We start from the raw sequence: 72089 nt of genomic DNA, 5'->3' as shown, positions 1-72089 counted from the left end.
GGCATACAGAATAAAATAGTATTAGATAATTTTCTACCTCATAGTTTTGTAAATATTTTTAAATATTTCTTTTTCCAGGGTAAATGATGAAGTGGAGGACTTACACTTTTGTAGTGAGCATAATCTAGAACAATTTGTAGAGAGAAAGTCAGTAAAATTGATCATATTTTAATAAAATGTTCATACCCTTTACCCAGCAATTCCACTGTAGAAAGTTATTTCACAGCTGTACCAACTCAGATACATAAAGACAGAGGCACAAAGATGGCATTCATGATAAACATTGTTCTTAAGAGTTGGGGCCTACTATATACCAGATTCTGTGTACATACTTTTATCATAATTAAAATCTCACAACCAGTAAATCAATGTACCACTGTTAATGTCCAGCGTACAAGTGATAAAAGCAGTACTTACGGGGAAAATGCTTAAGGAGATGAGAAATACCAGACCAGTGCCTCCTTCAGCGCATGTGCTGGTGACCTGTCCCACACGTCATTACAGTTGTCCTTTAGTATCCCGGGGGTATTGGTGCCAGAAACACCTAAGGACACTAAAATGTGCATGTGTTAGTCAACTTTGCATCACTATGGCCAAAATACCTGGCAAGAACAACTTAGAGAAGGGGAAGTTTATTTGGGGCTCACGGTTTCTAAAGGTTCAGTCCATGACCAGCAGAATCCATTGCTTTGGACCGGAGGTAAGGCAGAACATGGTGGCACAAGGGCATATTCTCACCTCATGGCAGTCAGGAACCAGAGAGGTAGAGGGGGAACATCTTCCCTGCCCCTTCCAGGGCATGCTTCCCGTGGCCACATTCTCCTGCCACACCCCACCTGCCTACAGTTACCACTTAATTAGTCCATTTAAACTAGGATGAACTGATTAGGTCACAGCTCTCAATCCAGTCATTTCACCTCCGCATATTCCTGCGTTAACACAGGAGATTCAAGGGACACTTCACATCCAAACCTTAACAATACAGATGCTGAAGTCTCTTATATAAATGACTCAGCATTTGCAGATAGCCTGTGTACATCCTCCCAAATATGAAAAATCTTTAACTTAATTGTAATACCTAATATAATGTCAGTATGATGTAAGTAATTGTATACCATATTGTTTAGGGAATAATGACAAGAAAAACAGTCTGTAGATGTTCAATACAGAAAATTTGTTTTCAAATATTCTTAGCCTTTGGTTGGTTGAATCAGCAGATGGAGCCTGTAGATACAGGCAGCCAACTCTATTTTCACTAGTAGGAACTAGTACACAAGATCCAAGTTCATTAACAAGCAGTAAATGAAGTAAATTATGGTCATGTGGACAATGTAATATCATTCAGCTATAGAATAGAATGAGATAGATTTTTAGCAACTGGAAAAACCAATTAAGATGCATAACACACAAAAAAGCAAGATTTTCAAAGTAATAAAATTGTTTAAGAATAATAATAGTAAGCTGATGAATGTGACTACCTCTGGATATCTCGTGATTTAAAATTTTTTTTTTAATTTGGAAATAAGCTTTCAAAAATGAGGTAAGAAACAAAAAAGTGGAGTTGTAGCTCAATGGTGCTCAGTGATGCTCAGTGGTGCTCAGTGATGGAGCACTTACCTAGCATGTGTGAGGCACTGGTTGGATTCTCAGCACTGCATGAAAATAAATGAATTTTTAACAAAAGGGACAAGAGGTAAAACCATTCTTGGTCCTGTCCCCATACCTCTATTTTTCTTTGTCAGGGGGTACCCAGGGATTGAACCCAGGGGAGCTTAACCACTGAGCCACATCCCCAAACTTTTTAATTTTTTATTTTGAGGCAGGGTCTCACTAAGTTACCCAGGCCTCACTAAGTTACTAAGGCTGGCCTCAAACTTGCAATCCTCCTGCCTGAGCCTCCCGAGTCACTGGTTACAGTCATGAACCACTATGCCCAGCCCCAGGGCTCTAAACTAGCACCTTCCTCTACCTTCTCACTAATTCTAGAGGAAGAAGTATCTTTCCCTCTCTTCAGGAATAATCCCTTATCTTTTCTTCTTATTTCTTAGATCAGGGAATTAAACCCAAGGTCTCCTGCGTGCTGAGCACCCACTACACTGAGTTACACCCCCAGCTTCCTTATCTCCTCTAAATCAGATGCCCCCTTTCTCCTCTGTCACATCTAGTAGATCCATCCTCCGCCTCTGCTGTTATTTAACTTTCTCCTTCCTACATTAACTCCTTTCTCTCATTGCCAACAATTTTCAGGTTCTTCACTACTTGAAAAGCTTACCCTCTAGCTACCTTCTTCTGCTAGATCCTTAAAACTGCCCACACACAGGCTGCACATCCCCAGTCCCTCCCCAGATGTCTGATCACTGCTGGGCTTCTCCATTGTTCTATTCCATGAAAATTCTTTGACAAGATCCACCTTGATCTCCCAATTGCCCACGTCTTCTTCCCTTGACCTCCCTGTAGCTACCCCAGGGCAGGGGTATTGGCAGGCAGTCTCTTGACCTTCTGGAGCCTGGTCCTGTTGTCCTCGCTGGCTCCCCACAGACTTTCACCAATTTTCTGGGAGTGACCGCTCATTTCCCTCCCTGTGGTCCTCCATGGCCTTTTCTCTCAGTCCATTCTCTCTACTGCTTCTACTGTGGATTTTTTTCCCACAGCCATATCTCCTGCTTTGTTTTAATTTGTAATCGTGAACCTGCTTTGTAATCATGAAGTAGAAAATCTGCAAAACAGAGTCCCGTAGTTTAGGAATTTTACAGGAAATGTGTCTATTATTTTTGTGGTGGCATAGTAGTTTCATAAAGTGTATTTCTATCTCAACAGAAATACGTTGGGTTTTATTTTAACATTAAAAAATAATTAAAAGATAAAATGCCAAGTTGCTGTTGTAGCCTCCTTGTCCAACCTGAAGTCCTTTCCCACCATCCTTAGCACTCTCTCTGCTCTCCCCACCGCCACCACACAGGTGGAGTCCCACCCTAGCTAACCCACTCTCTCTTTATTGTTCACACTGCTTCTTTATGCTCCATTTGTTTTCTCTACCAAGAATTCATTTCTAGGCCCTTCATCATCTTCAGTTACCTACTCCCCTTGGAAGAGTCTGCTCAAGCATCATGTTCTGAATGAAAACTCAACTGCCTCTCTACCCACCTGCAAGCCCAGGTAGCACTGTCTGCTTCTTCCTTTGAGTTCCCATCAGTCCCCTATCATCTACCTGGAACACTACTGCAGTGAGCTGATGCCATGCTTGTTTTCTCCACCTAGATACAGGAACCCAGCACAGATACTTAGGCTGTTTTCTGCTACCATGGTCCATAGTCAGAGCTTAAAAATGGATCCTTTAGCAAATGAATGAATGGGCATCATTCAGCAAGTGATCTGATAATAGTGCCTTTTGTGTGTTTCCTTGCATTTTAGCTAGCCTGCCTTCCCAGTGATGACCCGCCTCGTCCTGGCTGTCAGCCCCTTTGTCTGTTGTTGACTTCTAGTTAAGTCAGGAGCATCAGAGGATGATTAGAAACAGGCTGTGCGGCTGCCATCCTCTCCTTCTGCCCCATTTTTACAAACTCCCGGATTTTCCCATTCCATTCCCCAACCCTCTCCAATGCATTTGTGACTCTCTTCCAGAAGAAATTCAGGTCAGGTCTGTGGGTCCTCACTCAGTTTGGTAGAAGACAAAGTTCACTGATTCTGTCAATTAACCATGGGGCTTAGTCCATGAAGAGTGATGGGGAGACTTCAGGCAAATGTCCTCACACCCATCACACAGAGTTCTGTAAGTGGTGTGTGTCCCTGGCGACTAGCTGGGTCCAACTGTTCCACTCAGCCTGTGCCAGCATACATGTTTTCTCAGGTGGCCATGCTATGATTCTCATTCAACATCCAGTGTACACTCATGAAAATGAAAACCAGCCTTGGCTGGATTTCTGAGTGTGACGGGGCCTTGGTCTGACATAAGTCAAGTCCCAGAATCACTTCATTTACAGGAGATATCAGGGAAGGGCTGAGTGTGCCTGGTCCCCATTGCCTCCATCTTGTAGAAAGATCTCCCAGGGCTCCCAAGACTGAGAGCCAGAGAAACCATGGGGCATTTTATTCAAGAAAACATCACATTTTTCTTTGGATTATATAGAATTTCCTGACACCATAGAAGTTGCATGCTAAAGGTGGAGAGTAGAAAAGTGAGAGGATTTCATTGTAGGAAGATGAAGTTGACTTTGTCTCCTTAAGACTGATTCTTCCTGGGCTAATCTCTCTCTGACCCTCTGTTCTTTCTAAAACTCAGATTACTTCTTTGGAAAGTGCTCTCTGGAGTTTGATGTGGGAAGATGGACATATTAGAGAGTTAAACTGTTTATGATTGCAGTGTTGAACTGTGTGTGGAACACAACAGAATGAGGTAGAGTACAAAGTTGCTTTGCAGCTATGATGGGACTCAGCCTCTTCTGAGTCATTGCCATATAGGAACATGGGAGTTCAGGATTTGTTACTTCATTATAGATTTTTTTAAAAAAAATTGTAAAATGATTGACTTTAGCTATAAAGTAGCCCACTGTATAATTGAACTGGATTTTGACTGGATTTTGTGGGCTCTGATCACAGTGACTTGATTCTCTTTGTCTGTCCTACAAAAATTATCTTCTAGAATATAAATTTGCTTTGCTGTCATAATGTTAAGTGCTTTCACATGTGCTTGTAGGAATCTTTCAAATAATACAGGTGATTACATCAGAGTAGGGGTACCCCTGGTGTGTGTGTGAGCCCCAGCAAATATTTTAGGGGGACACCTATACATGTAAATAACGTTATGAAAAAAAAATTCAGAACTTGGATAGGTTAAAAACCAGTGCACAAGCTGCATAGGAACCCAAGTTCAAGGCCCAGGAGCCATGACTTGAACTTACCCTTTGCCCTATGCCCAACTGGAGATTTACCCCAAACCAAGCATTAACACCCTCTGGTGACCTAATGTTGCACAATTTCACAAAAGCAATGATGCACCAAGCAATGGAAACACTATGTTTTCAAGTTGTTCTCCTGGAACCAGGGTCCAGGCCAGTGTGATCCCAGAGACACAAATCATGGAGCTTCTTGGAGCATCTGATCCACCACTTGTGGAGGAGGGTGGCAGAAGGCTAAAGAGCATCTTGGGATCTAGTCTGTATCCAAGACATCCTGAAACAATGGCAATGCCAGCTGTAGCAGGCTCCAGCTAACAGAGGGGTCTTAGTCTGCTTTTGCAGAACCTAGGGGTGTTCTATCACTGAGTTACATCTCCAACCCTTTTTATGTTTTATTTTGAGACAGGGAATAAGTTGTCAAGGCTGGTGCACACCAATCTCAAACTTGAGACCTTCTTGTCTCAGCATTCCTTGGCCTGGGGCTTCCTGAGATGCAAAACCACACTGGGGCTTCCTGAGATTCAAAGCTTTGGCAGGGTCTTCACTTGCTGGATCAAAGGGTTCTATTGCATCTAAATCTTTTCCTTCCACTTAAAAATTCTATTTCTGATTATAAAAATTTATAGCAGTAAATGAGAGAATATTTTTAAAATTACAAAAAAAATTTCTTGGTACTGCTGCAGACATTGTGCTGGAGGCTGTGAACAAAACTGTATGCAAGATAGACACAGTCCCTTACCTCTAAGAAGCTTATGTTCTAGCAGGTTTGCAATTTTATTATTACTTACATTTATGTATGTATTTATTTTGGTACTGGAGATTGAACACAGGGGCACTTTACCACTGAGGTGCATCTCTAATCCTGTTTACTTTTTATTTTGAGACAGGGTTTTGCTGAGTTGCTGAGTGTGTCCCTATATTGCTGAGGCTGGGTTGAACTTGCAATCTTCCTGCTTCAGCTTCCTGAGTTGATGGGATAAACTTTTTTAATTACAAATTTTACTTACATGGCTCAGATTCAAGAAGTACAAAGAATACATAATGAGAATATTCCCTGTTCCCACCCATTTTCTCATTTTAGGACTAACACATCTATCTATCTATTTATCTATCTATCTATCTATCTATCTATCTATGTATATATGTAAGTATATATATATATATATATACAGATATATTTAATAAAAAGCATGCATATTCCTTATTCCCTTTTATTTAAAGCAAATAGCATAGAAAATGCAATGCAATCCATATACATCTGTGTTTCCATTTAAATCTTGGAGATTATTCCATTAGTTTATGAAGCATTTCCTCTTTTTGCTAATATTCAATTATTTAAAAATTTCATCCTGACAGATGTTTTCTTTATAAACTTTTTCATACTGTACTGTAGTAGTAAACTTGCACATATATTATCTTGAAAATGTGTGAGCATGTCAGAAACTATCCTTGGAAATGGATTCACTGCCTCACAGGATATGAATTTATAATTTGGATAGGTATTGCCAAATTGTTTTCAATGATGCTTGTATTAAATGATGCTTCAGTCAGCAATGTTTGAGAGTCCTGATGGTTGGTGGCACTGATGAATTCCCTTTCAGGCTTATTTTCCTTTAATAGTCTCAGGATCATGTGCTATCTGTTATTTTACTTTGTTCCTTTGTATAACCATTTTATTCTCCAAGTAGAAAAAAGTGATCATCTCTTTCCATAGACGTTGGAATCTGTATTAAAGTCACCCCAGGTTATAAAAAGCTAAGCTGTATTATAGCTTCCTTTTATATTCCATTTTCATGTATTGGCACTATTGAGTCCAAATATTTAGTAACCAGGACTTCACCAACTAACCAATCACATTTACACTCATAGCTTTCAGACTGTGACTGCAGCCCTGGTCATTTATCTCTGCATTAGACCAAGGAAAAGAGCAGATGTCAGCAGCAGGTCAATGGTGAGAGTGAGAGAGTGTCTCTGCTGTGCTGGACACATCATTTACTGTCATTAGAATGATCCAGGAAGGAAACTTGGAAAGAAGGAAGATTTTGTGTGAACTATAGAGACAAACACCTTACCTAACTTTGCTCAGATTTATACATATGGACTCACACAGCCCCCAGGAAAATGATGCTGCCTTCATTTTTTTTATCATTCAAATGCAAAATGTTCAGGAACATCATTTCTCCATAAATACTTTCCTGAATTCCTTAAATTGCATACTTAAAAAAAAAAAGACTACATATTCTGTGTGTGTGAGTGTGTGTGTGTGTGTGTGTGTGTGTGTGTGTGTGTGTGTGTGTTGCTAGGGATTAAACCCAGGGCTTCAAGCATGCTAAGCAAGCATTCTGCCTCAGAGTTCTAACACCCACCCAAGACCATATAATTTAAGAGCAGTATCTGGTTCACAAGAAAATTGAGTGGAAGCTACAGAGTATCCACATACCCTCTACCCTCACATAGGACCAGCCTATGATCAGCATCTTTCTCCAGAGTGGTACACTTGTTACAATTGATAAAGTGACATTGACACTTCATTATCATCCAAAGTCCATGGTTTACATTAGGATTCACTCTTTGTGATGTATATTCTACAAGTTTGGGGAAATGTACAATTGCATGTGTAGCACACATACTGTTTAATAACTTACTTTTTCTCATTTAATGCATCAAAATCATATTACCATGTCATTAAATAGTCTCTGACATCATTTTTAGTGACTATGATATGTTTCATTGGATGGTTAACATAACTTATGTAAGCAATTCATCATTGTTTTGGAGGGCTTTTAAAACACTTTTTAGTAACTGTGATAGTAGTGTATTACCTGGGAACAAAGGGTAATTTTTCTACTCACATCCCCCATAACAATCACATGTGAAAATAATTATCTCCAGGGTCAGTTCTATGTACAATATGGGAAACGAAGCTAAATTATCCATAAAAGAATTTTAATTATCTTTACAAAGATGGGGAATTTATAAATTTCAAGAGATGATTGACACACAAGGCACTGTGTGCTCTGTGCCAATGAATGATGGAGTCCAAGAAGGGAGAGGATTCTGGGAGAGAGTGCTGTGCCTTACTGTGTTATGAAAGTCCTTTTTTCCTTTTCCTTTCTTTTTTTTTTTTTTTTTTTGGAATTGTAAAAATCCTATGAACCACGATTCTCAACTTTCCTACACCAAAGGAGTCTGCCCCCCATTCCCCAGAGATTCTGATTAAATAGTCCTGGTGGGGACCACACATCTACATGTTTGCAGTCATCATGAGGACCACTTATGTAGATGTACTTGCATGAATCTTGAAGGATATGTAGAAAAAAACTGGGTGTTGGGTATGTGAATAGCAGAGGAAAGGGTGAAAACTTACATAAACAATGGTCAGAGATGGGAAATATTCATTCAGAAATACAGACTTTTGGAATTTTAGAAGTGGAAGAAACATAAACACAGTCTAATTTCTCAGTTCATCTCTTCTCTAGATGATACCTGATAAGTTTATGGAAACTTTTATCTACAGTATCTGTGATTTGTGCACTGACAATGCAGGTTAAGTAGAAATGATTAACTCTGTATTAGAGTTGAAGAAACCTAAAAGATTTCTTGATCTTTGACTAGCACTGAATTGTGCTGACACTTGATAGAAAAAATTTTTTTACAGATAGAACTATAATTAGGGGGACTTCTATTTTCCTTGATTTTCTTTTTCTTTCTTAAAATTCTTTTTGGGACTTCTATTTTTGATGATAGCAGGTTTTATTATTTGGACGGAATTCCTATTGGAGACAACTTCAAATAACAGAATGTGGAACATATCTTAAGAATGTGGAACATATCTTAAGTCTCTCAAAAAAGATAGTTCAAAATTTAGGAGTTGTGTTGGTCAAGCTTTTAGTTACCTTAAAAAAAAAAAAAAACCCTGAGATAATCAACTTAATAAGAAAAAAGTTTTATTTTGGCTCATGATTTCAGAGGTTTCAACCTGTGGTTGGTTAACCACATTGCTTTTGGTCTTGTGGAGAAGCAGCAGATCATGGAGCAAAGCTCTCACGTTGTGGCTGGGAAGGAAAAGAGAGGAAGAGGAAGGGACTGGGGTCCTGACGTTTCCTTCAAGGGCATACCCCCAGTGACCCAACTTCTTTCCAGTAGGTTCCACCTCCTAAAGGTCCACCACCTTCCAAGAGTACTATGAACTAGGGGCCGTGGGTCTTTGGGAGACATTCCAGATTCATTCATAGTGGAAGTCAAGAAATAAGAGGGTACTGGCACACCACAGCCCACTCTTTCCCCACGGGTATCTGCACATCTGGCTGTAGATAGGTGGGAAACTGAACTGAGACTTAAGGGTGGGCTGAACCAGAAGGGCATCATCCGTTTTTTCCTGTTCCCTCTGAGTAGGAAGAGTTTGGAGTCCAGTGAGGAAAGAGATGTTTCCTTGAACTCAGAAAGCAAATGCTGACCCTGGTGAGCACTTGCCCCTCAAATTCAGTGTTGGGTACAAGAGATGTGGTTAAAACTCTAAATGGTGAGATTTCCAGTGTACAGGTGCTTGGCAGCTGCAAATACAAAATGAATGAAGGCACCTGGAAAAATCTCACATTTTTCAAAGGCAAAAAGTAGCATGAAATCAAAGTCAAATTAGTACAAGCTGGATAAACCTGTAATTCTAAGTACTTGGGATGTTGAGACAGAAGGATTCCAAGTGCAAGGGCAAAAGGGTGTTTCAAGTTCTGACTCTTACTTCTGTGATAGAGAGGAGTGTCCAACCTGTTAAGCTTCTAGAACATCATAATTCCAGAATAGGTATCTAATTTTGTCACTACATTCCTTAAGACCATTTATTTCCTATTTTCAAGTAACATCCTTAGTAACTTAAAGCTCCAGCCTCCCCACTTCACTAACTCCTGCTAGATTCCAGGGAAAATGCCCTGTGATTGTCACCCTGACTCTGCTTTCTTGCTAAGTATGCCAATTTAGGAACAACCAACTATATTCTTTCTTATGAAGTACACGGAGACTTAGCCCTTACCTTTGTGATCCACTCTAACATCCTCAAATACCAAAATTGCAAAGAGTTCTGCATCAGAATGTCTGCCCAATATAGTGCCTAATGACACATTCATATTCTCTCTCTTTCCCTCTCTTTCTCCTCTACCAGTTCAAATAGGTTTTAGAAAGTGGCATTGCACAGGCTCATAGTAAAATACACATTTTTAAACTTAATTTTATTAATTAAACAAGTTTTTATTATATGCTGTCAGCGGGCGAGCACATGTACAAGGTAAGGTGTGGTTAGTATGGGGCAGTGTGCTTGATAGCACTTATAGTATCTATCTCAGATTTGGAGTCCAGGAATAATTCCTGAAGGAAGTGACATCTAAGCAAATATATAATAAGTAGAATTAGCCAGACCAAGACCAGGAAAAGCATTCCAGGCAGAGCAAACAGGATGGAATATTTGAAGAACTAAAATCATTTTGGTGTGGCTGGAACTTTGAGAAGTGAGTGGAGCAAGCAAGAACTATGAGATGAGACTGGAGAGGAAGCCAAGGCTTTGATGGACAGTCAAGAAGCACAAGCTCCATCATGAGAAGACTGAAGAGAATGGTAATGCTTCTGGGACTGGAAGTGCTGTGGTCCAGTTTCCATTTTAGAAAGCTCACTCTGCCTAAGAAGTTTCAATTTCCGTTTTAGAAAGTTCACTGTCTGCAAGTTACTAAGGATATTATTTAAAAATATAGAAATGTGTCATTGTAAGGTCATAGGAAGATGGAAAAAAACTAGATGTGTATTCTGGAGTTATGATGTTCTAAAAGAAGCTTAACGGAACATTAGCCAGGTGTGGTGGTAAACACCTGTAATTCCAGTAATTCAGGAGGCTAAGGCAGAAAGATCACACATTCAAGGGCAGCTTCAGCAATTTAGGAAGGCCCTAAGCAACTTGGCAAGACCTTGTCTCAAAAAATAGAAAGGAAAATAGAAAGAACTGGGGGTGTGATTCAGTGGTTAAGTGCCCCTGGGTTCAATCCCTAGTACAAAAAAACAAAAGACAAATGAAACAGAGCAAAGAAAAAAATAAATAAACAGGGGATGAAAGGATTAGGAGATGAGCAATGGGAGCAAGTTTGGAGGATAGTGGGAGATGAGAATGTACCCTTGCCAAGGGAGTCAGAGTTAGGGGAAGGTAGGGGGAGAGGAGTAGATGGTGAAGAACTATGCATTTACTGGTGGCAATAAATCGCAAAAAGATTTGACTTGGTTGATGAAGGAATTGGTAGTTGCATTTACTAGAAATATGTGCTAGATAAAATATGGCCACAACTTGAAAATTTTTCCATCAAGAGGTGGTGTCTGTTTGCCCATCCTTTGATCTGGCCTTGACCAAAGAATGTGCCAGAAATTATACTATGCAATTCCCAGGGGCAAAGTCACAGGAGAACTTGCATCTTTCACTTTTGTCCCCTTAGAATGAAGCCCTGAAACTATTGTCTAGCCTACTGAGGATGAAAGTCATATACAGGTCTCCTGACTACACTCATGGTGAAATCAAACTCCTCAAAGGACTTCCCATGTCCCCCTCAAGAGACATTTAAAAGGTATTTCCAGCTCATGTACAAACCATCACACGAGCTAACCATTTGTATTAGTTGTATTAGTTCCACTGTTGTGACAAAACATCTGAGGCAATCAAATTAATAGGAGGAAAGATTAATTTGGTCAGCTGGCTCCACTGCTTTTGAGCTTGTGAGGCAGAACATCATGGAGGGGAGAGTATGGTAGAATAAAGCTACTCGCCTCATGGTGGCAGAGAAGCAAAGAAAGAGAGAAGGGGCCAGGAATCCAACACCCCCTCAAGGGCATGCCTGCAATGACCTAACTTCCCTCCCACTTTCTACCACCTCCTAGTAGCGCCACAGGCTGGCAACCAAGCCTTCAACACATGGCCTTTGGGGAACATTTAAAACTTAAACTATGTCACCATTTCTTATTCACAGCACAATTACTTCTTATAAAATTTCAAAGAGCAGTTGAAACCCAAAGAAAGAGCATAAGAGGAGAAACTGAGCAAGAAATGACCCATGGCTTCAGTGCCATTTCATAAGCCTGTCTCTCCAAGCCATTTTGCTGTCCCAGAACCCTTTAAAAGCTTTCACTGAAGAGCAGTTTATTCTGCTAGTTTCTTGGATAGGTCAAAATACAGGTTTTTCTTGACATAGGCTAGTAAGGATTGAAGATCTGTCCCCGAGGCTGCTCCCTTTACTGGGATCTGCCAACCCCAAGGAACCAAATGCCTTCTGCGAGGCATAGGTCACATATATGAAGCTGTCCTCATCCACCCAGTCTCTGTAGATCTCTGCCATGGTCACATTCATGCTAACAAGGCTCTTGTTATTCATCAGCAAGGAGAAGGTTTCAGTGGCTCTCAGGATCATGCAGCTGAGGAGGGTGGTCATGGAGAGGAAGGTGGTGAATGGTGAACCAGGATAAAGGCTCTGGACCACAGCTTTACCTTTGTTCAGCCAATAAAAAATATATTTTCCCAGTAGATGAGATCTTCTATCTTCCCAGTTCTAAAGACTCAGTTTCTCAGACTTCACTGTGCAAATTTACCAGAAAAGGAATTATTTAAAATGCAAATTACTAGATTTTACCCCTGCATTTTTGATTTAGTGGATCGAAGGGAAGCAGCCTGGGAATCTGCACCAGTTACAGGGGGCGTAGTAGTTTTTCCATTTTTTTTTTTTTTTTTTCTGAACTGGGGCACAAACTAAGGGCCTCAAGCATGCTAACCAAGTGCTCTATCTCTGAGCTACATCCCTAGCCTATAAAGAGTAGTTTATATTTGATCACTACATAACTTATACAAAACCATAGCCCATGTTCCAGATGATTCCCTACTTACAGGTAAAAGAAACTAAGGCACAGTGTTAAAGGATCTAGTGGAAACAACCCAAGTGTGTCCATGGACACGTGAATGAATCAACAATATGCGCCACATCCATATAAAGAAATATTATTCAGTCTTAAAAAGGAGGGAGACTCTGACAAATACCATACCATGGATGAACCTTGAGGATTTAAAACTAAGTGAAATAAACTCCTGACCACACTCTGTGGGTAGGCAGATGAATGCAAGCTATTCAGTGAAATTTACAGGCGCGAAAAGTAGAATAGAAGTTTCCAGGTGTTGGAAGGAGGAAAGGGGAGTTGTCATTTAATGAGTACAGTTTCAGTTTGGAAAGATCAAAATGTTCTGGAGGTAGATGATGGTGATGGTTGTACAGCAGTAAAAGTGCACTTAGTGCCACTCTACTGCACACTTGGAACTGATGAATGTGGTAAATTTTATGTTAGTGGCATTTTATCATAATTAAAATAATAAAAATAAAAGATGTTAAAGGACCCAAGTGACTCTTTGCAGTATCCCTGTGGCAATGAGATAGAAACTGATTATAAGAGTCCAGATACTTTGCTAAAGATTTACAATGCCCTAGAATTCTCAACTGGGCTCAAAGTACAAGGTCTTCCTATCATTAATTAGAAAAAGTACTCATAGCTCAAAAAATGCTAAGAAAATATGTTTGTTTGCTATGAATTGAAAGTTAAGAATTCCTCACATGGTACAAAGGAAATGTATAATGTCCTATGTTCTAACATATCATTTAAACAGCTTTGGGGGTCTAAAATCCCTTCCCGTGGGTTACAGAACCATTGGGACAACTGCATTTGGCTGGACATTGTAGAGGTTCTGGATCATTTATTAGCCTGGCAAATCAAGTCCCTCAGTAACAGCTGATCCTCAGTTGTAGCACCTTCCACCTGAGCAACCAACACCCCTCACACTGTCAGCATCATTAGGAGCATCTCCTGATCCTCTGCTCAATTCCAGTGCCAGCCTCCAGGGACTGAAGGGGTTAAGTTTACATGGTGGGTGGGAGAGACAATCCTTTTAGAATCAATAACTAACTCTGGATAATCCAAAGACCGAGCCCTGACTCTAGCTCTATTCTTGTGTTGTGAGCCAATACTTGTTCCACTTTGGAAGTTTGGGGCTGGAGATAGACTGCTTCACAACTGGCTCTTGTGTCCAGAAAATCCACCTTTGCTTGTTTTCTTCTTCTACCAGGCTCTCCTTTTATCAAGGTGTTGGGTCCTCAACTCTGAAAATTGTATGTTGGTTGATGTCTGTGTGCACAGCCTAGCATGTTTGGTAGCATGTAAATATTTACATGGGTGCTTAATATAAATATTTCTAAGTGCATTAATGTAGAAATGTATATTACAGTGATAGAGAATGGGAGGTGCATGAAATCTGGATGCATATTGATATGGAAAAAAAGGAGGAAGTTGTGTCAAAACTCACTTTTTGGTGAAGCCACTGGAACCCTCACAATATCCTGGAGCCTGATAGAGATTGAAATAGAATCCTAATTTTTGTTTCTTTTAGTTGGTTCTACTTTCCACTGGATTAACCTAACCCTTAGCAGATCTGAAGAGAATGAACAGTGTTCTAGAAGAGCCCATTAAAAACCCACCATGAAGCCGGGCGCAGTGGCACACAGCTGTAATCCCAGTGACTGGGGAGGCTGAGGCAGGAGGATTGCAAGTTCAAAGCCAGCCTTAGCAAAGCGAAGTGCTAAGCAACTCAGTGAGACCCTGTCTCTAAATAAAATACAAAATAGCGTTGGGGATGTGGCTCAGTGGTCAAAAGCCCCTGGGTTCAATCCCTGGTACAAAAAAAAAAAGCCCCAAACAAACAAATAAACAAACAAACATGCTCTGAAGAAGCTGTCTGCATCAGCCAAAACCTTCAGAGGTTGCTTCCAGCCCGGGGAGACTCACCAGCCACCTGCACTTTCTAAGTCCTATCAGTTATTTTTAGTTTCATAATGTTTTTAATGGAGTCCAGCTGGCAGGTGACAATTTTCATCCCTTAAGCTTTATTTGTAAATGGTCAGCAGCATTTGCTTGGCTTTGCTTGGCCTTGTCCTGAGTGGTTACAAGGATGGCCCAGTTCCTCTGCTTAGGGATTTCAGTGGGTCAATTGAGCATTTCCCTTTCCACCCTGCCATCAGGAGGAAAAAGAAATACTTAGGAGAAAAATGCTCTTACTGGACTTTTAAAATATCCGAAATTAGAGGGCTCTTTGGGATTGTTACCAAATATTCCTTTGGAAACTTCTTAGCGAAATTCAATAAGTTAAAATATGAGTTAAATGTTGAAATTAAAGAGAAAACTGCTCTTAGGTCAATACTGGGAGCTTCTCACGTGTTTTAGGGATGCTAACAAGGTCCTTCGCACCTGTTTAAGACAGGCTCTTTGAGGGGCTGGGGATGTAACTCAGTGTGAGAGTGCTTGCCTAGCATTGGTGAGGCCCTGGGTTCAAACACTAGCACCATGCCCAGCCCCTCACAAAGTCATTCATCTGTTTTTAAAAGGCACAATTGAAGGGAAAAGATGAAATATAAGTTATTCCTGTCCTCCCTCTGCCAAACATGCACGTGCACTGCCACCTACTGAATGGAGCTGAGGAACTGGGTCATGGTCAGCTCCTGCGGGACCAGTAACTTGGTTTTGTCCAGCAAGGACAGGATCTGCTTTCTGCTCTGCCTATCACCTGTCAAGAGTTTCAGTTCTTCAAAATGAGACAGAGTTCTCTGTCTAGGAACTTGGAACAGAGAAAGAGGCCACTGGCTGGTCTTTGTTTTTTCTCATTTTCTTTTTTCTAGGGCTTAGAATTGAACCCAGGGTCTCACGCATGCTAGGCAAGTGCCCTACAACTGAGCCATGATCCCCAATCCCATGGTTTTGTTTATTCAGAGGACAGGATCCTAGGCCCCACTAAGGAAGTACAATGGAGTCTTACTAGGATCCCATATGGGAACTTTACCCCGATTCCAACAACTTCCTGTTATCTGGTTACTGCAAATAGTTTAAAGTACAAAAGAATAAGTAGACAGTAAAAACAGGCTTTTGGTCTTTCTCTGATAACACAGTGGGTCCCTCAAGAACTTTACTGAAGCTCTTCCTCAAACTTGAAAGTTCTGAGGTTTGGGATTTTCTGTGAAGGCAGTTTTTTATCCAACAGCTGTGTTTGTGTCTTTCTCTTTTTTGTGGTACCAGGGATTGAACCCAAGGGCACTTGGGTCACATCCCAAGCCCTTTTTATTTTTTAATTTGAGACAGGGTCCCACTAGACTGCTTACAGCCTCACTAAGTTGCAGAAACTGGCTTCGAACATGCAATCCTCCTACTTCTGCCTCCTGAGCTGCTGGAATTACAGGTGTGTACTACCATGCATGGCTATGTCTATCTTTAAAAATAAATACTAAAAAAATTCCGCACCAGGACCTCACTCACTCCCCCAGCTACTTCCAAATTGCCTACAGGGCACATATGTGAATTAGGGTTTTGGCTCTTTTCTGTAAGTCTCTTGGGAAATATTTCTAAAAACAAAAACAAATTGCTTGCAGAAGTTTAAAGAGGCCCTTATGTAGAGCTAAGTGACACTGGGCTCTCCTCATCCTCCCTTCTCTCCCCCATCCTGGGCAGCAGGAGGTCAGTTCCAAGGATGGAAATGGAATAGTCACCTGCTCACTGGTCAGAGAAAGTCATTTTGTTCATAACCAGTTCAAGATGTTTCTTTGCTAAAGAAACTCACCATATTGGTGGTCTGCTGGTCTTCATTATCACAAGGTCCCAGGCCCTAGATAAAGACCTCTGAAGAGAAGTAGCCCCAGGTGAGAACAGTTTTAAAACCATAGTCATGAAGCAGATAGAGAATTGAATCACCCACACCTGAAATATGTTCCTACTTTTTCACAGGAAGAAATAGAAAGTTTAAAGTAATTTGCCCAAATAAAAAGAAGTGAAACTGCGATTACAATCCAGGCATGTATCAAAATGGTTTTATGCTCTGAAGTTTTCCAACAAATTTTGTCATATTTCTACATTTCCAGGAATGTGAGTAGAACAGCTATTATTAACACTAAGATTTTACATTTAAGGGATAATGAAAGTGAGGTTTATACCAAGTAATTTACCTGCCTAGGATCTGACAGAAGGTTAGTCATTCAGTTTTTATTCCCAGACCAGGGTGTTCCATCTCTGCTTCAGTATCTAGAAAACAATATTATGATTGATTGGTGCTGACCACTTCCTCACTTCCTCAGCCAGGAGCACGGTGGCCCCTCATTATGATGCAGACTCATCCAGTCCTGACCATTGTTATGGGGCACAGCTTAAGAATAGACCGATCACCACAGAGAAGTCCAAATGTGAGAGTCTTTATTACTGACTGGCTGACTGTCTCACAAAATGCCCAAAAATGATTATTGGGAGAACAGCCCCAACCATAGAGTTGTAGGGGTTTTTATACCATAAGTCAGTACATCAATCATAAGTGTGTATTGCTATGATTTAAAATTACAAACTAACATCATGAGATCTAAAATCATTAGCAGAAGGGGGAAGTGGGCCAAAATGACCTTACTTAGGTATAAATTAAAGAATGGTTACTAACATCTAGACAATCACTGTCGACATCACTGTTGACATTGTACAATGTTTAGGAAAATAGGAATCAAAAAGAGAATAATTTTTCATTACATAAGAATTGCCATTTTGTGTTGCCAAACATGTCATGCTAAGCAATTGATGATGGGTACAGAGGTGGGGTGTTCCCATGGGAGAAGTATTTCCTACATAACATGGGGTCTCAAGGTAAAATGAAGTCTGTTTAGTCATTGCCCATATAGCCTGGCCTATAACATTTCCATAGAGTCAAATATGTCAGCCCATCACACCATTAGTGTCATTATTAGTGGAGCTCCCATGATCTCCAGAGATCATTTCTCTGAAGCCTTCCCTGGCACTGCTCTATGCCAAATCATTTGATGGTTTATTCAGGGACAGAAGGAAAAGTAGTAGACTTTTGCCTTTGAATGATTTAAAATCTCCTCCATTAAAAAAAAAAAAAAAATTGCCTTTCTGCCTGAGAAGCTGGGACAATGGTTGCTGAGCCCACTCTGAGAACTTGGCTCCCTAGAAAGGTGAGGAAATGTGACTCCAGGAGTCAGAAGGGTTTTGTAGTGGGCCTCCATCTACCTGGCCTTCATCACGGACAGTGTCTTCCCTGACTCTGCCTAGGCCCAGTGGCAAGTCAGAGCAGAAACTTGAGTTGTTTAATAAAGCTCTACACCAGGTTTAGACAGCCTGTCTGGATGCTGAAGTCTAGGAAGGAACCTGGTATATCTTCCACAAAGGCATGATTGCTTTTGGGCCCCTCTCTCACTTTTTTTCTTTTTATATTGATTCCTTTATCCAAGTATCATTTAACCAATTTCTTGAGCTCTGGGCTCTCATAATGTTCTTTCAGTGGCCCAAGATGAAAGAATTCTACATTTAAAAAAATGTTTTTTAGTTGTAGATGGACACAATATCTTTGTTTATTATTTTATGTGGTGCTGAGGATCCAACCCAGTACCTCGCTGTACCACTGAGGTACAGTCCCAGTCTCCATTCTATATTTTTAATATCAACTTCATGAGATTTTCCTTCCATGGTTATTTGTATTCCTTCTCCTTCTCTTCCTCCCCCTCCCTCCTCCTCTTCCTTCAGTTATCTTGGTGTGTTTTATTTGAGAAAAAGAATATAGTATTACCATGTAATGATTCAATCAGGATAGGCTATGCTACAATATCAGATACACCACAAAACTCAACAGCTAAATGTAAAAAGCTTTATTCTCACCTACACCATGGTTCAATGCCTACTGGAAGGCTCTCCTGTTTGACTGTACTTGAGAAGAAATTCAGGTACAGAGGCTGCTTCAGACTTGCAATTTCATCATTTCTGAGTCATTTGTTTCTAGAAGTTGAGAAGAGAAAATGGAAATAATGTGCTCTTGACTGCCTCAGATGCTTTAGTGGTACCTGATGAGGCCCACTTTCCTTCCACTGACAAACCTGAATCATACCACCCTACCTGTGACTGTTAGTGAGTACAGATTCTCTCTACTACAAAGATTATTTTCCAGATGCCCCCAAGCCAAAATAAATAAATAAATAAATAAACAAATAAACAAATAAATAAATAAATAAATAAAGAGTGTGGGCTCTGGAGTTGGAGTTTGAACTCTGGTTCTCTCATCTACTAGCTGTGTGACCTTGGACTGATTGATATACTCCTCTCTTCATTTTAGTTATCTTGTGGGTGAAATAATAAAACATATACCTTGTAGAACTGTGAGCATCAAATAAGTTAGTTAACGTATGTAAAAAAGACTTAAAAGCAGTGCCTAACATATGTCACTCAGCAATTATCATTTTTACCATGTTGATGAAGAGTCTGAAGATCAGAGAAGTTCCCCAGAGTCTATGAACAAGACAAGGTTGGACCCGACAACAGACCTGGCTCATCCCCAGCCTCATCATCATCATTGTTATCTTTCATAGGAATGAAGAGGAGGCAGACTCTTTGTTTGATACTGTTAACAACTACATATATTTTCTCGATCATTTCTTCTGAAAACTAGAATTAAAACTCAGAGCGGGAGAATCATAGGCTCTGGATGGCACAGCTGGTGGGATCTAGCCATGCGCATTCTGTTTTGAAATAATGTGTTCCGCTGAATCTTAAATAAAGAACTTGCTGGTGGAAAATCTTATGGTCCAAAGGAAGATATTTCCAGAGACATCCCTCAAAGCAGTCCCCTACCCCTGCAATTCTTAAATAACCAGACCCTCTATCCCCTCCCCTGTGTGGATCTTCAAAGTTCAGATCAAAATGGAGAAGACACCCTCTATCTTTCCAAATGTGGAGTCTGTTTCTTCCCAATTTCTCAAATGCCATCACAGATGGTCTTTTTAGACATGAGACCATAGCATGTGGGAGTGAAGGAGCACACACTGCCTCCAGCTCCTTTGGGAAGTCAGGGGAAAAGATTCAAGGCCTCACAGTTCCTGCAATCCACCACATAATCTCTCATCTCTGTCATGAGTCAGCTTTGCCAGGATTTGTGTCCTCTCCGGAAGAGGATGAAAAAAGATGTTTTGACACACAGGTATTCCTGAAACACAGCAAAGTAGGAAGGAAAAACATGGGTCTGCAAAACAATTTGGAAAATGGAGTGGTACCACAAAGGTAGTTCCAAGTCCATTTTTCTAAGACTTGAGCAAATTCTTTCTTTCTGTATCTCTTGTATTTATTGGCATGTACTCTGTCGTACATTATAACATTGGCCTGTGGCCTCCTGAGAAACTCCACTTTCAACGTTCAAGGCTGAAAGGAGGACATAGCACCTCTCAGCTGCAGGACCTGAAGGTCCAGTACCTTGGGTATTTTCCTAGTCTGACCTCGGTCCCATGTTTAGGAGCTGCATAACTTTGCCTCTCTTGCACAAAGCCTTGTATTCCATTCCAGCAAGGAGGGGTGAGGGAAATTAATAGTGCAACTATATTCTAGCTACTAATTATTGGTCATACCCATCCCTATCCTTTCCTATTCACTCACATACAATAAGAGTTCAATGGAACTTCAAAATTTCAAACTTAAGATTGGAAGTAGGAAGAAAAACTAATCACTCAAAAAGCTTCACTCTCTCTAGTCTAGAAGTGGAGTTACACTCCATGCAAGACCTTTCAGTCGGATTCCCTACCTGAATTTCCAAGTCTTTCCCTTTCCTCCCTTCCTTCCCTACCTTTTGGAAGAGGGGTGATGGGTGGGTACTGGGGATTGAACCCTCAGCTCTATTTTGTATTTTATTTAGAGACAGTGTCTCACTGAATTGCTTAGTGCCTCACTTTCGCTGAGGCTTTGAACTCTCTATCCTCCTGCCTCAGCCTTCCAAGCCACTAGGATTACAGGCATGTATCACCACGTCCAGCTCCAACCATTTTCTTACTCTCCATGAACTAAGTTCTCTGATTGGGCTCAGCCAGTCTCCTCACTTTGCTGCAAACCTATTTTGTGCATCCCCTTCTCTAAGTTTGATCACCTAAAGTTCCTGCATAGAAAGTAATCCCCCTCCTTGCCTTCTGCATCCCATTCAAGTCTGGTCAAATTTCAAATTCTAAAGAGTCCCTTTCAGGACTTCTCCTTTTCTTTAGGAACATTTGACATAAGTACAGCTAGTTTTACATTAGTATTGTCACACAATTCCATTTAACTTATACGCATGAGGTATGAGTGGCTCTGGCTCATTCCCAGCAAATATTTCCTTAACACTGTGAAGGATGCAAAGGTAACAAGACAGTCCTGCCTTACTGGGGTGGCAGCATGCCATCATTTCTTGTTTTTGTTCTCTTCATTACCTGCATCATTTGTTCCTTTAGTTCTAATCTGGTCTAAGCGTACCTGGTAAAATGCCTTAACAAGAAGGGCATCCCGGAATGATTTACATCATGGAATGAATTAAACCTAAATAATTCCAAGGAAAGCTGCCAAGTATTTGCTGTTTTTCTAGTCTTTCTTCTGTAAATTGACTTTCTATATATTTTTCGCTAGTAAAATTATTAAGACATTCTTACTTTTAAGTTTATTACTTTGGAATATAATGAATTAGCTTTAAAGAGTAATTATCATGAAATATTGTGGGACTTCACATTTTTTCAAAATTCAGTATTGAAATACTCAATGCAACATTAAATACTAAGAAAAATAAAAAATAAATCTTATTTTACCTTGTTTTTTATTTTTGTACTGGGATTGAACACAGGGCACTTAATCAACTGAGCCACATCCTCAATCCTTTATATTTTATTTTTTAATTTGGAGACAGGGTCTTGCTAAGTTTCTTTGGGCCTTGCCAAGTTGCTGATGCTGGTTTTGAACTTGCTATCCTCTTGTCTCAGCTTCCCAAGTTACTGGGATTGCAAGGGTATGCCCCTGCGCCCAGCTTATTTTAAAATAATTAAATAAATTATGACATGCATTTTAATAAAAGTAATTAAATAAATTTATTTATGTATATAAATACAAAAATATTCAAATCATGTATGAATTTTAAAAATTCATTGCAGAAGTGATGTTTCTAAAAAGTGAAAGATAACAAAACTTCATGAAAAATAAAATTCCAACCAACATCATAATAGGGAATGGGATTAGGATTAGGGATATTAATCAAAAGAGTGAAAATTGATTTATAATCTTGGAATTTTTATACATGGGAATGTATTGTACCTTACCTATATAATTAAAAGAAATAAATCAATATTACTGGGCATGGTGACTCACACCTGTAATTCTGTATTGTATATTGTACAAGGCAATATTGTATAAGAAGGTGGTTTCATAACAAATTTGAAGGTACTCAGAATTGCTGTTCAGACCTTGAATGGTGTGAAGGAGCTGCCCTCTTGTGGAGATTTTGGAATAGTCTTTAAATGGTTATAAATCAAAGAACTTTTTGAACTTATAGTGGCAATTTCAGAGTTAGAGGTCAATACCTAACATTTGTTCTGTGAGAAAAAAGAAGGAAACAAATGTTCAGCTTGAGGTCCCTAAGAATTATCAGCAAGTCATAATTACATACCAGGTCTTCTGATTCCTATCAGGCATTCTTTTACTTCTTTACCTCCCCAAACCCTGAATCAGCAAGTGATGAATAAGCACTGAAATGTGTTTAGAAAGATTGTGATGCTAGTCAATATGCAGTGCCTGTAGCTAGTAGTCATTGGAAAAGAAGAATGTGGAATGCTGACAGTGTGACCAGGATCTTGTTGGGAATTTGAAAAACAAAGAAAGATAATGCCTCTATCACTGATTATACAGTTTAATGTAATCAGCACATTTAATGATAGTACTCTCTAGGCTGCACCTAGTCATTCAGCAACATCTTAATGTAAAAACTTGGATATTGGTGGGAAATAAGTAATGGCTAAGATATTGGTGTAGAATAGGGGGTGCTTAGGATTTGCTTCGGCCAGAAGTAAGTCACTTGCCAGTTTCATATATGTTATTAGGAGGCGCAAGCATGGTGAATTATTTTGCCCTACAAAACAAAAGCCTTAAAAACTGCTGTGTTGTGCCAGGGCGCAGGTAAAGCCCCACTGCGGCTGAGAAAAAGAAAAAGGAAATAAATCTGTCCCTGGTAAGGGGCAGGAAATTGTTAAGCCTACACCATTAGAAGCCTACCATTATAGAAGGAACAGAATCAGTACAAACCCACTACCAGGATCCAGAGACATAGGTAGAAACAACAGAGAAAAGATGCTCCAGGCAACAACAAAACCTAAACCCAATTAAACTCCTGATGAGGCTTCCCAGTGCCTGCTCTTCCTGACTAGTAGTGGAAGAAGCACGCCCACTTCCAGCATACTTATTATTTACCTTAGCCACTACTATCCTACTTCAAGGTATGGGACACAATCAGAAACTGTCTGACCGAAAAAAAGAAGCAAGGACAAAGAAAACACTGTCAAGACACAAATTACAGAACCAAATTCAGGGATGATTCAGATGTTGGAAATAACAAGGAATTTAAAATAACCATGGTTAATATGTTAAAAGTCTAGCGGAAAATATGAACACCATATATAAGCAGATGGGGAAATATCAGCAAGGGAGATGAAAATGATAGGAAACAGTCAAAGAGATACTAGAAATAAAAAACAGATGAAAAATACCTTTGAGATCTTATCACTAGACTCATTAGAAACAATGTATCACTAAGCCTAAGGATGATTCAATAGAAATTAACCCAAACCGAAAAACAGAAGAGGAGAAAGCAAACATAATCCACGAGGTGCAGAACAAATTTGAACAGTCTAACATATGTATAATTGAGTCCCCAGAAAGGGAAAAAATAGGAGTTACATGAGGGAACAGGCCTGGGGATCATATTGCTTAGTATATTGCCATTTTCTCCAGTCTTTTTAGCATAGTCCCTTACCTTCACTTCGTAGTGCTTTATGTTTTTTAAGATCAGAGGCAATCTGGTACCAGTTATGAATGGAAAAATTCAAGTCTGTCAGGGAAGCAGGTTGAGGCTTTTGTGCCTCAGGGACAGATCCTGTGGTGTCTAATTGCTGCATTTCCTCTATTCTAAGGTAGACATTTTAACATTTTTGAAAATAGTGTCTATGTTAAAGTGGGAGTACCTCTAATCTGGCTCTTAAATATTTTTGAAATTATCTCGTTGCCTTTTGCTATCTTGATGTCTTTGTTGTTGATTTTAGGTGCTGGGGATCCCAAACATATGCTAGGCAAGTACTCCACCACTGAGCCATATCCCCAGTTCCAATATCTATCTGTCTTGATAGGATACCCCAGGCTTATCTTTTACATTTCCTGGCAGAGACTATTTTCCCCAAGAACTTCTTGTTTCCACAGGCAAATATTCTAGAGATCCTGGTGCTGCGTCTATTTCCTACCACTCCGACACCTGACACAGTTCTGTTGGAGCAGAGGATTCAACACTTGACACCGTTCTGTTGAAAAATCATCCTCCCTCTTGGGGACCATAGGCATGACATGTCTCCATGTGTAGTTGCTTTTAATACTAATAATTAATATATCCTTAGATTCAGATCATAGAGAATACTGGGGAGATTTCATGGTGCTGGGATACAAAATAACATACAATAAGGTTTAATATTAATACTTAGATGAAATCATAAATAAGCAATTATGATTTGCTCAAATTTGTAAGGAGCCTGTGATTTCTTTTAGTATACAAAATTCTCTAAAACTTATATATGAGAGTGTATTCCTCTGAGCTTTGATGTGGTGTTTGGTCTTCATTGCTTTCTTAGTGTTTATGATTAAGTTTAAGGATATTTTTCCCACTTAATAAATAAATAGGTTAATCATAGGTACAATTTGTATTCTTCCTGTGTCTAGTTAGAGTTTTAGTCTGTCATTGAGTACATGAAATAGGATAAATATTAACTATAAGCTGATTCCTCTATTCTCTGTTAGTAATAACAAAAAACATTCCACTGTTAATAACTAACATTAGAGTTCTTGGAAGGGGTAACTTCTACAGAAATTTCATGTCATATCCTTTCAGGGAAATTAACACTAAACAGAGCACTGTGCCCTCTACCTTGCTGGGAACTGTTTTTCTTTTTAAGCTCTCATACAGTAAAAACACGTTTATTGAATAAGATCATTAATTATACTCTTGAAGATTTTTTACTTAACATTTCCTTGTATTAACCATGAAATGATGTAATCAATACCAAAGAAAAAACATACAAAAAGACTCTGTGAACAATAAAGATTCAGACTCAGTCTCAGAACACTTGGTGTCTCTGTGTGCTGTTTCTCCAACGCACCGACGCCTCTCATCCACCTCAGACCCCTGACTACTGCTAGGGCTGGACCCTATTCATCCTGGTAGTTATGAATTTTTGAACTGGACATACTGGTAGAAATTCATGAATATGTATATATATACACACAGAGTCAATATACATTCATAAATGTATACTAGTATGTTCAATTCAAATTTATAACTACCAAGAATTTTTAAGAACTCATCTAGTCTGTCTCTTATATATCTTCTTTTCCCCTGGTTCTCAAGAAAACAGGAAAAATTAAAATACCAGGCATACATTTTTTTGTGTGTTTTGGTAGTAGGGATTGAACCCAGAAGCACTTTACCACTGAGCCACATCCACAGCCCTTTTTCAATTTTTCATTTTGAGACAGGGTCTCACTACGTTGCTTAGGGCCTGCCTAAATTGCTAAGGTTGGCCTTGAACTTGGGATTCTCCTGCCTCAGCCTCCTGAGTGTCTGAGGATGCAGGTGTGTACCACTGCCCTACCTTGTCATATCATGCTTATTGCACTTTGCAGGTACATTTTGTCCAAATTGAAGGTTTGCGGCAACCCTGCCTCAAACAGGTCTGCTAGCACCACTTATCCAACAGCATGTGCTTACCTCGTGCCTCTGTGCCACATTTTGGCATTGGCATCTCACATTTCAAACTGTTTTATTGTTTTGAAATCTGCTGTGGTGATCTGTGATCAATGATCTTGATGTTATCATTCTAATTGTCTTGGGGCACCACAAACAATACCTGTATAAAATAGCAAACTTCATCAATGAATGTTGTGTGTCTTCTGACTGCGATACCAACCTGCTGTTGCCATGTCTCTCTCTGTCTACTGGGGCCTCCCTATTCAAGACACAATAATATTGAAATGAGGCTACTACAATGGTCTCTCAGTGTTCAAGTGAAAGGGGGAGTTGCATGTCTCTCACTAAGTCAAAAGCTAGTAAGGTGGAGCAGCAAGTGCTGGTGTAGAAGCTGAAACAACTTACCCAGGAGATAGAGCAAAGACAACTGATGAAGGTGGCTATACTAAAGAATGGGTTTCAGTGTAAATGAAAGAGCCTTCTATTATAAAATGACATCTAGAACTCCTCATAACTAGAGTTAGATTTGGGGAGATGGAGCCTGGGAATTGAACCCAGGTGCGCTTTATCACTGAGCCACATCCCAGCCCTTTTTATTTATTCGTTTTTAAATTTTGAGAGAGGAGTCTTGCTAAGTTGCTGACTTATGATCCTCTTGACTCAGACTCCAAGTTGCTGTGATTACAGGGATTTTCACAGCTAGAGAAAAGTCAATATTTAGCTTCAAAACTGCAAAGGACAAGCTGACTCTTGTTAAGAGCTGAAACTGGTAACTTGAGGTTGAAGCCACTGCTCATTTTACTATTCTGAAAATCTCAGGGCCCTAAATAATTATCCTAAATCTTACTCTGCCTGTGCTCTCTAAGTAGAATAACTAAACTTGATTTGCAGCATGGTTTACTGAATAGTAAACCCTCTGTCCAGACCCCCTGTTCAGTAAAACCATTCCTTTCAAAATATTCCTGTTCATAGATAATGGACCTGGTGAGCCACGAACTCAGATGGAGATGCATCAGGTTAATGTTGTTTTCAGGTCTGCCAACACAACATTCATTCTGCAGGTATAGATCATGGAATAATTTTGACTTTTAAGTCTTATTATTTAATAAATAAATAATAATATTTTTATTTATTTATTTTCTATGTGGTGCTAAGGATGGAACCCCGTGCCTCACACATGCTAGGTGAGCGCTCTCCCACTGGGCCACAGCCCCAGCCCCAAGAAATATATTTTGTAAGATTCTAGCTGCCATAGGAAGCGATTCTTCTGATTAATTCAGGCAAAGTAAATAGAAAACCCTCTGGAAAGGAGTCCCCATTCTAGATGCCACTCAAACCATTCCTGATTCATCAAAGGAGGCCAAAAATCTCCATCAGTGGGAGTTTGGAAGAAGTTGATTCCAAACCTCATAGATGTCTTTGAGGGGTCAGGACTTCAGTGGAGGAAGTAACTACAGATGTGACGGACATAGCAAGAGAACTAGAATTGGAAGTGGAGTCTTAAGATGTGACTGAATTGCTGCGATCTCAGGATAAAACTGGAATAAATGAGGAACTGCTTCATATGAAGCACTCCTGGGATGGCATCTGTCCCTGGTGAAGAGGCTGTGCACGTTGTTGACATGACAACAAAGAATTTAGAATATTACATGAACTTAATTGATAACACAGAGGCAGGGTTTGAGAGAATTGATTCCAATTTTGAAAGAAGTTCTATTGTGTGGGTAAAATGCCATCAAATAGCACTGCATGCTACAGACAGATCTTTCATGGAAGGAAGAGTCAATCAAGGCACCAAACTGCACTGGTATTTTATCTTAGGAAATTTCCACAGCCACCCGACCTTCAGCAACCACCACCATGATTAGTCAGCAGTCATCAACTTGAGGCAAGCCCTCTAGCGGCAAAAATTATGACTTGCTGAAGGCTCAGATGAACATTAGTGTCTTTTAGCAGCATTTTTATACTTCATTTCATATATTCACTTTTTAGACTCTTGCACATTTAGGAGTACAGTAGCATAAACATAATTTTTTAAAATTTTTATTGCAACAAATGGGATACATGTTGTTTCTGTTTGTACATGAAGTAAAGGCATACCATTTGTGTAATTATACATTTACATAGGGTAATGACGTTTGATTCATTCTGTTATTTTTTCCTTTCCCCCAACCCCTCCCACACCTCTCTTCTCTCTATACAGTCCCTCCTTCCTCCATTCTTGCCCCCTCCTACCCCTCATTATGTGTCATCATCCGCTTATCAGCGAGATCATTTGTCCTTTGCTTTTTTGAGATTGGCTTATCTCACTTAGCATGATATCTCCAATTTCATCCATTTGCCTACAAATGCCATAATTTTATCATTCTTTATGGCTGCATAATATTCCATTGTATATATATACCACAGTTTCTTTATCCATTCATCAATTGAAGGGCATCTAGGTTGGTTCCACACTCTGGCTATTGTGAATTGAGCAGCTATGAACATTGATGTGACTGCATCTCTGTAGTATGCTGATTTTAAGTCCTTTGGATATAGGCCAAGGAGTGGGATAGCTGGGTCAAATGGTGGTTCCATTCCAAGCTTTCTGAGGAATCTCCACACTGCTTTCCAGAGTGGCTGCACTAATTTGCAACCCCACCAGCAATGGATGAGTGTACCTTTTCCCCACATCCTCTCCAACACCTATTGTTGCTTGTGTTCTTGATAATCGCCATTCTAATTGGGGTGAGACGGAATCTTAGGGTAGTTTTGATTTGCATTTCTCTTATTACTAGAGATGTTGAACATTTTTTCGTATATCTGTTGATTGCTTGTAGATCGTCTTCTGTGAAGCATCTGTTCATCTCCTTAGCCCATTTGTTGATTGGGTTATTTGTATTCTTGTGTAGAGTTTTTTGAGTTCTTTATAGACTCTGGAAATTAGTGCTCTATCTGAAGTATGAACCCACTCTGTAGGCTCTCTCTTCACATTGCTGATAGTTTCCTTTGCTGAGAGAAAGTTTTTAGTTTGAATCTATCCCAGTTATTGATTCTTGTTTTTATTTCTTGTGCTATGGGAGTCCTGTTAAGGAAGTCTGATACTAAGCTGACATGTTGAAGATTTGGACTTACATTTTCTTCTATAATCTGCAGGGTCTCTGGTCTGATTCCGAGGCCCTTGATCCATTTTGAGTTGAGTTTTGTGCAGGGTGAGAGATAGGGGTTTAGTTTCATTCTCTTGCATATGGATTTCCAGTTTTCCCAGCACCATTTGTTGAAGAAGCTATCTTTTCTCCATGGCATATATTTGGCACCTTTGTCTAGTATGAGAAAATTGTATTTATTTGGGTTTGTGTCCGTGTCCTCTATTCTGTACCATTGATCTACCTGTCTATTTTGGTGCCAATACCATGCTGTTTTTGTTACTATGGCTTTGTAGTGTAGTGGAAGTTCTGGTATTGCAATACCTCCTGCTTCACTCTTCCTGCTAAGGATTGCTTTGGCTATTCTGGGTTTCTTATTCTTCCAGATAAATTTCATAACTGCTTGCTCTATTTCTGTAAGGTACATCATTGGGATTTTAATTGGCATTGCATTGAATCTGTATAGCACTTTTTGGTAGTATGGCCAATTTGACAATATTAGTTCTGCCTATCCAAGAACATGGGAGATCTTTCCATCTTCTAAGAGTTTCTTTAATTTCTTTCTTTAGTGTTCTGTAGTTCCCATTGTAGAGGTCTTTCACTTCTTTTGTTAGATTGATTCCCAAGTATTTTATTTTTCAAGGCTATTGTGAATGGGGTAGTTTCCCTAACTTCTCTTTCTGAAGATTCATCACTTATGTATAAAAATGCTTTAGATTTGTGAGCATTGATCTTATAACCTGCTACTTTACTGAATTCACTTATGAGTTCTAAAAGCTTTCTGGTGGAATTTCCCGGTTCCTCTAAATATATAATCATGTCATCAGCAAATAGGGATAGTTTGAGTTCTTCTTTTCCTATTTGTATCCCTTTAATTTCTTTGGTTTGTCTAATTGCTCTGGCTAGAGTTTCAAGGATAATGTTGAATAGAAGTGGTAAAAGAGGCATCCCTGCCTTGTTCCAGTTTTTAGGAGGAATGCTTTCAGTTTTTTACCATTTAGAATGAGAGATGGCCTTTACAATGTTCAGGAATGTTCCCACTATCCCTATTTTTTCTAGTGTTTTGAGCATGAAGAGGTGCTGTATTTTATTGAATGTTTTTTCTGCATCTATCGAAATAATCATGAGATTCTTGACTTTAAGTCTATTGATATGGTGAATTACGTTTATTGAATTCTGGATGCTGAACCAACCTTGCATCCCTGGGATAAAACCCACTTGATCATGGTGCACTATCTTTTTAATATATTTTTGAATGCGATTTGCTAAAATTTTGTTGAGAATTTTTGTGTTGATGTTCATGAAGGATATTGGTCTGAAATTTTCTTTCCTCGATGTGTCTCTGTCTGGTTTAGGTATCAGGGTGATATTGGCTTCATAGAATGAGTTTGGGAGGGTTCCCTCCTCTTCTATTTCATGGAATACTTTGAGGAGTATTGGAATGAGCTCTTTTTTAAAGGTTTTGTAGAACTCGGCTGAGAACCCATCTGGTCCCGGACTTTTCTTTGTTGATAGGCTTTTGATGACTTCTTCTATTTCACTACTTGAAATTGATCTATTTAAATTGTGTATGTCCTCCTGGTTCAGTTTAGGTAATTCATATGTCTCTAGAAATCTGTTGATGTCTTGGAGATTTTCTATTTTGTTGGAGTATAGATTTTCAAAATAGCTTCTAACTATGTTTTGTATTTCACTCGTGTCTGTTTTGATATTTCCTTGTTCATTCCGAATTTTAGTAATTTGAGTTTTCTCTCTTCTTCTCTTTGTTAGTGTGGCTAAGGGTTTATCAATTTTGTTTATTTTTTCAAAGAACCAACTATTTATTTTGGTAATTTTTTCTATCGTTTCTTTTGTTTCAATTTCATTGATTTCAGCTCTGATTTTAACTATTTCCTGTGTTCTACTACTTTTGGTGTTGCTCTGTTCTTCTTTTTCTAGGGCTTTGAACTGCAGTGTTAACTCATTTATTTGTTGATTTTTTTTTCTTCTTTTATTGAATGCGCTCCATGAAATAAATTTTCCTCTAAGTACTGCTTTGATAGTGTCCCAGAGATTTTGATATGATGTATCTTTGTTCTTGTTTACTTCTAAGAATTTTTTAATTTCCCTCCTGATGTCTTCTGTTATCCATTCATCATATAATAGCATATTATTTAATCTCCAGGTGTTGAAGTAGTTTCTGTTTTTTATTCTGTCATTTATTTCTAATTTCAATCCATTGTAATTTGATAGAATACAAGGTAGTATATCTTCTTGTATTTGCTAACATTAGCTTTATGACATAAAATATGGTCTATTTTAGAGAAGGATTCATGTGCTGCTGAGAAGAAAGTGTATTTGCTCTTTGTTGGATGGTATATTCTATAAATGTCCGTTAAGTCTAAATTATTGATTGTGTTATTGAGGTCTATGGTTTCTTTGTTCAATTTTTGTTTGGAAGATCTGTCCAGTAGTGAGAGAGGTGTGTTAAAATCACCTAGTATTATTGTGTTGTGGTCTATTTGATTTCTGAAATTGAGAAGGATTTGTTTGATGTATATGGATGAGCCAATGTTTGGGGCATAGATATTTATGACTGTTATGTCTTGCTGATTTATGTTTTCCTTAAGCAGTATGAATCTAGATTTGTTTGGATCATTTTCTTCCCTTGTTTTTTCATGTTGTTCATGTATCTTCCCCTCTAGCAGTGCAGATCTGGGGTATTGCAGATTTCCCCCTATAAGCTTATAGTGGCCCTATAGGTTTCCAAAACCCTTTCTTTAAGGGGAGATCAATATTAGCAGTGCCCAAATCAGATACTATGCAATCCTAGACCAAATAGCCCCTATGAGGACAATATCAATATTGTCATAATAAACAGAATGAGTTCAAATATTATCTTCAGAAAACAAACATTTGCAATAAGGTCTGCAGTTTCTAATGGAGGACAAAGAGGATGCAGGGGGATGTAGAATGTGGCTGTTAATGGGGTAAGAAAAGAATATACAGAAGTTCTAGATAATAGAAAGGGTGAGAGTGTAATCAAAAGAAATTGGATGTTAGGATGCAAAAAAGGGAGAAAGAGACTCTGAGGGAACAGGTAAACAAAAGGAAATGAGAGCAAGAAAAGTAAAGAAATAAAAACAAATTTTGTCAATAAGGAGAAAAAGAAAATCTACAGTATAGCAGTCATATACTAATGAAACCTCCCAGTGTTCAGTAGCCTGATGCATGAGAGGTACCTGACAATGAGCTTCAAGCCTCCAGCAGGCGTCTCAGGATGGGTTTTGCCCCACATAATGATCGGAGCTACAGCTTCCAGGATTATCCAAGACGGCCTCTCTGGCTTCAAAATGTGATGGCAAATGGGGAGCTGCAGCTCAGGTTGTGGCCATGGTCAGCAGGAGGTCCTGGAGGCGGGATGCGGTTGGTCAGGCAGGGTTCCTGGAGGTCGGGTATATTTGGTATGTCTGTGGGATCCTGGAGGCCAGGTGCAATCAGTTGGTCTGGGGTCCCGGTGATAGGGCACAGTCAGTTGGTTTGGGGGTCCTGGCGGCAGGGAGCAGTCAGTCAATGTAAGTGCCTGAGAGGCAGGAAGTGATTAGTCGGGCTGAGGGATCCTGGAGACAGGGCTCAGTCAGTCCAGCCAGGGGTCCTACGGGGCCTGGCTGTTGTCTCAAAATGGCAGCAGCCACATGTAATCAAACCTGCAGGTACTGTAACAGTGAACTTCCAGGCAACAGTAGGCAGCTGGTGCTCCACTGGCAGTGGGCAATCAGTTTGCTGGCTGTTGTCAGACGATCGGGAGGTGAATCTCGTGTGTTGGGTGATGGATAGGTGTAAGGCAGGCGATGGACAGGCGAGAGGCAGGCAAATGGCGGATGATAGGTGCCTGACAATGAGCAATCCGCACTCAAAAAAGGCGTCGATATGCTGGCAGACTGCAGGTGATCACAGCAGACAAAATGGGGTAAACAGCAGGGGATTGATAAGCAGCAAAGACTGCCTTACCAAGAAACCGATATCCTCTGCTTGAAACCGGAGTTACAGAGCAACAAGGAACGCAGCCTCCGTCTAGTCTGCCATCTTGGATCTCCCCTTAAGCAGTATGAAATGTCTTTCTTTATCCCTTCTAACTTTTACTTGAAGTCCACATTATCTGATATGAGGATGGATACTGTGACTTTTTTGCTGAGTCCATGTGCATGGTGTGTTTTTTCCCATCCTTTCACCTTTAGTCTGTGGGTATCTCTTTCTATGAGATGAGTCTCTTTCAGGTAGCATATTGTTGGATCTTTCTTTTTAATCCAATTTGCCAGTCTATGTCTTTTGATTGATGAGTTCGGACCATTAACATTCAGGGTTATTACTGAGATATGATTTGTATTTCTGGTCATTTGGCTCATTTTTGTTTTTTGACATGACTTGGTTTCTCCTTTATTTGGCTATTTCTTTAGGATACTTCCTCCCTTTGCTGATTTGCATCATTGTTTTTCATCTCTTCCTCATGGAACATTTTGGGGAGAATGTAATGCCAGCTTTCTTTTAGTAAACTCTTTTAGCTTTTGTGTATCATGGAAGGATTTTATTTTGTCATCAGATCTGAAGGTAAGTTTTGCTGGGTATGATTCTTGGTTGGCATCCATTTTCTTTCGGGGCTTGAAAAATGTTGTTCCAGGCCCTTCTAGCTTTAAGGGTCTGGATTGAAATATCTGCTGATATCCGTATTGGTTTCCCCCTGAATGTAATTTGATTCTTTTCTCTCGCAGCCTTTAAAATTCTATCTTTATTTTGTATGTTAGGTATTTTCATTATAATGTGCCTTGATGTGGGTCTGTTGTAATTTTGTGTATTTGGAGTCCTATAAGCCTCTTGTACTTGATTTTCCATTTCATTCTTCAGATTTGGGAAATTTTCTGATATGATTTCATTGACTGGATTGCTCATTCCTTTGGTTTATTTCTCTGTGCCTTCCTCTATCCCAATAATTCTTAAATTTGGCCTTTTCATGATATCCCATAATTCTTGTAGTAGATTCTGTTCATGATTTCTTACCATCTTCTCTGTTTGGTCAACTTTGTTTTCAATATTAAATATTTTGTCTTCAATGTCTGAGGTCTGTCTTCCAGGTGTTCTATCCTACTGGTTATGCTTTCTATGGAATTTTTAATTTTTTTTATTGTTTCATTCATTTCAAGGTTTTCATTTGGTTTTCTTCAGTATCTCTAACTCTTTATTGAAATGATCTTTTGCTTCCCGTATTTGCTCTTTTAACTGATTGGTGCGATCATTCAATGCTTGCATTTGCTCTTTCATCTCATCCTTCAATGCCTGCCTTTGCTCTTTCATCTCCTTGTTTGCTTCCCTGATCATTTTGGTTATGTACTTTCTGAACTCCCTTTCTGACATTTCTTCTGCTGTGCTGTCATTGGGCTTTATTGATATAGTATCTAGGTTTGTTTCAAACATTTTCTTCCCTTGTTTTCTCATATTGGTCAGATATCAGTGGGACTCTTGAGATATTGCAGATTTCCTCTATTGGCTTATAGCGTCCCTGTAGATTTCCAGTATATCACCTCCCAGCCTTCAGTAGCCTTAAGTCTTGGAGGAACTTGATAATGCAGTGCTGCACAAGAAAGCTGCCCCTCTAGGGGGGTGGCCTTCAGGTGGGGTATATTACCTGGTAGTGGGCAGAGGCGCCTCCACTTGTTGACCAATGGTCTGCCAAAGGGGATCTAGACTGCAGGCTGGGGCATGGCTGGTCTGGGCCTGTGTCCAGCCTGCCATCCAGGCCAGGGGAGCCTAGTTGTGCGTGGAAGCCTCTTGCTGCCTGGCACTGTTCCAAGAAGCTGCCTGCGGACCGGGCCTGTTGCTGGAGGGAGCCTGGCTGTTCGCCAAAGCCTTTCGCTTCCCAGCCCTGCTCTGAGAAGCTGCCTGCAGTCCGGGCCTGCCACCCGGGCTGAGCCTTGCCCAGTGGGAAAGACCCAGCAGCTCTGAATTGGTCCCGAGTCTCTCAATACCTCCTCTTCCTGAATCCTGAGTTCTGGAGCGACATGAGTTGCAGTCACCCTCTCGTCCACCATCTTGGTCTCCATGGCCTTAACATGATTTTTATATGCGCTTGGAATCCAACAATTTTATGACTTATTTTGTTGCAATATTTGTGTTATCCAAGTGGTCTAGAAGGGAACTCAGTGTCTCCAGTGTATGACTGCATCAACAATGCCAATGTTGTTTCAGACAATGTCAAAACAACAACCAGACTACCAACTAAACCATTGTTTTTTTCTTTTTTTGCATTTGCTTTTATCTACTATACTCTCTCCCTTAGTTTGATTGCAGTTTACTATACTTAATGCTCACCACTTTTTTTTTTTTTTTTTTTTGGTACTAGGGATTAAACCTAGGGGGTGTTCTACCACTGAGCTACATCCCTGGCTCCTGCCCCTTACATTTTAGTTTGGGACTGTCTTGCTAAGTTGCCAAGGCAGGCCTCACACTCTCAAGTAGTTGGGGTTACAGGCATGCACTGTGACGAGTTGACATATTTGACTCCTTGGAAATGTTATAGGCCAGGCTATATGGGCAATGACTAAACAGACTCCATTTTACCCTGAGACTCCATGTTATGTAGGAAATGCTTCCCTGGTGGGAACTCCACTTCTGTACCCATCAATGGTTGCTCAGCATTGCATGTTTTGCAACACAAAATGGCAATTCTTACATAATGTAAAATTGTTCTCTTTTTGATTATTTTTCTTGGACAATTTACCATGTCAACAGTGATTGTCTAGATGTTAGTAACCATTCTTTAACTTGTACCCAACTAAGGTTGTTTTGACCCACGTCCCCTTCTGCTTATGATTTTAGATCTCATGATGTTAGTTTATAGTTTTAAATCATAGCAACAGACACTTTGATTGATATACTGACTTATGGTATAAAAACCCTTACAACCCTATGATCGGGGCTGTTCTCCCAATAGCTGCTTTTGGCATTGTGTGAGAGACAGCTGGCCTGCTAATAAAGACTCTCAGATTTGGACTTCTCAGTGGTGATCGGTCTGTTCTTAAGTTGTGCCCCACGTCAGTTTCACCATCAGTCTTTATGTCATTATATCTCATTATTTTGGTTATCTGTAATTCATTTTCTGATACATTCCCAAGGAAGAGCTTAAGGGGATATTTCCCCAATTTTTTATGTTGGGTGAGTTGCTTCTGCCCTTTACACTTGGAAGCCAATTGTGTTGAATAGAATAGCAGCTTGGACTGGGGGCTTGTTTGGTGATAGAGCACTATCTAGTGTGGGGGGGACTCAGGGTTCCATCTGCAGCACCACAAAACACCTCAGCTCATATTTTCCCCATACCATCTTTAACATGTTAACTCATTTCCTTCAGGCATGTAGTATAACTGAAAAACTGATGATTATCTACATTTTTTCTTATATATTGTTTTTGCCTACCAAAAGGATCTTTCCCTTCAAGTATACTATTTATGTCTTGGTATTGGCTGTTCTGGGTCAAAAATCCTAAGACTGCACCTTTAAAAATATTTTCATATGTATTTTAAAAACTAAGTTTTATACAATTACTTTTTTTTTCAGACTCCTATTACCTATATTTTGGTCCTTCTTTCCCTACTTCCGATTTTGTCACCAATTATTTTTTCCATTTCTTTTATTATTTCTTTATTGGGAATTGAACCTGGGGCATTCTACCACTGAGCTACATTCCCAGCATGTATTTTCTGGAACATGGTCTCATTAAGTTGCCAAGGCTGTCTTCAAACTTGCAGTCCTCCTGCCTCAGCCTCAAGTTGCTAGCATTACAGCTGTGCACCACTACACCGGGCTCTCCATTCAAATCACTATCTGCAGTATTTGTGTCCCTTCTAGTTTAGGTTTCATTTCTGAGACGTTTCCATTTCCAGTGTTTCCTTAACTTTTCCAATGCTAAATTTTATTCATATTTCATATCATTTTCTTAATATTCTTTGGCACATTTTCTAATGAACTAGTTTTGACCTGCTCTGTGTCCTATTTTTGTCTATAAAAATGTTATTTCTGCTGATTCCTTATTAAAATAACTGTACAACTAGAAAATATTGTGGTTTCTTTTTAAAAAATATTTTGTTTTAGTTGTAGGTGGACACAATACCTTTGTTTTATTTTTACGTGGTGCTAAAGATCAAACCCAGGGCCTCACAGGATAGGCAAGTGCTCTACCACTGAGCCACACCCCCAGGGTTTTATTTATTTTAATTTTGACACTGTCTAAGTTTCTTAGGGTCTCACTAAATTGCTGAGGCTGACCTTGAGCCTGCAATTCTCCTGCCTCAGGCTTGAGTTGCTAGGATTATAAAGGGTACGCACCATGCCTGGCCTGGGTTTTCTTTTTAAGTAAACTTTGAGAAGCACAGTTCATTGGAGATTTTCTACCTTTAAGTGTTCAAAACCAGGGTATCCTGCTGAGATTTTTTTTTTTTGGTGGGCTGCTCCCTATTTCACTTGTACTCTAACTTTTTCCATATTTTGCTCAATTTGGCTTCTGAGAGGTATCCTAACCTGGAAGTCTTGGCAAACCTGGTGGATGAGTTTCCCTGTCATAGTTCACTCCTCCCTCTACTTCACCTGAATAGATGACAATACCTTCTTGTGGTCCTGCAGCTTTTGGTGGCTTATCTTTATCCACTTATACTTTGGGACTTAGGATGCCATGTCACCTACATTTATTGTAAATGTGAGTTTTCAATTCCGCTCTTCAATCAGTTATATGAGGATTTGGAAATTGAAAACTATGGCACTGCTGTCATCTTTCCCTTTTCCCAGGCTATTTTTTACACATTTAAAAAATGGGTACATTCTAGTTATACATACTGATTTCCTATGCTATTTTTAAAGGTTTTCAAAACCCATTCTGTTTTCAGTCTTACGCTATACCTCTGGCTTCACAGGAACTGGCTTGTCACCCCTTACTGAGCCCATCTAGAATTTTAGCTCTTGTTGGCTTCTGCCACTAGAAAAAAATCATTTCTTTGGTACATCATTTACCCCCTCACCCACAGTTTCCCTGCCTGATGATGTCCCTTTTTCCATTCTGTTAACCCTTGTGGATTTATAGTGTTTGATTCATTTTCTGCCAGTTATCATTGTGAATGAGGGGATGTTTGTAGAAAATGTAGGATTCACATTCTTAATTTGTTCTGTAACAGGAAGTATTCACAGGGAATTAAAATCTTTTGTTCTTTGGATTAGGTATTTCCCAGACTGGGTCTCTGTAATACTATTTTTTATTTAAAAATTAAAGTACTCTGGGCCTCTCTCTTTTATCCTCTACTTCCTGTCATTTCAGATCTTCACTTGTGTAGCTGGTTCTCTTTCCAGGCACCTGCCTATTTCCTTGCAGAGTGTATCTATCACAGAACTGCAGCTTTGGTATCTTATGTGGCATTTCAGGAACTAATTTTAAATAAGTGTTAAGGATGTATTTTAGTCTACACTTAAAAACAAAACAGATATATGAAGGAAAACTGAAGCTATTTTTTAGTTTGAGAATATTAATAATGTAAGTAGTTCCTTTTACTAAGGCTGAAAACAATTTTCCTCCAGTGTCAACCCATAACTCAACCAAACTTCAGGGCTAACAGAGCACCCTACCATCTGTGTAATGACCTTTAACCCTTCCAATACCCCTTCCATCCCAGCAATTTTATTTACAATTCAATGCTAAGGATAGACAAGAAAGGCAGCTGGAAATATTTAAAGGCTTAAGACAGACAGTGATTTCTTCTACAATGAAAAGATTACATAGAACTATGGCTTTCCATTTACTGTCTTACACTGGACATTACAGAAATCTGTAGATTTTTAGAAACTACAAGGGATTTGCCCAATTAACATACAACTTCCAAAAAACTGTCAAAGACTAAATTATTCTTCTATTTAGCTTCTTATGAAAATATAAAAAGCTGAGCAACAGAAACAATTATGGAGTTAATGTACAAAATGTATTATATTTAAAAAGTGGCATTGATTTAAGAACCAGTCTTTCAGGCTGGTAACTGCCTCATCTTCAAATAAGGAGTTCAAATTGATAAGATTTTCTTGTAGGCAACAGCATCCCAGCAGCCTTCATTTATTGAAATATTGCTCTCTGAACATGTGCACATTCAGATTTGTTGAATATATCCTCTTCTGTTTCTGGAGTTAGCTGGATGTTATCTCTGACTGGAGACAGGGGTTTCTTACAAGAAGGAAGCTTTTCAGAATCTCTGCAAAATACAATAAAATAGATTTGATGTTTTTAGGGTAATGGTTATTAGAAAATAATATACTTGGAAAAAATAGAGGCTTATAAAGAGGATAAAACCATTTACTGTATAATCTCTCATTCATTATGGATCACTTTCAGGTTCTCCTCTGAGTACTTTCAATAAATTTTGGGTTTTGCTTCTTAGAGTTCCTCCTGCCTTTCAATGTAGGTGCTAGGCTATTACTAGATATACAGTAGCTAAGGCACAAAGATTCCAATAGAGAAATTTTAATTCATTTCTCCATAGGGCCCTTTTCAGATCTGGCTAAAAATTAATATAGGTGAAGCATGACAAATGATTAAACCCTATTTTTTAACCCCTTTCTTGCTTTTAATGAAAGAAAGCTTTAAGTCCTTAATAAATTAATCTTATAAAGATCACACAGGTAATTCTATCTCCTGTTAACAAAAATTAAACACCAATAAGTCTTATTTTCTAAAAGGCATGTAATATTGTTGCACTGTTCCTTTCTCTCCAGAAGCAGTTCTCAAAATATGCTCCATGGGCCCCTGGAGATTCCCAACTGGTACCAAAAAAAAAAGCAAACAAACAAAACACCAAATGATTTTTAGGTATTTGGCAAAGGAACAAAGACAGCCAACACTGTGAAGAAAATAACTAACCCTACTCATTGCCCAGATAAATTTCGAGTTTATAAATAAAAATTAGAATTCTGGAAAATGTGTGTCTGCTACTAGAAAGCTTCCCAATATTTAAGACTGCTAATTATCACTTTCTTTCTTATATTATATAATGAAATTAGTATTTGTAAGAAAGTACAACTCAATGAACCAATATTTCCAAATGATCAATGGGTAAAGATACATTAGAAGTGGGTTATATGTACGAGAATACAAATAATCAATTGGTATTGAACTCATAGTCTGTTGCAACTAACCTTAAGAAACTACTCTTGTTGAAATTTGGTATAATAACAAAGAAACTTACAATTATCTAGAAAGTTTATTAATAAACTTTCCAAGTGCAAATATGTGTGGGGTTATATTTTTTCATATATTTCAACCAAAATATATCATACACAAAAGCAGATAAAAGATTTCAGTTGAGTTCTATTAAATTAGACAATGAAGATTTGCAAATATAAAACAATGCCACTCCTTGTTACTTTTTTGTTTGTTTTGGAAAATAGAGCAATTTTTTCATAAAAAATATACTATGTTCACATGTAATGGGCTTATTATTGTTATGTATTTATTAAATGTCTATTCTCATTTCTAGGACAGTTAAGTATTCCTTATAAATTATTGGGGTCCTCGATAAGTTTTAAAACTATAAAGGGTTTGAAAATAAAAAGTTTGAGAATTGCAACTGAGTTTAATCTTAGACTTTACACACATATACACAAAATAAGAAACAATTGTCTAATATTTACAAAGTGTTTCCACTCATACCAGTTCATCTGACCATGACAATATTTCTATATGTAAAGTTTAATCCTATCATCCCCATGTTAGCTCCTTGCCCCACTTTTATTAAGCTTTATTGAGTACAAAAAAATAATTATTAATTAATGCTATGCTGTGGCTAATTCTGAAATCTAACAGAAGGAGGTATAGGTAGCTATTTTAAAGATCATTTGTTTTAAAACAATGCTTCCCATATACATTAGAAATCTGGCAAATTCATTATGTAAATTCAGTGACACTCCCCCTTTTAGATACGATAATTTAGGGAAGTACTGCACAGTGCTCTCTCGCCCTCTATCTAAAAGTTTCTTCTCGTTACAATTCTGAGAAATAAGAAGGAAAGAAGGCTGAGACATTTAAGGTCTGGAAAAGTAATAGGTGTAAAGAGACTCCAAAAGCCACGCTGAGAACTGATGGTGTGAGAAACAGAAACAGATTCATATGAAACTAGAGAGTTGGGAGACAGGGATTGGAACTGTGGAAAAGAACAACAGCTCATCTTATTTCAGAACAAGGAACAAGGCAACTCACTTTTTAAATCCAAAATTTTTCCAGAGTTCACTGATTTTTATTTGTAATCCTGGCTTGTTCTCAGCATTATGATGATTTCTCTTTTGGATGCTTGCTGGTTTCTTGCTCAGTCCACTGACTCTAGCAGGTACTAGAGGTTTGATCTTTGTTGTGGAAAGTGAGTCTACAGAACTGGATTTATACAGCCCAGGAACCTGAGGATTAAATGCTCGCTTTAACATTACTCTGTTAGGCAACTACCTTTAGTTAATTTCAAAGTATTGTTTATTCATCAGTACAGAAAAATAACTCATAAAGTGTAAATGTGTGCTACTTACAAATGTCTACTACAAAGATAATAATTATTTTAATCAGTAATATATGCACCCAGCATAAAATTTAAGTCACAAATGAACAGAGAGGAATGTGAGTCTCATTCACTTCTACTTTAGCTCTCCAGAGGCAACTGCTGTTATAGGTTTTCTGTGCATCCATTAAATCATTTGCATACAAACAAGCGAATAAAAACAAAACTGGTAGCAGACTACACAGTTATTACTTTGTTTTCCTTGATTCCACTTAATGATATATCTTGGAGACTTTTCTTTTTCACATGTACAACTGAATTTTATGTTCAATAAGTTGCTGCTCTTCCATTGCACAAATGTGGCATTATGTACTTAAATCTCTATCAACATTTTTATTTTCATTCAAGAGTTGATTTTTATTCTGTGGATAGTATGGAGTCACTGAGGTTTTGTTGTTGATTTTCAGGATAGTTAAGAGGTATATAAAATAGAGGGTATACAATCTGGCAAAGGGTGCATAAAGAATGGAAGTTACAACAACAAAACTGACTTATCCTGGGGTCCACAGTTTTTAGAAGCATTTTTGTAATACATGTCAAAGCATTAAATCATACATGCTTTAGGACCAGTAATACCACTCCATGGAATTTATCCCTATAGATAATCAGGGTACATATGCAAATATTTACCCTCAAGGTCTTGGTTTTAATACTGTTTAACCAGAGCAAAAAATTTTAAGGGTAATTGACTGTAAAGAGGATTATATAAACTCATACAATGACATATTACATTGACTTTGTAAGTAATGATTATATAAGTACTTGGAAAATGATCTTTACTACCTATAAAAGAAGTTTCAACTTAACACCTTTAGCACCTATATTTAAGTGCAGATATTGTCCTAGAAAGCGCAAAAGTAGACCTAAAAATAAATCATAATTAGGAATTTTAATTTTTAAGTTTTACTTATATTTTTCATTTTCTTGTTATAAGTATATACAGTTTCTTAAATTAAAAATAAATTTAAATAAATGTTTTACCTTGTTCCTTAGAAGTGTGTCTTTCTTTGAGAAAAGAGATAAATGTTGCTTGAAGTTCTGATTACCTTGATTATCAAGTGACTTAATATTACAATCAGATTCCTATATCCCCAGATCAGAAAGAAAATAAATTAGATTTTTTTTGTTTTCATGACAACTAACCAATATTCAACAGGAAGTAAAATAAAATGAGAAAAATCAGTATAAATAAAGTATAATTTCACAAAGACTGAAAACATGAAATGGAATTAATAAAAGAAACTGAATTCATATGGAAAGGATGATAGCTGCTGGTTTCACTGAATAAACTAGCCAGTGTTTTAGTTGGAGAAAGAAATTACATAAAACACATACTTAAAATTTTGGAGACTTCTTTTCTGAAACATTTGAGCAGCCTGTCAAAATGCTGACTCAGATAAAACTAGAATCTCTTACTATAATTTTATAGCTTTACTCATGCTAGGCTAATGGCTTTCATAAATTATTAGCTATAAAAAGCTGAACCAATGCAGTTCCACATCTCTTCTTTAAACTGTAACATGTTCAACATTAAAGAGGAAAAAGGTATATGCTCTCAAGTATTGTATCAAATGTGCATTTACCTTAAGCAATGGCTTTAAGACCTACCACCCTCTGCTCCTAATTCCATCATGAGACTTCTACAGACGAAGTGTTTTCTCATAATCTTTACACAAAAGTAAAATAAAAAAGGATGACTACAATTTTTAAAAAAGCTTTACATTTCTGCATTTTCTGAAAGTTTTTTTAAAAAAATATTTGTTGGAAATCTCTACTGTATTATATACTTAAAAATCACCACAACTATAGTGAATAAGACTCTACTGACTAGTACCTTATAGAAACTATATTCCTTGCTCATGGCTAACAGTAGTAGTGATTCTGGGCCAAATCAATTCTTTTTTATTTTTGTGATTGGGGATTGAACCCAAAGGTACTTTACACTGAGCTACATCCCAGTTTTTTAAAATTATTTTAAATTTTTATTTATATTTATTTATATTTACAGAGACAGGGTCTTGCTAAGTTGCTGAGGCTGGTCTTGAACTTGTGATCTTCCTGCCTTAGCCTCCCAAGCACTGGGATTATAGGCACATGCCACTGTGCTCAGTTGGGCTAAATCATTTCTTGTAATAAAGAACATGAGAAAGATCCTAAGATTATAGTTAACTGCCAGCAGAAAGCTCCCATTTTTCAGAGTCATAAGATGAAACTGATATATATATATATATCCCCCCCGGCCTCCTGAGACAGGGTGTCACTAGGTAGCCTATGATGGCCTTGAACTTGTGATCCTCCTTCCTCAATCTCCCAAGTAGCTGACATTACAAACACAGGTCTATAATTAACAATCTATCCTAAGAGGAATTCATTATATCTGGCAGCAAGAGAGATGACTCAATGAATTATTCTTGGTTTGTTTACTTTTGGGAGATAGAGGGTTCATATTTCTATAACAGATCGATATAAAAAATGGTTAGCTCAAAAGAATGTGCAGAGTTCTGTCAGTGTGACTGGTCCACGGTCTGTAAGCTGATGAAGAAGGCTTCTCAGTAACACATGGCTAAAACCTTACGAAGTAAAACAGGAAGATGCACTCTTTAGAATACCCCAAAGGCACTCGAGAGACTTGCAAGTATCCTCCCCAACAGTAATGTTTTATGAAAAGATGTTCGAGTGATAGCAACTGGGGTGGTACCCAAAAAGCACCAAGAGGAAAAGCAGTATGTGTAAAAGATGAGAAAGATGGCAATAAAATGGAGACACACATGAAAAGAAAGAGTCTTCTAGATTACTAAGGACAGTACTCAACATGGAAAAAGTACAACAAAGAGAAAAGAATAGCTAAAGTCTCAAAGGCAGGAAAGGGTTCAGCAGAAAAATGCCACAGATGAAAGACTTAGAATTTAATTACATAAACTGATTTTAGCTTTCTCCTAATGAAAACAATTTATTTCCACATTTTAATTTCATCGTTTCCTTCAACTAGAATCCAATATAACTCAGGTTTCCTTTAAGAACTTGAATATTTCCCTTTTAAGGAATACAAGCTATACTGATTTATTAGATGCCATTCAACATTCAGGATCATGAAACATCAAACTGCCAAATATTACTGTGATTGTAATTGTTCTCACAATGTGGTAGTTATACTGGGTAAAGATAAAACAAATGTTATGTTGGTAAATTTGAGATAATGCCACCAGGCCATTTTAAACTGTGTCACTGGATTTTATGAACAATACTCATTTGGAGTTTTGATTTTAGTCAAATCAAAGTCTAAAATAAAAAACCCAAAATCAGAATAAAATATTTTTTGGGGGATACCAGGGATTGAATTCAGGGGCACTCGGCCATTGAGCCACATCCCCATCCCTATTTTATTTAGAGACAAGAGTCTCACTGAGTTGCTTAGCCCCTCACTTTTGCTGAGGTTGGCTTTGAACTCGTGATCCTCCTGCTTCAGCCTCCTGAGCCACTGGGATTACAGGCATGTGCCACTGCAACCGGCAAAGGATACTTTATATAGAAGAAAAAAGTGGTTAGTATGCTTTATAAAATCACTTGTATTAATATTTTATTTTATTATAAAGTGAAGTTTAGGAAATAAAAATAAAATCTATTTCTGAAGTACTAAAACAACATACACAACTTCACATTACTAGGATCATTTCTTTATAAGATCACAAATGTTATCTGAATTCAAGCTTATATTAAGAATTTAAATAGTAAATTTACAATAATTTTTTGTTCCATAGATTATTCTGCTTAGGTGTTAACTATGCCAAATATGGCACAGGGGTGGTGCAGAAGTATAGAGCTGGTTTAAATGTACAGGGGTTGGAAATAAGAAAGAGAAGTTCTTCAAATCAATAAAATGTCGACTTCTTAGAAAGTAGAATTTTGAATGAAAAATTAAGATAACCAGTAATTTCAATAATGTAGGCAAATTTTCCTCAATTGTCTGATTAACACTCTTTTTTTTTTTTTTTTCTTAAGCATAAATTTAAACACAGAGGTCTCATGATAGGACTTACCTCTGAATCAGAATCCTTACTGGAAGGCTGAGAAAGTTTTGATGCATTTAAACTATGTGGTGATAACTCTATGCTTTCCTGAGACTGTGAAGACCACTCCACTTCGCATAAGGGTGGAGACTCACCGCCGGACTGGGGCACTACATTGTTCTCAGGCACAGTGACAAGAGAATCACTCATTCTGCGCAACTGCTGCAATGCTGTGCCTGGGGAGGGACTCGGAGTTCTGGAAAAACCCCCAAGACTTCCAGACCAACTAAAACAACTTCTCAGCGTTCCCAGGGTTGGTGGTGAAACAGTCCTTGTGAATTTGCTGGCCGTAAGAGATTGAGACTCTTCATCAGCAAACACAGTCACATCCTTTGGAACCTGATCACTTGAACTGTGTGATATGTTTGTATTGACCCGTTCTCTGCCTCCTGGGTCTAGACAATCTGACTCACTGAGATTGGTCTCTTTATCTGTGACAGAAGCTTCATCTAGAGGTTGGCTGTTCCCTTTCTTTGATGTACAGTCCACAGAATCCAGAGGATTGCAAAAAAACCTAACAAAAAAACAGGAAAAATAGATTATTATAAGCATTTTAGAGTTTTCTCACAAAGATGTTAAGATTCAAACTGCAATAATGGTCTAGTTCCTTTATAATATGTATAATTTTATAAATAAAGGCAATATAGATCTTGAATTTCAATCAAAGTTTAATTTTTATTATGCCAGTGTTTACATGTAGAATTTATTCACACAACAAACTTTCAGACAGGTCTTTCTTAAAACAGTTCTCTATACCATGTATTTGAAATTTCCATATTTTATCTAGACCTAATCATTGCACAGGTGTTCTCTCCCCTAAATCTATCTATTTATTTATTGCACAGCTGGGAAAGGAATCCAGGGCCTACCCCCAGGCTAGGCAAGACACCACCAAGTTTAATCCTCAGTCCTGCCTTAACCCTTTCAAATTCCAAAGAGAAAGTGAGCTCTTTGACAACAGGGACTGTCCATGTGTCTGTATCCTCCACTGTACCTAAGACAACAGTTAACACCATGATTTGAAGTCATACACATGAATTACACAAAGGACAATTTTCAACTATTATCTCATATTTTATAGGAAAGAAAAATTAGCCATCTACCCCTCATCTTTTACTTCTACCATCAAATCATCTGGGAACTTCAAATAGTATACTAATCTACTTGTTTTATATCCTACTGACCTCTGCTATTTTAAATATTAAAAACCCTCGATCATTAAATTCTATTATTACTAGAGCAATATTATTTGTTCAGTGGAGCAGCTTTAAAATATGCTTAAAAAGAACTCCAATAAGGGCTAGAGATATAGCTCAGCGGGAGAGTATTTAACAAACACCAAAAAAAAGAATAAAAGATCAGTAGGTAAGCATCATTATTGCGGAGGATTGATTCAAGGGAGTTTTTAAGTTTAAAAAAAAAAAAAAATCCTGGGTAGGCACAGTGGTGTACAGTTATAATCCCAGCTACTCAGGAGGATGAAGCAGGACAAACTCAAGTTCAAGGCCAGGCTGGAAAACTTAGTGAGACTGTGTTTCAAAATAAAACAAAAAGCAGCTTAGGATGCAGCTCAGAGTTTCTGAGACCCTGGGTTCAATCCCCAATACTACAGAATGAAAAAGAGGGTGCAGGGGAGAAAGGGGAGAGAGAGAGAAGGAAAGAAAAATAAAAGAAAGGAAAGAAATGGAAGGGAGAAAGGAAGGAAAGAAGGAAGGAAAAAAGAAAAAGAGGGAGAGGAATAAAGAAAGAGGGAAAGAGGAGAAGGAGAAAGAAACAACAACAAAAAAAGATAATTTACCTCCTCTTACTAAGCACTGGTTGAAATCTAAGATAATGAACAGAATATTTACTCAATGCCGAAAATCCTCTTTCATTCTCATCTGTATGTACAACTATAATGTACCAATAAAAAAAAGTGGGAAAAAACCCTGTTTCATTAAATCCCTAGATAAGCTATGTGGGTACAAGGGCAGGAAGGGAAGAACCTCACTAGCTTTTCATTAAGCAGAATACATAAGATCCTAGATCTGATCAAAAATTAACTCCTAAATTCATGGCAATTCCTATAAGATTCAACTATTTTCTCATGAATCATTTCAAGGGTAAAGAGAAGTGTACTATCACTAGACAGTGCCCAGGGATATAAAATTGATCAGTCAGAAAACAGAACTAAAACCCAGATCCCCTCCTAGTTCATGGCTGTTCCTTCCCAATTAACCTCGGTGTTACTTAACTGATATTTCTGGATCACAAAAGAAACTGAAATGTTTCTAGGATGAGAATCAATACAATAGATAATTCAGACACTTCCAAAATTAACTCACTTCCAAAAAAACAGAGACAAGTTTTTGCATGGTTAATTCCTCCTTTTAGTTAAGTGTACTAAAAAGAAGGGGAGGTAATAAATATTTACATATATATTTGTGACGAGGTACCAGGCCAAGTATTTCTAACTAACCTTCACTATAGCCTTATTTATTTGGCTGTCCATGGTTTTATAAGGACATAGCTAGGAAATTTAAATGATGCATGAAAAATCATTCAGCTGATAAGATGACAGTGAGAATTAAAACCCAGTCCTGCCAGATTGCTTACAACTGCCGCAACTAGGGCTCTCTCCTATCCTCAATATCATAGGACTCTGGGAAAACTTAACCCTTCAGAGTTTCAGTCTCTTAATCTGAGAATAACATTAACTTTATGCTATCTCATATACTTATCAGGCATAAAAGACCATGTAAAGAATTTTGAAAATTAGCTTTGAAAACAAATTTAGTAATATCTAGTTTTATTAGACATTGCTATATAAACTTGGTCAGAAAATTATATATCAAAGATTAAAAATTCCCAAGTATTGTTTCACAAAGAAGCTAATAGAGGGGAAAAAAACACTTCTTTAGACATATTTTAATGTCCCTCTGAGCAACTTACTAGTGAAATATCCAAATAAACTATATAAAGCGGCTATGTGCAACCTTGAATTTGGAGATTGCCTTAAGCTTCTATAATAATAAAACAGGGAAGTCCTATACACACACGTTATTCTGATTAGTCATCCCCAAAGAGGAGATCAAGCTGGGTATGGTGTTGCACACCAGCTCCTTGGGAGGCTGAGGCTGGAGGATCACAAATTTGAGGTTGGTGCCAGCAACTTGGTTAAAACCAAGTCTCAAAATAAAAAAAATAAAATGGGGGTGGGCTGGGGATGTAGTTCAGTAGTTACAGTATTCTGGGTTCAGGAAAGGGAAAACTGAAACCAAACTCCTAAAATTTCATCAAGTTAGAAAAGTCAACTTTCTGAGACTTTTTATTCAGCACATATCATCTGGAGCCAGTGTCCATCTTTTCTGACCCACTTTTTCATCATTTCATAATAATAAGCATCTTTAATGAGGTGCTCAGCAAAAGGAGGATCAAAACAATCATTTAATTGTATTGTATTGTGATTTGAGCAGACTCGAGGAGAGAAGAGTTTGGAATATCATCCAAAAGGAGGTTTAGGGATACCAGGATTCCTTCCTTCATACTGGTTTCCCATTGCAGCCTGATTTATTAAACTTGGAAAACAAAAACAACAAGACCCATTAGGGGCTGGCAATTTTTCTTTCTCAAAAGGTACTATATCACGCCTAGATAACTTATGACACTGGTATTTTCTTTTACACGTTCTGGTACCTACTGTGGTTTGAACGTGCTTCCCAAAGTTCATGTGTTGGAAACTGTTATGGTTTGGATATGAGGTGTCCCCCAAAAGCTCCTGTGTTAATGCAATAAAATTCAGAGGTGAAATGACTGGATTATGAGAGCTATAACCTAATAAGTCCATCCTAGTTTGAATGGACTAACTGGGTGGTACCTGTAGGCAGGTGGACCATGGCTAGAGAAGGTGGGTCACTGGGAGTGTGCCTTGAAGGGCTCATGCTCCCTGTGGCCCCTTTCCCCTTCTCTTTCTGCTTCCTGGCTGCCATGAGGGAGCAGCTTCCCTCTGCCATACCCTTCCACCATGTTATGCTACCTCACCTTGGGCCAGAGCAATGGAGTTGCCATCTACATACTGAGACCTCTTAAACTGTGATCCCCAAATAAACCTTTTCTCTTATAAATTGTTCTTGTCAGGTATTTTGGTCACAGCAACACAAAGTTGAATAAAACAGAAATGATAATCAAATTCATATGTTAATGGCACTTGGAGGTGGGGTCTTTGGGAGGAATTTGTATGAGATGAGGTCAAGAGGGTGGGGTCCAATGATGGCATTAGTAGCTTTGTAAGAAGAGGAAGAGAGACCTGGGCTAGTACAGTAGATGTCTCACTAGAAGATGCCCTCTGCCATGCTATTTATTAATTATTTAAAATTTGATTGAACTCAGGGCCTGTGCATGCTAGGCAAGCACTCTACCACTGGCTATATCCATGCCCTCTGTCATACTATGATGTAGCAAAAAGGCCCTCACCAGATGCCAAAAAGATGCCAGTATCATGCTCTCAGACTTCCTAGCCTCCAGAACCATGAGCTAAATAAACTTCTAGTCTTTATAAATGACCCAGTCTGTGGTATTCATTTACAGTAACAGAATATGGACTAACACAGTACAACCATCTGAAGCCAAGAAACTATGTTATTTATTGTGTGTCTTAGGCAATTTACTTAACTCATTTAATTAATTATCTCAACAACACTGGGGTTGCTACAACTGTTAGATCCATTTATTTTTCTTTCCCTTTTTTTTAATTTTTATTTTTGTAGGCTGGGAGGTAAATGAATAGAATAACACTTTCTATCCAATAGTCCCTCCTGGCCCATTTCAATGTTCCAAAGTTTAATTAACAGAACAGGAGAGTTGCCTGAACTGAACTCAACACTTTGGAAAGCTCTATTTCTTACAAAGAGAAAAGCAGAACACCCAGAAGTAAACCTGTCCAAATCAAACATTTCATGAACATGACAGGACTCAAATCCAAGAGATCTGACTCAGGGGTCTGAATTCCTAACCCCATGTTGTAATTACGTTTCAAAATCTCACCATCCTTTACAGGGACTAGGGTAACAGCCCAACTGATCTTTGTGCTCCATGTTTGGTCTTCTCAAACCCGTTTTCACTGGGTGCCCACAGTGGTCTATCTAAAATGAGAATCAAATCACAACCCTCCCCTGATTAAAAAAAAAAAAAAAAAAAAAAATCTCTCTAATGTTTCCCATCACCTCTAAAGAAGACTAAAGGTTGTCAGCTTGACATACAAACCTTTCATGAGCTGGGGCCCACCTATTTCTGCCCCCTTCTCACCTCCCTTTTCCCAACTTGCTTTCTGTTGGTAATAATGGCAACTATTCACAGTAAGTTAGTTGTGCCATACCCCATGCTGCTCCCCACCTCAAGCCTCTGCTCAAGCTGTCTGGCTTCACTGGGAAGGCTGCGTACTTTGTCTGCCTCACCCTACCAGCAGCACCCAACACTCGTCCTTTCCCACTCAGCTTTCTAAACACTCCCTAGCACTAGATGCCCCTTTGATGCCCTCAGAATACCTTATATGTGTTCTAATGACCACACTGTCATGATGTATGGAAAATTTTGTTTATTTACCTATTTTTCCAACTGGATCACAAATGTCTCAAAAACAAAAACTATGTTCTTCTCATTTTTGGAACCATGACACCCAGCACGGTATCAAGTTTGCAATTAATATTACAACTCTATAGCTATCTGTATCTTAATATACTTCTAAAAAGACTCACAAAATTGCATAAAGCCCTCCAAAAAACTCAAAGTACCATTTATACTGAATACACATCACTTTCACACCATCAGAATTCAAAAATCCTAGGTAGAACCTGCATGTGTTGGGAAATGTCTGTACATGATAAAAACAGTAGCCATACTAAGGCAGGTCCTACGCCTACCTGACTATAAAGTCAATGTTAACTCCAGACAAAATAAATACAAATCCATTACTTAATATATCAGACAAACAACATTCTGAAGATGTATCTATACCTGCTTCTGGTTCCTGGAACCACAACTGCACCACTTTCTTTGTTTTTTCTCTGTAAAAATGTTGCAAATTTATTCCTTGTCTGAGGTGGTGTGCTTAAGCTTTTAGTATGAATAGTTCCATCTTCCAGGGCAGGCACAAACACTTCAGAAGATTCATTATTCTCACAGCTATTTTTCTTGGTCTTCTTTGTAAATGAGAGAGAATACTGATTCAATAGATCATCTTCTGACAGCTCTTCTAAATAAAAACAAAGTGTTTGTAAATCTTAGAGATTTGGTTTCGACTTCGTGGTCACATCCACTGTCCTAACAGTGTAGTCTTACTTTAAAACTATGCTTCACAAAAGCAAACATGAGAATGACTCAGAAATAATTCCCCGAGCTGTGTTTTACAATTTCCAAATTGGCTAAGATTTGATGTCAATTATTTGATTTTTTATGAAAATACCCTAATCAAAATTTTAGGACACATTTCTATATGGTTATATGCTTATTATAAAAAGGCCTAATTTTGTATGTAAATAAAATGAGGGGCAATTCGCATATACACATATACTTAAAACTGGCAGCTATTTATTCATATCATCTATGTGTTATAGTTTTTAAAGTATATGTGGCTCACATATGGTCAAAAGTGATTTTTGCTGTAAACATCTGATCATCATTACTTAGCTAAGAGCCCAAAAAGATTCCTATCAGGTGCATTCTGTGATACTAGAATAAGTTGCAAGACTGAATGAGTCTAATACATTTAATAAGACTGAATAAGTTCAATAGGTTAAAGCCTGAGGACACCGAAATAGCACCAAGGTACTTTAAATTACTTGAACTAATTCTCAAAGTCTGAACAGATTCTACTTCATGGAGTTTTAAGAGCATACTACTGTAATCAACAAATTAATAGGCTAGGGGGCACCAAAATACTAGAGAAACTACTCAAATTTCAAGTTATAGATCGGTAAATTTTATCTTGATCCCTGGCTAAGTCTGCTTATTATGCAGGGGATTAGGAGCCTTCAGAAAAAGAAAAAAACAGGTATCTAGGATACCTAGCAAGGCTTCACCGAGAAGCAACAACAGACTGAACTCATTTTCTTGTTATCATGAGGCTGGTAGTCTAGTTGTTTAGGGCAATTCCATAAGGTAAGCATATCGTGAATTTAGCAAGGTAACTCAGTATCTCTCATACTGTCCTAGTACCTGTTATGTATTAGTTATATGAATTTTTAGCAAGTTGTATAATTTTACTATATTCTGTGGTGAGAAGATCACATCAATTGTACTCACTGTAGCAGTTATACAATTATTAAAAAACTATTACATCTAAAACACAACACTAATAAGGAAATTTCAGCTTGGAAGAGAAATTTAGAAAGGTCATACTAGTATCACTAAATATCTGCAGGGCTGTCATAAAAATAGGGATTAAACTTATTCCAGTATTTGTGGGTGAATGTGAATGTGTATACCTAGAAGACAAAATCCATCCATAAATGGTAGTTATAAAGAAGCAGACTTAGTGTGGCACAAAGAATTCACTGATATTGAGTCATTCAAATAAAATAAATAGCTTCTCTTTATGGTAGAGGAAGCAAAGGAAAAATCTGAAATATAAGGATAAATCTGACAACAGATGTGTAAGATCTCTGTACTATAAACTATTAAAGACTTAAATGGATTAGAAAACAATATTGTTAAGATGCCAACTTTCTCCATATGGATCGATCAATTCAATTAAATTCTCATAGCTTTTTTTTTTTTTTAAAGAAATTGACGAGTTAGTTCTAAAACTTAAATGGAAATACGAAGAACACAGAATAACAACAGCACCTTTTCAACAGAAGAACAAACTCAGGAGACTTAAACTACCTGATTTCAAAATGTACTATAAAGTTATAAAGATCAAGAATACATTTGATGCAATGATTGGTAAAGAGAGCAATTGCACAGAATAATAGTTCAAAAAGACCCACCAACATGGTCAACTGAATTTCAGATAACTTTTTAACAAATGATACTGGAACAACTCAACTGCCATATACAAGGTAAGGAACTTACCTCACTTCACATAAAAAAATAAATTAGATAAAAATGGATCATAGGCTTAAATAAAAGAGCCAAAACTATAAAACTTCTAGGAAAAAAAAAAAAACAGAAGCTCTTAGCATCCTTGGGTTGGACAAAATTTTCTTAAATATGATCAGCAGTCACTAGTATTCTGTGAAAAATTAAATACATACCACTTCTTGGTCTTTTCACCCTGGATGATTTCCTTGGAAGATTTAATCCTTTAGTACTAATCACTTGTTTAATGCCCACAGTACTTGGATTTTCCTTCAATTGTGTAGCACCTGAAACATTATCCAACTCAAGTCTAGGGCAATAATTCCTATGCCAGATGCTATTAACAGTAGATGACTTTTGACCTGTTTTGTTGTTCCAGCTATGACTTCTTGATAGGTCAGACTACAAAAGAAAAAGTTTACTTGAAGAAGAAAAATAATTCATTTCCCTCAACAATGACATAGATTATAAATAAATAAATTATCCTTAAAAAATCAGATTTGAAATATCCATCTCTTAATATTCTATACTTTTAGCTAGTCCTATTTTTCCATTAAATGTGCCGGTATTCCCTAGGTCTGCTTTTCTTCTAATCAGAGTCAAATCATTCTATTGGCTCATTTCTAAGAAATAAAAAACAAAATTTCCTAAGATGAACAGTGTAAGAAATGAGTCTGTAATTGAAAAATGTGGTCAGGAAAGAAGTACCGTTAAATTGGAATACTACTTCTATACACAATATAATTAGTAGAATAATTATCTGGCAATATGTCTCCAAATAATTATATATGTAAACTTTAAAATGCACCTGATCATAAAAACCATGTAATCATAAAATACCATAAAATCATGTAATCAACTATCCTACCTCTAGAAAGTGGCTGAGTTCCAACCAAAACAATTAAGGTTACAAAAACACTAGTTTCTATTAGATCCATGCCAGGTGCTGATAGTGAGAAATAAAAAGCTACTTGTGGTCTACGATGAATCTCATGTGAAACTTTTTGAGAAAGGGCTTGGCTCAATGCCAGTTGGTATTGGTAAGCAATCACTTTTAATGCTAACATGTCTTCTTTCAAAGACAATGATATGCTAAAAGGATGTCAATCATACTCATATTTACAAAAGGACAGTCAAAGGGGGAAAAAAAGTTAAAAGATACAAAAATGTCATCTCTGGAGGTAAGAATCCCAGGTGACAAATTCCCACATAAATTAGAATCTAAAAAAAGGAAAATAAATATAAAGCAAGCAAGGTGATATTAATCAGGATATTGAGAATAGACAAGGAATGTAATTTAATTGAGGGAATGAGTAATAAAAACATCTTTCAAAATATGGTTCTTGGCATTACATCCCACTGATGGTTTTATTGAAAACACAGAAATAGGAGAGTAGAAAACCAGACAGGGAAGAATAAATTTAGATGAAAAGAATTAATTAGTTTGGTGTACTAATTTCTCTATGAAAAATGAAAGGATTAGAACAGGGATTTGGGCTTATGAAGGAAGGTTGTTTTAATAATCCATAATCTTGCTGTTCAGAACTGTACATATTTAATATAACCATTTTTAACTTTCTGAAATGAAAAACTTAAGAATCATTTGTGATGAAATTATAGTATCACTAATTCAAATGTATAAAGAGAAAAGCAAACACTTTTCAGACCCTTCCTTTCAGCAATCACTTCACAAAACAGTAAGGACAAGAAACACAAGTACAAACTCTAGCTGCAATAACATTTGGAGGTACTTTTATCCATATTCTATCTTCTGTAGTAAAGACACTTCCAAACTACATCAGAGACTTCCACCTTACAAAAGATAAAAGAAAAATGTCAAAAGACTTAGTAGAAGAGATACTAAACCTAAGTATCCAGAGAAGAGAATACCAGTGAGAAGTCAATCCACCTCCAAAAACCTGAGGGCTCAGGAAATTTAAGGCACTAGGGACTACGGAGGCCACAGATGGGGGAAGGTTGAAGAGGGGTTCTTATTTGCTGGGTCCCCATCACCAACCTGACCACTGCCCAACTTCAAGACCACACAATTGGACTTTTGAAACCCCCAAATAAACAAAAAAACAGTAGGCATTTTAGAAGGTGGAAAGATCCCTTTTTTCTGGAAACAACATGAAGTGAAAAGCTAAATATTAAATGGTGAGGAATCACTAGCTTGCCCCAATTCACTTCCACTATTATGCTTTCAAAATGCAGAGCCAGGTTTACATACTTTAAGTAGACACTGGAGAATTCCCTTTTGGAAAAAAGGGGCTGTGCAGAGAAAGCATTCTTTGACACCAAAGAACTTACAAAGCAAAGCCAGCTTGTTACCACCAGATCACTCAAGAGTAAAGTCTAAGACCATAAGCCTCACTCATCTACCCAGTTTCCAATGAGCTTTTCAGTCTCTCAAATGTGAGCAAAAAAAAAGAAAATCTCTATCATAAAAAAGACCAAAATAAACAGAAAAAACCTTTCAAAGCAAACAGAGATGATGCAAACAGTCAAAGAAAATGACCTAGAAATTACACTTAATATTGGACAGGGGCACTAAACTATATTCATAATACAAATCTTTCTTAAAAAGTACAATTACAGGAATTCTTAGATGTGGTAGAAATTTAAAAAATTAAGTAGAATTTTCTGCAATGATAGAAATGGTAGCTACCACACTTGAAAGGTAGTTGATACAACTGAAAAACTAGCAATTGATTTTTCTTTTCTTTCCTTTTTTTTTTTTTTTTTTGGTGCTGCTGGAGATCAAATTTAGGGCCTTGCTTATGCTAGGCAAGTGCTTTACCACTGAGATATACTCCTCACCAAACTTTTCATTTTAATTAATGTGAACAGCCACATGTAGTTAGTGGCTACCATGCTGGACAGCAGATTAGAAGACAAAATAAAGAAATGCAACTGAGTATGAAGTTTGCATAATTTGAGATGAAGAACATAAAGCTCTCTTTTGGTATCATTATGATGAGGACTATGGTGCTCTCTTCTTTCTCTTTTTTTGGTACTAGAGATTGATTCCAAGGATGCTTTACCACTGAGCTGCATCGTTAGTCCTTTTTATTTTGTATTTTGAGAGAGGGTCTTGCTAAAGTTCCTCCTGCCTCTGCCTTCTGAGTTGCTGGATATAGGATTGAGCCACCTCACCTGGCATCATCACTTTTAAATGCTCAACTTGTCACCAGTTTGTCAGTAAGCATTTTCTCCAGGTTCACTGCTTTCTCCTTTTCAAGGAGCTCTGATTCCTTTACAAGGTTAACTTTAAGTCATCCTTGGTCCATCCATAATGAACACAAGAATTCCCTTAGCATTTTATCCTGTACTACACATGCTGTTTTCTTTGGCCTGAAATCACTCACGCTTGAAAACCTCGGCTAATCCATGCAGACCAAGGACACACATCAGTTTTTCTTTGGGCAGACAGTGGAATGCCTGGTTTAGAATCACAGTTCTCCTATTTATTCAAGGTGTGACTTGGGCAAATTATCCAACTTTTCTGTCTACAAAACGATAATAGTAGTGACTTCAGAGGCTCACTGAAGTATTAATGAGTTACTATGTCTAAGGTGCTTAAAATACCATTTGAAATATAATACATGGTCAAAAACTTTTTATTATCAGGAAGCATGCTCTTCTCATGTAGAGTTAGGTGTATGTCTTTCATTTTCACAGATCCTAGTATACATCTCTATTATAGCACTAGCCACATCTCTCTATATAACCACAATCCCTTTCTCTACAAAATGAGCACATTATAGACGAGAGTATTTTATTTTTCTTTATATTCCAGAACCCTAGCTAACTTAACTATTGTCATCACAGTGCTTAATAAATGCTTAGTCAAGGTCTGCATTAATAAGCAAGGGGGGAAAAGGGGGGAAAGCCCTGTGCTAGAATGGAAGCTAGGAGAAAACAAAATATCAACCAGAAAGAAAGCTAAATGAAGCAAGAAGTTTTAGCAAACAAAGGAATGCTAAAGTTCATTTTCAAGTTTTCTAGTTTGAGGAATAAAAGAGATCATGTAAGACATTCACTCATTCAACAAATAAATGTGGTAAATACAATATAGCAATGAAGATTACAAAACCATACCTTTATAAAGACTACATTCTATTTGGGAAAAAGATAAACAATAAAAGGGATGTAGTTATATGGAAATATGTGTGCAAAAAGATAAACACAAGGAATGTTATTAAGAGAAGCTGATAAACCATGTAGAGTTCAGTTTTGACTATGAATAGATTTTAAGTTACAGGAAACCATTTATGTTGAGACCCAAAACACAAAGAGAACAATAAGGCTGGTATGCAGGTGTTGAGGGCCGTCTTGGACAAGATGGCGCCTGGCAGTGAGCCAAAGGGCACTGGCTACCAAACTAAGGAAGTACCCAAAAAGGCTGCTTGCTTACTAGTTCCTTGGAGTCTTATGACGTGTTAACGCAAGCTCAAGGATTGGCTATCTAATATCATGCCGCGCGTGGACAGCTTGTGATTTATATAGTGTTATGCTGGCATTCCTCTGCATGCTCTCCTGTGTGAGAGAAAGCTTTGCTATAATTGGCTGATAAGCTAGGAGCCTGGGGGAGGAGAGAGGGAGAGAGAGAGTAAGAAGGAAGATAGGGAGAGAACAGAGGAGACAGAGAAACAGGGAGGATGCAATAAATCTTGCCAACTAAAGATTGGTGGTGTCTCCTTTCTCCCCACCGGTTCCGCTGGACGGAACATGCAGGCAAGCAACTGAGGTTAAGGTACATGTGAGCTCTCCGCATAAATGGGAAAACTTAAAGAATTTACATGGAATATATATGAACAGAAAGGAGAATAGAATATGAACAGAAATATGATAAGAAAGGAAGAATAAGACACATCTAAAGGGATATATATATATATTGAAGAAAACAGAAAAGCGTTCAAAGACGCATAGCAGGGGTACTCGATAAATTCATTCAATTATGAATGAGTGAAAAAAGAGCTTACACGCTCGATAGCAATGTTACTAGATTTGGGTTTTCAAAAATGACAAATGCCATAGAGGCTGAACAGATGAGATGAGAAAAAAAAGCACCAAATGCTTGGTGTGATCATATGAAATACACAAGTCTACATATTTGGCAATACACAATGTGGTTACTAACTTAAAAAACAAAAACAAAAAACCCCCGCCATACACCTACTTTCTTTATAACTTCTCTAGGATCAAGTTGATTCAATGTATACTGCACAATGCCTTGATACAGAAATGCTTCTAAGACATTTAGTAAACAAGATGTCTTTAATCACAGTTTTCCAAACATAACTAAAATGTGCTCTTATGTAGCAGTGATTCAAATTTTACTGTAATTAAAACTTTACCACAGCAGTGTCTGGATTGTAGTTGTCGATCTGTTCAAAAGTATTTATATCTTTATTTCCAAGAGCTATTTGAAGAGCTACAGAGTTGTCAACATACCTAGGTTGGTAAGATTAAGGAAATATGTGCACATTAACAAACAATCAAATGAAACTATACTGAAACAGGAAAATGTTTTTGATTGTCACTGAAAAGAATGAAGGTTTATTATTTAAATGGATCCATCTTTCCACATCAGCATCGCCACAACCACAGGCATAGCCTGCTGGTCTCTACCTGTCCCTGTAGGAGCTGAACATCTTCTATAGCAAAGGCTGGGGTCAGCACTTGTTCCCTTCCTAGGTAGATATGGGGGAAGTCCCAGGAACCACCTAAGGACTCAGGGCTTGGTATCAGCCTGGGTGCTAGTGGCTGTGGGGAGGTCATCCTCTCCTGCTGCACTCACATGCCCAGATACACTGAGCTTGTTTGCAACAAGGGTTCTCTTAAGTGCATCCTTGGAATGAGTGCCATAAGTGATGACCCTGTGCCCATACCTGGCAAATCAATCTAAGCAATTAATATACTATGGCAGATGAGCATCAGATTCATAAAGAAGAGTTTTCACCAGCAGCATAGTAATTAAAATAAACAAAACAATTTTTTTTAACTGAATGTCTCACTAAAAAAATGATCATTGTCATAATAATGAAAAAAGAAATGCAGAATTCTACCATTGTGGTTCAGAAAGGATACTGCCCAGCATAACTTAGTGTTTCAGGATCAATGTCATCTTCATAGGCATTCAGAGGGACAAGTTTCCTTTTGATGGGATCAAAAACTAGTTGATAAAGGAAAGTATTGTTGGCTCGAATAAATCCTTTGATGTAATCCTCTGGTACTGTTATATTCATCTTGAGATAATGTCCAATTTTCTTGATAACCTAATAATGGATGCAAAAATACTTTAGCTGCAACTGAAGAATAGGGAACGTATAATCCCCAAGACTGACAGGTTTATATCCTAGAAGCATGAGTGGGGACCAAAAAACCAATTGCTTTCATCTACAATTAAAAACCATGTCCAATCACTTAAAATTCTGTCTCATAACTAGTATTTTGTTTAGTTTTTCTATTACTAACCCAAAGGACTAAAAATTCAGTTATAAATCAAGTGCATGATTCTAGTCCCTTTCATCTTTTAGAAAACAAAATACAAATAATACATGAAACTTGAGAATAAAAAATACTAAAATATTCTTAGATCTTTTTTTTAAGATCATATTTTAAAAACTAAGTTGACATCTAACTTCTATTGGTCATGAATGCTTAAGAATGGGAGGGATCTTAAATATTACAGTCATATACTGTACAATGACGTTTCATGAATGCTACCCCATAAGAGTATATCATCTAGTGATATCAGAGACATCTTAGTTTGTGTAATAATACCCCATCATATTTGCACAATGACAAAATTAACTAATAGTACATTTCTTAGAATGCATCCCTATCATTCAAGAGGTACATGACTCATATCAAGCTCAGAGATAAACAGAAGACCCAGAGAACTGAAGATCCCAGAGTCATAGGCCAGCTGAGGCACGTTTCTCTATTCCTAGTAGGGCCTAGTAGGGCCATCTCTCCCAACCCAGAGATCTTTCCATTATGCTACATAACCCTTAGCACTGAGGACTCATGCTTATATTCTTGAAAATAGAAAACGGGATTTCTCCTCGGTAAACTCTAAGGGTCTTAGAAAACTATCAAAGTGAGCCCCCTTTAATGTAGGGTTGTTTATTTATTTTATTTTTCAGGTACTGGGGATGGAACCCAGGGCCTGGCCCCATGCTAGGCAAGTTCTCTACCCTGAACTACATCATCCAGCCCAAATCTAGGCTTATTTTTTAAGGTAGAGGTATCAGAGAAACTAACTATAAATGATGATGCTTAGTGTCTTAATTTCTCAGAAGATACCCAACACCTGATATCAAATGAGATTGAATAAAGATGTCAATGAGAATTCAGCTTTCTTCAAGCATGCTACGTATTTGATTACTGTATAATTCCTCTCTCATAATTTTTGTTTTAAAAAATGATGATTTTTCATAAAGGCATGTGATTTATGTTAACCTTTAATGAGTTTATTTAGTAAAGTTTAAGTGATTTAATAAATATTTAAATTTTTGCTTTAATTTCTAATTTGGTAAATATCAGTAACTATAATCCTCATCAACAAAAGTTATTATTATAAAGAATTTTTAAGAGTATAAAAAAGATTCTCAAACCAAAAAGTTTGAAAACCACTAGTACAGCACAATAGGACAAAGGTCAAAAAATTATGAGTCTAGCATTACTGCTATCCCAGATGCTTTATCCTAAGTAGTCTTCATTCTAAAAATTACTACTAATTTTTCAATTGCTGAAAACATGGATCTTCTAATATTTCTTAATTGCTAAAAGCAAAGTTATGTTTCAGCCATTTGCTCCTTTAAATAACATTTACAGGACACTGACAGAACATTTAAAATTCATATATTGAGTAGTCCATCCTATTATTTTAAAAATGCTTCAGAAAATGAATATAGAATTTGGTGAATCACTCTTACCTTTACGATATCTGGATTATTGGCCAGTCTTAGTACTTTGCATGCCTTTGCTAAACCAATCCCACGCAACGATGAGAGATAGTCACAGCCTGAAAGAATGCACATGTAACGGAACTTCTCTTCTGTGAATATATCCCCAAGCTGTTTGCACATGCCCAGCCGAGCCTGATCAATTTCTAGTCCATTTCCAAACTGATCCATTTTTAAAATCACCTTCAAAAGGAAGTAAATATGTTAATACCTAGAAGGGCCACTTTGATTTATCAGTATCTTATTTACTGCAATAATTCTAAGAAATCTTTCTTATTCTTTACGGTAATACTGAAAAAAAGAAGAGAGGTAGGCAGATTAATGACTACTAAATTTTCAAATAATATAGCTAAAGTACAGGGTGGAACTAGATAAGGTATATAGCCAGGACTTGATTACCTTGACTCTGGGATAAATAAAACCCTCTCTCCATCTCTTCATCAAGGTCATCTTGATGATCAAACAGTAATGTTTGAAAAAAAAAAAAAGAAAGAAAAAAAAGCATCTTCTCTTTCTTTTATATTTTAAAGTAATCAGCCTTTTCTTATTATTAAATACATGTTTATTTAGAAAATTTGAGATAGAAATTTAAGAAGAAAACAGAAACTGTCCATAATTTCCTATTTATCACTGTTACCAAGTATTAACATTTTGATATGGATTCTTCCACTCATCTACAAATGACAGATAATACAAATAATATAGCTATTACAAAAATGAGATTTCTTACTGTTTTATCTTAATTTTCCCCTTAATGAAGTTTTCAATTAAACAGTTTTATACATAATTCCAAATACCTGTATAACATGTCATTAGTAGATAAGTTAGTTAATTTACCTAACTAATTGAAAAACATATGGCATATCTTATTAATAAAAAGTAAATATGGTAAGTCTACATTCTACTAAGGACATTATAGGCAGGGGATGTAGTCCAGAGGCAGAGTGCTTGCCTAGCATGTGTAAGGGCCTGGATTCTATTCCTAGCCCTGAAAGAATAAACAAACAAACAAATAACGAAATAATTTGGACAAAAGAATGATCGCCTCCAATTTTAAGTACTTACTTTGAAAAAGTGTTCTGATTATCTGAACTTTTAAGTCATTTAAAAATAACTATGAAAATTATACAAACAGATGTGAAATGCAGATATTAAATAAAATAATTATTCCTGGAGAATAATAAACTTTAGCTCCCTAATTTATACTACTTCTATCAACATAGATAAGTAACATGCAGCAGTGCAGTTAAGTACCTTCTTACAGCCAAAAGCTAGGAGATCAGAGTCTTCTGTTATTATAGCTTGTACAATACCAGCCTTGTTAAGATAGGCCAACTGTGCATCAGCTTCATATGGAGCCACGAGGCAATCCACCCCCTGAGATCGAGCAGCCTGTGTGAAAGAGATCTCAGTGAATCTCCAGCAGGGCCTATGGAAAGCACTAAAGACTTCCACCTCAAACCCATTTTACTACTAACCTCAATATGCACATACTAATATTATTTTCAGAAACCATTTCCTCTGAAATATTTTACTACTTTTGGTTCTAGCATATTTTATACTAAGCACCTAGCCACTAAGAAATCTTTAAAACATCAATTTACAAATTTGTAGAAAAGATATATTGCTTTATTTTCCTGGGGGGACAGGGATGCCTGCAAACTACAAAATTAATTATGTCAAATTATAGAAAGTTTTCATCTTAAAAATGTTATGTGTATGTTCCAAAAGTATTTATGTTTGGGGATTTGCAAATTTTTTTCCCCATAAAAGTAACAGGTTGTCCTGTAAGGCTACAAAAGTTTATCTAATCATATACTGATAAAACTATAAACATTAATCATTATATTTAAACCAAGAAAAATAGTCCCCCATCACAAACAGCTAGAACACAAACTTCCTTGTTCCAAATCAGGGGCATAGCTCCCAAGGCAGAAGCTTTGGGAAGTTAAGGAAGGTAGAAAGATGCATTAACATCCTGGAACTATTAGTTTCAGCAACTCTGCAATCAGCTCTTTTTCTCCTTTCTTTTTCTTGTCTGGCAGGTGTCCTGCTCTCATCTTTGGTACTACTATTTGTGTTCAATCAGGCTTCTCTACTACACACGCAAGAAATCCTCTCTTCTTTGCCCTCCCATTAATGAATAACTTACAACTTTCACACGCTTTCTCCATACTTCACATCTTCTCCTGCAACCCATCTTTGCTTTCCACTTCAACCCATACAGAAAGACAAAAGAAATGCCCACAAGATAAAAAGCCACAAAGTAAGGCTTTTAGTGCTTATTTTAGTTCAGAAACTGTGGATAGTAGACATATATCCTAAAAAATGTTGATACCACCTTTGAAAAGCAGCAACTTAGAGAGGCCCTAAGCAACTCAGTGATTCTGTATCTCTAAATAAAATATAAAAAAAGGCCTAGGGATGTGGCTCAGTGGTTAGGTGTCCTTGGGTTCAACCCTGGTACAAAAAAAGAAAAAGAAAAAGAAAAAAAAAAAAAAAAAAAGAGTTGGGGGACTGAAGGCTGGGACTATGGGCAGCTGACACAAAGATTTAGGGTACGAAGGAAAGAAGCTTCTAGGCAGGAGCAGATTAAGGAGAACAGAAGTTGGCAGAGTGCCTGAGGCAGTGAGGCAGTGAGGCAGGTTTGAGACCAAGTTGTTGAAAGTAGAATAGTGATTAATAGGGGTAGAGCAGGGTGTGGAAAAGGGAGCAGGGCTGGATATGATCAATGCACATTATATGCATGCATGGAAATATTATAACAGATCCTATAAATTTGTGCAATCACTATATGCTAATTTAAATAAAAAGAGCAGGCTACAGTAAGTGCTAAAAATGTTGAGTAGGGTGAGACTGAAACCTCCAGGAATTTGTTCCTTCCATTCCCACCAAATGGCCTGCCAAGATGTGTATCTACCCAAGTCACTTATCTCAAAAGGGAAGGCCTTACTCATTCCTTGGGATTTCTCTCTTAGAAAGAGTCCAACTCCTCTCCTCTGACAGTATTGTTCCCCTTTTCCCCTAACCCCTTTACTTGAGGATAGGGCCAGAATAATTTTCCTCTTGTGATTTTCTTGCCCTTCCATTAATGAACAACTGATAAGTAGTTTAAATGAGCCTAGCCATTTGTTCCTTTACCTTGATTTTTTTTTATTCGCTCACCTTAATTACTTTGTGGGCCATGGCATGTGTGATATTGATGGAACGGGTGAAACATTCTCGGGCTTCAGAGACTCTCCCCTCACGGAGAAGCTGCTTTCCCTTAAGAAGATTTGCTTGTCGTCTTCTGCAAGGGAAGAATATTTTTTTAACATAAAAAAAAAATATTTAAGAGACTTCCTTGAAAAACTGTAATAAGAGTGTAATTCAGGAAATTTTGCTACAATTAAAAAAAGTTTGACTCATCTGAAATACGAGATACTTGAGAATATTAACCCAGTTCCTTTGGGCTTCTAAGCAAAAAGAAGTGATTCATAATATATGCACATGTGTGTGAACACTCACAATTATTGTCTAACTTTTTCACAGCAATAGTTTATGTCAAAAGAAAATGCATATTTTCTTTTAAATATGTTTAAAAACTAAGAATGATCTAATACAAAGAGAGCATTTAAGGAAATCTGTTCATGTACTAGGTTGTAAAATAAGCTTCAACAAAGTAAGATTTAAGAAAATATGGTATACAGCCTACAACATCTAACTTTAGCCCAATTAAGTTAGATATTAAGTACAGAATCAACTTACTCTCTTCTAGACCTCTCTACCTCCTTTTTAGAAGGTAAAGTACATCCATCAAATACGAGAATAGGCGTGACCCCATGAGATAATAGCATATTTACAAATTTCATGCAAAATCCTACATACCTATGGGGAAAAAGAAAAACACATTTAAGTGCTTTGCATCACTTAAAGTAAAACTTTTGCTCTATTTAAGACCAAATGCGACAATTTTGAAAAGAGGATTTTACTTTATTTAAACAAGTGTTTTTACATGAAATGGAAACTTGAACTTATACGTGGGTTCAAATCCTGCCTTAGACACTCAAGCCTTGGTTTCCCTCATCTTTAGGTTGAAGGGCTTTGACCTTTCTGATTTTGACATTTTGTTGTTCCAATCTCATCCTTTATTTCCCATTAACATTTTTTTGGAATTATTTAAAATCAATTAAAAAGTTGAAAGAAAAAAAGTTGATTTCTCTAATAATACCATACCATATCCATGAAATCTAGCAGTGATACAGTTCCACTGTTAAAACCAGTGATGTTCTGGTAAATGTTTAACAACCAGTTCTGGGGATTGGGGTGCCTGATTCCCCTGAAGTGAATATTCACAATGGTAGGTAAGCCACCAACATGAAGTCAGTGAATGCTAAGTTGGGAAGAGATAATGTATCATGAGTTTGTTATGTACTGGCTCCAGCACACCATTGCTACTAGTTTTCTAAATCCAGGATCCAATCAAGGATCATCTATTGCTATCAGTTTTTTTAGTCTGACAAGACTATTAAAAAAAGCTGCATTTACATCTACCCTTTCATAAATAAAAAGACATTTTAGCTCAAAAATAGACTAGAAAAACATAGCCTTTGAAGTTGAATCTTACTGAAGAACTCATTACAAAAATCTAGATATAAAGTTTTTTTTATCCTCCATGAAGATTCAAAGAAACACTGAAAGTAGTAATAAAAATCTTTACTAAAAACTTTCACTGAAATTGCAATGTTCAAATTCATTGTAAAAATAAAATTGTTTTCAAAAAAATTACCTTGGGGCCAAGCACAGTGGTTCATGCCTATAATCCCAGCAACTCAGGAGGCTGAGGCAGGAGGATTCTAAGTTCAAGACCAACCTCAGCAACTCAGCAAGGCTTTAAGCAAGTTAGTGAGACCTTGTCTCAAAATAAAAAACAAAAAGGGCTAGTATGTAGCTCAGTGTAAAGTGTCCCTGGGTTCAATCCCCAGTACCAAAGGGAAGAAAGAAAGAAAGTTAGCTGTCTTGGGGCTGAGGGTGTATGGTCAGTGGTAAAGTGTGTGTGTAGCATGCACAATGCCTTTGGTTTAATCCCCAGTATGAAAAAAGTCATCTCAGCAGTTGGAGTGGTAGAAGTACCCAGGCTTCTTCAGATCTCACATACACTATTGTTAGGGGATAGTTTTGGTTGCATTAACCTGACAGGCCTGAAAGTCCCAAACACTCATCATTCAACAATGATTATCTCCCCTTACCTTACTTCTATGGAAACTAACAGTTTTAACATAACTTACCTACTATACATTATGCTTAAGTAATTAATATTAAGATCCATGAGTATTTCCTTCAGGAGATAAATTGTATATTAAAAAAAAAAAAAAATCCCCATAATATTGGCCAAATCCCTATTGAAAATCTCTGTCCAGAAATTGTACTTGCTTGATTTTCTAATATTTCTATTTTAAAAAAGAGAACATTCATATAATGAACCTGCCTTAAATGAGATCACAGAACTGGGATTGCATGTGTAAATGGCCCACCATTTTTGGCCATAAGTGAAATAAAAAGGAAGTCAGAATATCCTATCCCTTTGCCTTGTTTTGCTGCCAGAGATTAGCGGTGTGTTGTCTATACCCTCTAAGGGTACAGAGTATGAATCATCATGGATTTTCAAAACATTAATAAAAAGTTTGTTTTAGATAAAGAATAAAGGAGACAATCTTTGATCTGTTCACTGGTGTCCTGATACTCTCTGGCTTATTATAAAGAACTAAAAATAGATCTATGTCACAAAAGAAGTCATGCCTAATTTTCAAACACACACTCTCATTTCTTAATAACTTCTAGCACTGAGTGAAAATAGTCCATTTCGGGGTGGGGGGTACTTTAAGTCACATTCCAAATTCTCAAGGAATTAATATAAGTTCCAAACTTACCTATCAGTAGGTTCCCCTTTGGCTAGCTTTTCAGCACAAGCAATAGCTCCTTTGTGAAGCCAACAATAGGTATCCACAGCTACTACCTGCCCTTTATATTTTCTCACATGGATGGGCTCAGAAGCTTCTTTGATAAATTGCAGCAATCCTTGTATTCCCATAGTGCCAAATTAACTACAGGATATGAAAGGAAACAGAGCAACATTTAAAACAAAATGGTTAACAAAAAGCTTCTGAAAAATAAAGGAGCTTGGAATCCAACACAGAAGTTGTTATTATTTAGCTAATAACTGGCCTGTTTCCTGTGAAATTCCATTGGCTAGAATTTACCTTAATCAACAACACTAACTCTAATGATATTTGATAGTTGCTTAATGCTTATTCTTTTCAAAGTGCTTTTACATTAAGATTCTTAACTTGTGTTCCAATATAGTAACAGTCCTAGGCACACAGAATATACTAAAAAATGGATAAACCTCTCCTTTTTCAAAAAAAGGCATTGTTAAAAATCTACAAAATATGCATGCTGTGGCATTATATTGCCTTCATGGAAGGAATTAAAGGGCCAACATGCAAAGTCTACTCCTACCTGAAGGTAGGCATTTCAAACAGTTTGTAGGAAGGCAGGCATTTCAACTGAAAAACAAAGTACATAAATAATGAAACAATTACAAAAGGAGATCTGTACTTTATTAGGACTAAAATTCACTACCATCACAATATATTATTCCAAGAAACAAACACTCTGACAATAAGCAGTGGTGACGCCTAGGAACAACTCATTAGACTATTAAATTGCTACTCCCCAAAGAAATCTAAAACTATGCTTGCTGTACAAATATAGTTTCAAGATAAATGCTTTAACTTTCCATTCCTCTCATGAGGTTATGGTTCACTCATTCACTAAGGCCTACATGGAAACTTCAGAGCTGCCATTGTCCTTTCCAAAGCAACTACGCCCTCCCACCCCGACTCCACAGGATAAAGACAAGACAGCAATGGGTACCAATCACTTGCTTGGTATTTCTTAAGACAAGTGTCTACTACCAAACATCAAGTTTGGAAGGAAGAGAAGAAAGCACAGGATTAGAAGTCAACCTTACCCTATTGCCACCCTGTTAGAGCTCTAATTCTCTAGCCCAGCAGTTCTCAAATTTCGGATGTTGGCAGAATTTCAACTCCACTCCAGTGACTGACTCACTAGTTTTGGAGTATGGTGGGATATTCTGAATTTAAACTCAGGTGATCTGGATGCAGGTGGTCAAGTCACAGTTTCAGACCATTAGTCTCCTACCTCGCAGATGTCTCTCCCTGCAGCCACCAAATGCAATCCTCCGCTGGCTGCACGTTCCACTCGGGCTAAGGGTTTTGAAACACAGGCGGGAAGACCGTGCCAGACGCTGGCCACAACAAACCCCCAGCCTAAGATCTTAAATCCGAAGCCGGGAAACGGCGTGACGTGTAGATGGAGCTCCGCTGGGACCATCAGCCTTCGCCCAGCCCGCTTCCCTCACTTTCGGAGAACTCCTCTCCATGCCCGCTCGTGGGCAGGAGAGCCAGATGCTTCTCCGAAGCCCGCCTGCTACGCCTCTCGCTTACTTGGGGGAGTGCAACATAGGCCAGGGACACAAGACACCCGCAGCCCAGCTCCAGGCGCACGCTGAAGGTCGGCCCTTTCAATTTGCGCGGGATCGCTGCAGACCCGCCCAGCGGACGTGACATCAGCGTACATCCTGCGACGTGGCTCCGCCTCCCGCGGCCCCGGCTCATCCGGGTACTGAGATGTGCGCTCCCCAGGACTTGGTGGGGTTCGCAACCCCGGGCTCGCGGCCCTCACTGCCTTCTCCGATCCTGTGCAACCTCTTGGAGGCCCGAGCTCATGAGTTGGTGCTGCAGGCTGACGGAGAACTGCGCCCTGGAAATTGGAAGTTTAGCTGTCGCCAGGGCTGCTGGGAGTTGTAGTTTTCCCCTGACTACAGCGTCACTTCCCGGAGGCTGAAACCCAAGGAGCGACAGCATGTTGAGGTTCTTAAAACAAGGGAAAAAACCCCGCTGAAATTAGTCCCTTGGTTTCACTCACCCGCTCACCCTCGGTTTCTTCATTCTCACTTTGAACCGCCCAGTCACCTCTGTACATATTGAAGTTGATTCAGTTTATGCCGGACTCCGTATTGCAATAGTATTCTTGTTTAAAAATCTGTCCTTACCGCTTTACCTAGAGTTCAGCTTCACCTTTGATATAAATTGGAGAGAATTTTATCTTTATAACCAAACAATAAAGTGGGCCTTATGGTGCACAGACTTTATAAGGGTATTTGAACTTTTGGTGGCCACTTGGGACTAGATTTCCAGTTCTCCTGACAACTGAGACTTCATTAATGTTCTTTCTTTGGAATATTGTGTGTGTTTGTGTGTGTGGTGTGTTTGGGAGCAAACTGTTAGAGCTGGGGCCTTCTGAGAAAGTGAGGCAGTGCAAAGACACCGACCCCCCTTTCAAACTTCAACTCTTGTGATGAAGTTAGAAAGATTTCAGACACGTTGCTCAGAGTAACAGGAATGAGTTTATTGAAGGGCTAGGGAAAGGAAAAGGAACCCTCCAGGGGTAGAGAGGGTTCTCTCATGAGAGGGACCGTGTACCTCTCCTATACTCCAGTTTTATTAGGAATCTGAGAAGTTTCTATTAAGTACTGCCCAGGTCCACCTCTTGACTTTTGCCAGGCAGCAGGATGACATCAAACTAAACTCCCCACTGCTGTGACAACCCTAGGTCATTTTGACCCATGCTGACCAGTTCTAATCATACAGAATTCTTAACCATACATTCTTTCAGATTTTATGGTTAGAAGGAATTATCCTTATCTCCCTGAGTTTCAGGATCTGGTCACAAAAGTCTCCCCATTCAGGATAACTTGGGTTCCTCTTATCGACATTTTTTTGGGGTCTGCATTTCTGCAGGTTATAAGTAGTTTGCTGAGGAATGTAACAGTCTGTCCACTTAGGACAGGCAGAGCTTCAGACAAATTATTTCTTGGAAAAGAAAGCATATGGGAATCAGCACAGTGGGCCATTTTATAGAATTATTCTCTTAACCTCATGTTCCCACCATTTGCGTTGTTCTGTTCGTTCACAAAAACCAGGGCCTTAACCATGTTGGAGTAAGCCCCATGTCTCAAACCTCTCACCACCTACACACTGTGGCAGTGGGGACCAAGTTTCCAACACATAAGGGATATAATCAAACCACATCTAAACCAGAGTACTGGTGTAAGGCCCCAATGAGTTAACTTAAAAAGTTGCCAGAGCTGCTGATGCTAAAAAGGGGTTAAAAAATAAAAAGCTGCAGATGAACTGAAGTCAGCCTAGCTAGATAACAGGATGACCTTGGCAGCTAATTTAGGCTGTTGTTAGGGGTAACGGGGGATCCTCCCCACTACGGTCAAGCTGACCTCCTATAGACCAGTGGTTACTATGATGACTAAAACTTGGCAGCCAAAATGTATCCTGATATGCAAAAAAGGACACAAACCCTCTAATTGTAGAAGAGAAACTGAGTCCCTTTGTCTGAAGTATATAAAACAGCTTGTAAATTTGTGCTCGGGGTACTCGGCATTGATTGCTAAGCTGGTCTGTGTCGAGTGCCTAAGCAGCTGCTTGAATAAACTTGGCTCTTTCTGCGGTTGCTTATGGCTTAGTTTCCCTCGTGGTCTCTTTGGTGGTGGTTCAGGGCTTGGGCACGACACCTACCCAGAGGTCCAGGCACAACACTGGGTGTTTGTCACTAATGTTAATTTTATTTTAAAAGTCTAAATTTATGTACTAACTAATATTCTAGATATAACATCATAATTTTGGGTTTTAGGTTCAGCTCCTACTTTAAATTATCTATCTGGTTATATGACCAACTGTCCTGATTTTTAATTTGGAAAATATTGTCACCATTGTTATAAAACAGTGTTTTCTGCAGTGTGAAACAGAGCATATGATTTGGGACTCTGGTGACTGTTTAAGGCCTCTTTGGATGACATCCTTCAGTTGTTGCTAGAATCACAGATGAGCAGCGCCTACCCCCACATGTACACAGATGAACACCCGATACTTTCCAAGAAATATGTGGGAGTATGTTCTTTTCAGTCAGCTGCATGGGAAGTTAGCAGTACAGGAAAACTTTTTTTTAAAACTGATTTACCGCCAAACCCAAGAGACAAGGAATTGGGGATTCAAGTACTGGCCAAGTCAGAATCCTTTTGTCATTGAGGTATAAGACTGTGCTTTATTTTGTTCCTTTGTTGAACTCAGTATGTTTCTTAAAAAGGATACTTAGGCTGGGCATGGTGGCGCATGACTGTAACCCCCGCAGCTCTGGAGGCTGAGGCTGGAGGACTGCAAGTTCAAAGCCAATCTCAGAATTTAGTAGGCCTTAAGCAACTTATCAAAATCCTGTCTCTAAATAAAATATATATTTAAAAAGGGACTCGGGATGTCACTCAATGGTTAAATGCTCCTGGTTCAATTCCCAGTACAAAAAAAGAATGCTTAAAGTATTAAGGAAAAGATAAGGAAAATGCCAGCATATCAGTGGTGATTATTACACACAGACATG

General features: G+C 38.0%; 1 protein-coding gene across 3 annotated transcripts; it reads right to left on the bottom strand.

The window, feature by feature from the left end:
- Positions 1–38610: 38610 nt before the first annotated feature.
- Positions 38611–69169, bottom strand: EXO1 (exonuclease 1). 3 transcript variants are annotated; one of them, XM_079107318.1, is made up of 14 exons: positions 68784–69169; positions 67490–67663; positions 65328–65447; positions 64746–64869; positions 62835–62972; positions 61551–61763; positions 59698–59885; positions 58965–59061; positions 53781–54006; positions 51541–51778; positions 45520–46063; positions 42464–42565; positions 41137–41330; positions 38611–39136 (listed from the first exon to the last, which is right to left on the bottom strand). In XM_079107318.1, the coding sequence occupies exons 2-14, from the start codon at positions 67648–67650 to the stop codon at positions 39001–39003; spliced, it is 2481 nt and encodes an 826-aa protein (XP_078963444.1). In that variant the 5' UTR covers positions 67651–67663; positions 68784–69169; the 3' UTR covers positions 38611–39000. The 3 variants fall into 3 exon arrangements, with proteins under 3 accessions (XP_078963444.1, XP_078963446.1, XP_078963445.1); XM_079107320.1 differs by having other exon boundaries at positions 51541–51775; XM_079107319.1 differs by lacking the exon at positions 68784–69169 and adding an exon at positions 68593–68731.
- Between the last annotated feature and the right edge of the window lie 2920 nt (positions 69170–72089).

The sequence above is a fragment of the Sciurus vulgaris genome (genome assembly GCF_902686455.1).
Source record: "Sciurus vulgaris genome assembly, chromosome: 12".
In the NCBI taxonomy this organism is placed as follows: Eukaryota; Metazoa; Chordata; class Mammalia; order Rodentia; family Sciuridae; genus Sciurus; species Sciurus vulgaris.
The sequence above is the reverse complement of the archived record's forward strand: the minus strand, read 5'-3'. Positions and strand labels throughout refer to the sequence as shown.

Excerpts from the sequence above, each read along its gene's own strand:
- EXO1 (XM_079107318.1), bottom strand. The coding sequence starts at position 67,650 with ATGGGAATACAAGGATTGCTGCAATTTATCAAAGAAGCTTCTGAGCCC. Across the intron at positions 61,764-62,834 it reads TAGCTTTTGGCTGTAAGAAG|GTGATTTTAAAAATGGATCA; the intron begins GTACTTAACTGC and ends TTCCTTTTGAAG. Across the intron at positions 46,064-51,540 it reads GTTCCAGGAACCAGAAGCAG|GTTTTTTTGCAATCCTCTGG; the intron begins GTATAGATACAT and ends TTTTTTTGTTAG.